The sequence below is a fragment of the Zingiber officinale genome, chromosome 1A (assembly GCF_018446385.1).
Source record: "Zingiber officinale cultivar Zhangliang chromosome 1A, Zo_v1.1, whole genome shotgun sequence".
NCBI classification, from domain to species: domain Eukaryota; kingdom Viridiplantae; phylum Streptophyta; class Magnoliopsida; order Zingiberales; family Zingiberaceae; genus Zingiber; species Zingiber officinale.
Window position 1 is genome coordinate 22,672,205 of NC_055987.1, and position 72,089 is coordinate 22,744,293.

Genomic DNA, 72,089 nt, shown 5'->3' on the forward strand with positions numbered 1-72,089 from the left:
CTAAATAATCGTAAAGATCCTTCGGGATGTTATCGAGGAGCGCCACTTGATCTGCGGCCGGGATGACGGCGGTCTCGAGAAGTTGCCCCTTGGACTTCAAATATGTCGTCGTGGCGGTCATAGCAAGGTCGAAGGCAGTATACATCCATTCGCAGACCTTCTCCAAAAATTGCGACGGATGTATTTCATTAGATGGCGCCAACCTTGGTTCGACCCCGATATTCTTTAAGGACCGCGGGAAGCATCGGCTGCCTTGTGTTCTTGTAAAGCCGCCTCGAGCTTTGCCACCTCGTCTGCCGTTCGCAACCTTCTCTTTGGCAGTTGATCCATCACTCCTTCACCTCGGCCCGGGCCTCGACATTCTTTTCTCTAGATCGGAGATGGCCGTGTTTTTTCCGAGTGGTGGCCAAGGTTATCTTTTGGTCGGCCTTGACTTCGCCGAGCTCACCCAGTAATGGCACCTGATCGGGCCGCTTCTTACCGATGAAGCTTGAGCCTTCTCATCACTCCTCGCACATCGGGGGGCCTTGAGAGCGGAAGGACCGCCACGTTGATTGTCTCAACTCCTCGTCCACCATCGCAGGCGGTTGGAGACAGCTATCTCCTCCACCCATCTCCGGAAAAGAAAAATAGAAGTTGTTAGTGGCCGATCGGAAGGAAGGCATACAAAACGTGGAAGAAAATGAACTTACCGTGGTCTTATATGGCATTAGCCAAATTGCGAGGGGATCATCGCGACGCGCCGAGCCGGCCCACATCTCGCTAGGGCCGCTTCGAATGATTGTGTGCTCGGGCGTGGTTGGTCGATCGCCTCGTAGCAATTCTTCCGGAAGGTGAAGTGTAACCGGACAAGGCCGGCTATGAGTCGGCGGCGAGGATGATGGAGAGGATCGGGCAAGCCGGGAAATAAAATGGTCGAACGTCGAACTTGAAGCGGGAAGACGGCTGACGGACGCCTCGAGAGGGTCGCGGCGTGTCCAATCGAGAAGGGTCGGGTCGGAGAAATAGCCTTGACTGAGCCTCTGCCGCGGTTGTAGTAACCGGATGGTTGGACCGACGCGGCCGCCGGAGTGGAGTCTCCACAGGCGCCTTTGGCAGTTGTTCTCTTCAGCGAACCTTCCTCTTGGACAGATTGGTCCTCGTGGCTCCGCTTGCCGAGAGGCTTGAGGCGGCCGACTCTTCATGAGTCCGCTCTCCTTCTCCCGTAGGCGGCCAGCCGGTGATGAGCATCTCCATTTCTTGGCTTCGCCTGTCGCGCTGCGCCGCCTTCCTCTTGAATACCGAGCAGAGCTCCATGACAATATCCGCCGCAAAGGAAAAAGAAGAAGCTAGCAATCAAGGCAAATGACTAAGTAAAATTCACAAATTGCCGCGAGGGGGCTCCGATCGACTTCGCGAATATGTACATGACCCATTCGAAGGAACTTGTTGATGTCGAACAGCGAGCGCCACAAGCATGTTGGCGGCGTGAAGATAATCCGCGGTCTTGAATTTTTGAGCTTGGAAAGAGGATTCCACTGCCATTGGGTTCTAAGGAGCCCGCTCGGGAAGGCGAATGTAAAAGTAAAAATCTTTCCAATGCTTATTGGAAGAAGGAAGTTTATTGAAGAAAACCAAGCCGGGCCGAGCCTGGAACATGTAAGTGCCCGGCTCTGACTGTTTAGGGTAATAGAAGTAATAGAAGACCTCCGGTCGGAGGGGAATGTTATGGATTTTAAAGAGGACGACTACACCGCATAAGAGGCGGAAAGTATTGGGGACTAGGCTTCCGAGCGGAATGCCAAAAAAGTTACAAACTTCTACAAAGAAGGGATGAATGGGGAGTCGCAGATCGGCCATGAACTGGTCACGGAAAACACAAAACGCTCCGCGCAGCGGTTTGTTTTGCCGAGCGGAATCTGTGGGTAAGATGATTTCAAGGTTGGAGGGGATCTCAAAAGTATTAATTAGAAGGTCGGTGTCACGCCGATCGAAGCGTGACTCCATGGTAGTGTACCATGGGCCGAGGGTTTGGTCTTCGGGTTGAGAAGATTGGGCCATTATCCAAGCGGACGAAACCAAAAAAGACGAAGGCAGAAGATAAAAGCAAGATGGCAACGGAACAGTATCTTGAAGATGGAAACTTGGGAAAGAAATGCAAAGAAAACACCGGAAACAAAGAGGGAAAGAAAGAGAACCTTGCAACGAAGAGGAGGATCGAAGAAAGAGCACCGAAGATCGCCGAAACCAGAGGAAGGAGATCGCCGGAAAGCTGGAACGCGAGAAGTTAGGAGGCACGCAAGAGCAAGAGTGCGGCGAAGGGAGAAAACGGAGCTTTTTATAGGGTGAAGCCCGAGCGACCTCCACCGTTGGATCCAGGTCGCGAGAATTGGAGCACTCATCGCGTCGTTCATTTCGAACCACCTCGATCCCAGAACACCTGGCGAGCCGGCAGCCGATGGCGTCACGTGTTGACCGAACACATTTAATGAGCGTGCTAGACCTTAATAATGGAGATTGGCGGAAAATTCAAGAGATCTTTGAGTAAGTGGCGTATGGTGGCGCTTTGGGCGCCTCGCCTCGGATGGTAGTGATGGGCTGATTGATGGTCGGTCGGACTAATCACCTCCTCGACTAGACTTGAAGGAGGCAAGTGATCCATAAGGAGACCGCCCCCTCAGGAAGTCAATGCCACGTGGAAGTCAAAGGGCCAAGCGGCAAGGAGAGAAGAGCCGGCCAAGGCGGGTCTCCATCAAGTCAAGGCACCCGAGGAGTCGAGTGGTGCTGAACAAGATTATGCGGTGAGCGGGTGGCTCACTCGTCGAAGGCATAAGATAGCAATGCCACGCGGTCTCCTGAGCACACCAAGAATATCCTAAGTGGACCAAAGGCCGGACCTTAATAGCGTAGGACTTGAAGTACGCACTACATGGAGTAAGAAGAGAACAGGACGAAACATCCTCGGCGGTGGATATGGCCCACCGAACCATACGTTGGATCTTATGACGTGGTTCCGCTATCCGTGGACTGCTCGGTCAGGGGTAAGGTCGTAAGCTCGACAAGCCCATATTGAGGTATGGGGAGGACACGTATTCACCTCGATATGTGTGCGTGAGCCTTTCGACTCTATATAAGAGGCCTCACACATCACGGAGTTAGCGTTCTTTGATATTCGAGCCACTTCTTTGTTGTCCACTTGCGACTTCGGTCGGAGGATCATGCGGAACCCTTCCCGGTCCGATTCTCTTTCGCCGGAGGTCCACGATCGGTCGGGGGATCTGGGATCACGCGAACGCGAGGCGCCACGTGCCCAGTCTCCGTTGATTCGTGATATCTGGGTGATCAATACCCATGATGTAGGGGCGAAGCTTGTGGATCGAGCTAGGTGGCCTGACCAATTCATGAGTGGTCGGCCCTAGCTTGAACCCAAGCTTAGGTAGCCGACCCCCATTAAATTAAAAAGAATTTTAATTTTAATTTTTTCTTATATGAAAGATATAATTTATTGGAGAGATTAAAAATTAAAATATTTCTTTTAAAAGGATCTACAAAAGATTAAAGAAAGAGATTAGATCTCTTTCCTTATTTGTAGATTGGAAAGATATTTTATTTTTCTTCTTTATAAATTATTCACATGTAGAAAAATTAAAATTATAGAAATTTTTTTTTATCAACCATGAAGGGATTGTAAAGAGAAATTTTATTTTTTTAAAATTTCCGAAGACAAATAAGGAATTTTTAATTGTTGATTGAAAATTGTCTTATTTGCTCTCTATGAGGTGGTCGGCCATGACATGATTATTTAGGAAATTTTGTTTTATTTTTCTTAATTAATTCATGTCAAGGAAAGTTAAGGAAATTTTATTGTAATTAAATTTCCTTATTTACCAAAGCTAAGGATTATAAAAGAGGGGTTTGGGGTGCCTTCATGATACATAACCTCTATTATTCTCTCCCTCTTTTTCCTTGGTGTTGTGGCCGGCCATCCTCTCTCCCTCTCTTCCTCTTTGTGGTGGCTGAAACTCTTCCTTGCTTGGAGCTTTTGTGGTGGCCGGATACTACTTGGAGAAGAAGAAGAAGGAGGAGAGAAAGCTTGCATCCCTTGGAGCTTAGTTGGTGGAAAAAGTTCTTCATCCTTGGATTTTGGTGTTTGGCCGAAACTTGAAGGAAGAAGAAGAAGGTGCTAGGTGGTCCTCATCTTGGAAGATCGTTGCCCACACAACGTCCGAGGTTAGAAGAGGAATACGGTAGAAGATCAAAAGGTCTTTCTAAAAGGTATAACTAGTATTATTTCTTTTCCGCATCATACTAGTTATTTTTGGAAATAATACCAAATACAAGAGGCATGCGATTCTAGTATTTCGAATTTGTTTTCAATGTTGTATTCTTTTGTTTTCTTTTCCTTGTGATTTGATTGTTCTTTTCGGTTGACCTAAAGTTATTTAAGGAAATTAAATATTAACTTTCCTTAAAAGGCATTGTCTAGGCGGTGGTGGTTGTTCCCATATCCAAGAAGGTCATGTGCCTCGCCATGCAGTCCTGGAAGCCAATTTTGGAAACTAATATTTAATGAAATTAATAACTTAGGTGATTTGGATCGAACGTGTTAAGTTTCACAAGAGATCCGAGTCTAAACCTAAAAGAATAAATAGATTAAACTTTGGATCAAACGTGTTAAGTTCCACAGGCGATCCAAGTTTAATTTAAAAGAACACATGGTAGTTAGGAAAAGGTTCAGACCTTTGTACAAAATTTTTGTACAGTGGAACCATTAGGTTTTCCGAGTAGCATCCAACAAGGGCCGCCCCTCCTGACCTTGCTAGGGCCACCCCTTCCTCACCTTGCAAGGGCCGCCCCCTCCTCTCCTTGCTTAGGGCTGGCGCCCCCCTTCCTCTCCTAGCTAGGGTCGGCGCCCCTTCCTAGCAATCCATTGGTGGCCGGTGGCTTGAAGAAGAGGAAGAAGAGGAAGAAGATTAGAAGGTGCCACATCCTAGAGCCTCCTTTTATAGTCGGCGGTTTGGAAACTGAGAAGAGAAGGAGGGTGGTGTTGTCTTGGTAGATCGTCGCCCACACGACGTCCAAGAAGAGGAGAGGAATACGATAGAAGATCAAGAGGTCTTTAGCTACAAAGGAAAGGTACAACTAGTTCTTTAATTCCGCTGCGTAATTAGTTAGTTTATCTTTGTATCATTTTCGGAATACCAACACAAGAGGCCAGCGATCTTGTACTTTGATCAAGGTGTGCATTGATCATTCAAGAACTTGTTTGATTGATCAAACACATGTTTGATCGAACATGCGGGCTGCTAGGAAAAGTTTTGTTCTTGTATAATTTTTTATACAGGGAAATTTAAACAGAACGGAATTCCAACGCCTTTAACTTCTATCTTAGTACCAACGGTATAAGATGAGATACCACAAGTAATTACAACACGTGTCACAAATGATACACAATTATAGGTAGTGCCTCGTCGTAGTGTGGGGGGGGGGGGGGTTGTTAGGCAACCTAAAAGATTCATGGTTTTGGGAGAGTCTTCGGACTTGATCCCTGGTGAACATGAAGCTGATCCCTGGACATATGATGAATCACTCCAAGATAAAGATGTAGCATATTGGCAAAGTGCGATGAACTCTGAAATAGAATCTATGCATTCTAATCAAGTATGGGATCTTGTAGAACCACCAAATGGTGTAAAAGCCATTGGATGTAAATGACTCTACAAAAGAAAAAGAGGAACAGATGGGAAGGTTAAAACCTTTAAAGTAAGACTTGTTGCAAAAGGGTATACTCAAAAAGAGAGAATCAATTATGAGGAAACGTTTTCACCGGTAGCCATGCTTAAGTCTATCTGGATTCTTTTATCTATTGCCACTCATATAGATTATGAGGTTTGACAAATGGATGTCAAGACAGCTTTCCTTAATAGAAGTCTTGAAGAAAATATCTATATGAAGCAACCAGAGGGATTCATTGCGAAGGGTAAAGAACATCTTGTATGTAAGCTCAATTGGTCTATTTATGGACTGAAGCAAGCTTTAAGATCTTGGAACATCCAGTTTGATGAAGTGATCAAGTCTTATGGATTCATTCAGTGTTCGGATGAGTCTTGTGTATACAAGAAAAGTGACGAAAACGTAGTGGTATTTCTTGTACTATATGTAGATGACATTTTGCTCATTGGCAACAATATCAAAGTGTTGTTAGACGTAAGGGTATGGTTGTCCAAGCAGTTTGATATGAAGGTCTTGGGAGAATGTGGACATATTCTTGGGATCAAAGTAATAAGTGATTGCATGAAAAGGATGTTGTGCTTATCCCAAGCTTCATACATCGATACTATCCTAGCTCGTTTTAGCATGCAAAACTCCAAGAAAGGTTTTCTATCTTTTCGGCATGCAATACCTTTATCTAAAGAGATGTGTCCTAAAACATCAAAGGAGATAGAGGAGATGAAGGCAGTTCCTTATGCTTCGGCTGTAGGAAGCCTAATGTATACAATGCTATGTACGAGAACGGATATCTGTTTTACCATGGGCATGATTTGCAGATATCAAAGTAACCCAGGACGGGGACATTGGACTACCGTAAAGCATATATTAAAGTACCTGAAAAGGAGTAGAGATTATATGTTGGTTTACCAGGTAGATGATTTACGCTCTGTGGGTTACACGGACTCGGGCTTCCAATCGGATAGGGACAACAGTAAATTAACCTCAGGGTATGTGTTTACTTTGGGAGGTGGAGTCATATCATGGAGGGGTATTAAGAAGAAATGCGTTTCAGACTCCACCATGGAAGCTAAGTATGTGGTAGCCTCTGAGGCAGCCAAAAAGTTGTATGACTCAGAAACTTCTTGATGGGCTTAGATGTAATTCCTGGTTTGCCCAAAGTTATCACAATTTATTGTGATAACAGTGGTGCAGTAGCAAACTCGAAGGAACGACAAGCCCATAAGGCAAGTAAACACATTGAGCGCAAGTACCACCTGATACGAGACATCGTAAAACGAGGAGAGGTTGTTGTCGCTAAGATTACATCAGCAGATAACCTGATAGATCCTTTCGCTAAGGCCCTTCCAGCGAGAGTTTTTGATAGGTATCTTGAGGGGATGAAAATCAGATGTATGGCAGCATAGTCTTTTAGTATAAGTGGGAGATTGTTGGGATGTATACTATAAGCCTAGCTTTCGTATGAACATCTGTTTTGAAATATTTTGAAATGAGAATCACCTTGGTCAAATGTTTACATTATATATATATATATATATATATATATATATCAATGCAGTTGTCCATTTAATTTATATTGTAGATAACATGGTGTGTGATGCCACACAAAAGATCATGTTATCAGTTTCTTATAAATTATAAATAGTAGCTCACAACCAAGATGGATTGGGACAAACCATTGATATGGTTGTAGTATAATTTGGTATTAGTCTTTCTTGACTATAAAATTATATTAGTACACTATGTGTGTATTGAACAGAACCATTTGAAGTTCTTCGATTTATACTGACTACATAAAAGAACAGAACCTTTGTTATTATGGATGTGTGTCCTCTTAATCCCTATATAATAACAAGCACATATACGTCGTATTTATTCATTAAATGGATGAGATTTATTCATTAAATCAATAGGCCCGATGAGTTGGGAAATAGTACTATTTATATGTTGTGTTGTTGATTATAGAAGGAATCTGTGTCCTAATTATTTAGGCTGATGATGCCCCCTTGAGGAGCTCATAAGGATTATCATGTAAACCCTGCAGGTGGACTTAATCCGGTATGATAATAAAGTTGAGTGGTACTACTCTTGGAATCGGATGTTATTTAATTGAGTTGCAGTAACTCATTTAATTAACAGACATTCGATATCTTAAACACATGGAGATTAACACACTCATGATAAGAAGGAGCTCATATTGTAATATGAGATTAGTGCGGTAGTTCAATAATAACCCTTTAGTGGTATGAGTTATTATTGATGGACTTGAGTTTAGTGTTCAGGCCGAACACAGAAAACCCAAGCCCATCAGAAGGCCTAAACCAATTCCTCCTCTAGGTCCCTGTTGTAGCCTCTATATAAAGCCTCGCATCCACCCATCCTTAACTTGGTTTGATTTAACTGGGTTTGGTTTAGTTTAACTTAACTTGATTTGGTTTAACTGGAAAAAGTGAATGCAGGTATTCTTCAAAACAGACTTTGAATTACTTTTAATAATGAAGTTTGGTTTTGTAGCACCCGAAGGTAAGGAACAATACCAGTGGACGAAAAAGGAGCAGGTCGACTACGTGGCAAATGGTAAAGCAGAGTTTCATCTGCTGAGTGCCCTTCTGCCACAAGAAGTCAACCGAATCGACACCTAAAATTCAGTAAGGTGCTTTGGGAGAAGTTCCTTAAGCTACACGAAGGGACGTCCGAAGCCAAGCTTGCGAGACGAGACTTACTTCGCAATGAGCTCACCAACCTGCGATTTGAAGAAGACGAAATGATTGCACATCTTCACTCGAGGATTAAGGAGCTCATCACCAGACTTTCGAATATCGGAGAAATGGTAAGCAACCAAGATTCGCTAAGGCACGCTCTTAATGCATTCCCTAGGAATATGAAATGGGCATCACTAGTAGATGCCTTCTATATCTCTAAGGACTTAGAATCTATTACCTTAGAAGAATTATTTTCGACATTTGAAGTGCATGAATCGAGATGTACAGGTACGAAGGAGCCAAAGCACAACATTGCCCTCAAGGTAACAAGAGACGAACATGAGTCAGAATCTTCTATCGACGACAAGGAAATGGTAATGATGGTAAGACGTTTTAAAAAGTTATGTAAATCAAGAAAAACTAACCATCCGTAGGGTAGAAAGAAAAGGACGATCAGATGCTACCACTGCAACGAAGAAGGGCACGTCAAAGACAAATATCCTAAGCTAAGGAACAAGGACAAGGACAAAGGAAAGAAGCTTGTCCAAACGAACAAATACAAGATACTAAAGGTGATGTGAGACGATACATCGTTTGAATTGGAAGTCGAGGCTTTCTCCTAACTTGCATTAATGGCAAGTCATCAAGAAGATGAACACGAAGCAAGCTCATCTGAAATGAGCATCGATGAAGGGGGAGCTACATCGGAAGAAAGCAGCAGTTCAGGGGGAGCTATGGATAACGAAGTCGACAAGGTAAGTCAAGTATGATCTCTCCCACCTGACAAGTTGTTTAAGTTTGTAAAATTATTAACCAAAGATTGTTGCAAACTTGAAAAAGAAATTAAAATTTTAAAATTAATTTTAGCAAAATCTTTCCCATTAGAAGAGTTTGACAAAATAAAATTAGAAAATGATATTTTGCAAAAAGGAATAAGTAACTTGAAAAATTATGCATGCTCATATAATACAAGTTTTAGAAAGTTCAATAACCTAAATTAGTATTTTAGATATCACAAAGGACAAATTTAAAACATTTCAAAGAAATATGTCTCTAAGAAAATACCTAATCAATCCAGTTGGCTGGAACCTATATCGGGTTCCCAAGTCTTGTCTAACTTAAACTTTATTTAGACTTACAGCTTTCAACGAGAAAATTAAATGTTTAATTTCCTTATACAGCTTTGTCTAGAAGTGGTTGATGATCCAATAACCAAGAAGGCCTAGTGTCTCGCCACAACCTGAAAGCCAAATATTGAAATAAAATATTTAATTGACTAACTGAGAAAACATTAAAATTGAAATTAGATAATGTTTTGAATAGTTATTCAATTCTTTTTAGAAAATTTTTCTATACAAATCTGTTTAACTTTAAAAAAAAACTTAGCAAATTTTTCTTTAGAATTTTTTTAAAGTTTTTTTAAATATCAAATTTACTTTACCAAAATTTCTACAAAAATTCCTACAATTTTGTTTAACTGAGAAATTTTTTCATTTTTTTTACTTAGAAAATGTTTCTAAAAATTGCATTTGCATTTTTAGAACTATCAAATTGAAATTTCTAAAATCAAAGTTTACTTAGAATTTTTTTTCTCTGCTTAAAATTTTCTTACTTAGAAACTTTTCTGCAACACTTAAAGCTTCTAAAAATACTGAGAAATTTTTTAAATTTTCAAAACTTGATACCATTTTTTTGAAAATCAGGATTACCCTTAGATTTTTTTTTGGTACCCCATTTTTTATGTGATCAAAGGGGGAGAAGAAAAAGATTAAGTCTAAGGAGAGGTAGCTAAATATTAAATTTTCTACTTTTTATTCTTTATTGTAAAATTTATTTTTTCTTTAACTTTATTTATTTACCTTACCTTAACTTGGGTTGCTCACATTAAAAAGGGGGAGATTGTTGGAACCCCAAGGTTGTTTTGATGTGATCAAACAAGTTAAGTTAGGTCCTGTTGGGTTTTGATACCTGTGTCTACATGTGCAGGGGCTTAGGAGCACAGGAGGTCGAGCGGAAGGCACAATAAGCGAGAAGGATGACACGAGAGAGAGTCGTCGGGCTCGGTGCTTCTGAGGGACGAGGTGTCGTGGAAGAGTACACCGGTGGAAGAGAAGAACGTGCGCGACATTTGAGGGACGAGAAGCCGGAGTGGAAATCTGCTCGAGGAGAAGGTCGAAATTGGGTTCGGGTGAACCTTATTTCGGTTAGCCGAAATCACCTAAGCAAGCGGAGTCCGAGCGGAAGACTCAAACTGAGGCGAGCAGGACCAGAGCAGAGAGCCCGAATCGAAAAAGTCAATCATGTTGACTTTAAAGGTCAGGGAGCCCGGAGCAATTCTGAGCGCCCGGATCAATTCTGGGCGGCCGGAATGTGATTCTATCCAGATTGTGTTTGATTATGATCCGTTGCGAAGGGGATAAAATTTTATCCCCCTTCAAGCGATTGGAACCCTTCCAGATGTCCCGATCAAGGCTATATATACAATCTTGGTCCAGAAGCTTTAGATCAACAAGCATCCTAGCAAACAACACTCACACACTTTAGTTTTTATTTAGTTTCTCATTTTCTGTGCTTCATTGCTGTAAAGAGGCTTCTCCGCCTAAAGGAGATTTTTTTGTATGCGCGTTAACTTCCTTGGATTAACAACCTTCTTGGTTGTAACCAAGTAAATCTGTGAGCCTCATCTTTTTGGTTTATTTCTAATTTTAATTTTTACAAGTGTTCTTTTCAGTCCGAGAAAGGTTCGATTTTATTTTAATTGTGCAGGGATATTCACCCCCCCCCCCTCCCCCTTCTAGACGACCAACAATCTTAACAAGTGGTATCAGAGCCAAAATACTTCAGGAGGACTAACTGCCGATCGAAGCAAAGATGATGGCCGGACCAAACATCTACCCACCAAAATTTGAGGGGGAGTTCGCTAGCTGGAAAAAGTGAATGCAGGTATTCTTCAAAACTGACTTTGAATTACTTTTAATAATGAAGTTCGGTTTTATAGCACCCGAAGGTAAGAAAGAATACCAGTGGATGAAAAAGGAGCAGACCGACTACGTGGCAAACGACAAAGTAGAGTTTCATCTGCTGAGCGTCCTTCTGCCACAAGAAGTCAACCAGATCGACAGCGCTCGAAGCCAAGCTTGCGAGACGAGACTTACTTCACAACCAGCTCACCAACCTGTGATTTGAAGAAGACGAAATGATTGCACACCTTTACTCGAGGATTAAGGAGCTCATCACCAGACTTTCAAATATCGGAGAAACGGTAAGCAACTGAGATTCGCTAAGGTACGCTCTTAATGCATTCCCTAGGAATATGAAATGGGCATCACTAGTAGATGCCTTCTATATCTCTAAGGACTTAGAATCTATTACCTTAGAAGAATTATTTTTGACGTTTGAAGTGCATGAATCGAGATGTGCAGGTACGAAGGAGCCAAAGCACAACATTGCCCTCAAGGTAACAAGAGACGAACATGAGTCAGAATCTTCTATCGACGACGAGGAAATGGTAGTAAGATGTTTTAAAAAGTTATGTAAATTAAGAAAAATTAACCATCCGCAGGGTAGAAAGAAAAAGACGATCAGATGCTACCACTGCAATGAAGAAGGGCATGTCAAAGACAACTACCTCAAGCTAAGGAACAAGGAGAAGGACAAAGGAAAGAAGCCTGTCCAAACGAACAAGTACAAGATATTAAAGGCGACGTGGGATGATACGTCGTCTGAATTGGAAGTCGAGGCTTTATCTGAACTTGTATTAATGGCAAGTCATCAAGAATATGAACATGAAGCAAGCTCGTCCGAAATGAGCATCGATGAAGGGGGAGCTACATCGGAAGAAAGCAGCAGTTCAGGGGGAGCTACGGATAACGAAGTCGACAAGGTAAGTCAGGTACGATCTCTCCCACCTGACAAGTTGTTTAAGTTTGTAAAATTATTAACCAAAGATTGTTGCAAACTTGAAAAAGAAATTAAAATTTTAAAATTAATTTTAACAAAATCTTGCCCATTAGAAGAGTTTGACAAAATAAAATTAGAAAATGATATTTTGTAAAAAGAAATAAGTAACTTGAAAAATCATGCATGCTCATATAATACAAGTTTTAGAAAGTTCAATAACCTAAATTTATATTTTAGATATCACAAAGGACAAATTAAAAATATTTCAAAGGATTATGTCCCTAAGAAATATCTAATCAATCCAATTGGCTGGAACCTATATCGAGTTCCCAAGTCTTGTCTAACTTGAACTTTATTTAGACTTAGAGCTTTCAGTGAGAAAATTAAACGTTTAATTTCTTTATACGACTTTGTTTAGAAGTGGTTGATGATCCAATAACCAAAAAGGCCTAGTGCCTCGCCATAGCCTGGAAGCCAAATATTGAAATAAAATGTTTAATTGACTAACTGATAAAGCATTAAAATTGAAATTAGATAATGCTTTGAATAGTTATTCAATTCTTTTTGGAAAATTCTTCTATACAAATCTGTTTAACTTAAAAAAAAACTTAGTAAATTTTTCTTTATAAATATTTATAGTTTTTTTAAATATCAGATTTACTTTACCAAAATTTCTACAAAAATTCCTGAAAATTTGTTTAACTTCTAATTTTTTTTTCATTTTTTTTACTTAGAAAATGTTTTTAAAAATTACATTTGCATTTTTAGAACTATCAAATTGAAATTTCCAAAATCAAAGTTTACTTAGATTTTTTTTTGAAAATATTTTCACTTAGAATTATTTTTTCTCTGTTTAAAATTTTCTTACTTAGAAACTTTTCTGCAATACTTAAAGCTTCTAAAACTACTGAGAAATTTTTAAAATTTTCAAAACTTGATACCAGTTTTTTTAAAAATCAGGATTCCCCTTAGATTTTTTTGGTACCTCATTTTTTATGTGAGCAAAGGAGGAGAAGAACAAGATTAAGTCTAGGGAGAGGTAGCTAAATATTAAATTCTCTACTTTTTGTGATTTATTGCAAAATTTATTTTTTCTTTAACTTTATTTATTTACCTTAGCTTAACTTGGATTGCTCACATAAAAAAGGGGGGGATTGTTAGAACTTCAAAGTTATTTTGATGTGATCAAACAAGTTAAGTTAGATCCTGTTGGTTTTTGATTCCCGTGTCTAAATGTGCAGGAGCTTAGGAGCACAGGAAGTCAAGCGGAAGACGCGGCTAGCGAGAAGGACGACACGAGAGAGAGCCGACGGGCTCAGTGCGTCTGAGGGACGAGGTGCCGCGGAAAAGTTAGATCCTGTTGGTTTTTGATCCCCGTGTCTAAATGTGCAGGAGCTTAGGAGCACAAGAAGTCGAGCGAAAGACGCGTCTGAGGGACGAGGTGCCACGGAAAAGTACATCGGTGGATGAGAAGAACATGCACGATGTTTGAGGGATAAGAAGCCGGAGTAGAAGTCTGCTAGAGGAGAAGGCCGAAATTGGGTTCGGGTGAGCCCTATTTCGATTAGCCGAAATCACCCAAGCAAGCGGAGTCGGAGCAGAAAACTCAGACCGAGGTGAGCAGGACTGGAGCAGAGAGCCCAGATCGAAAAAGTCAACCGTATTGACTTTAAGGGTCCGAGCGCCCGGAGTGATTTCGGGCGCCCGGAGTGATTTCGGGCGTCCGAAATGTGATTCTATCCAGATCGCGTTTGACCATGATTCGTTGCGAAGAAGATAAATTTTAACCCCCTCTAGGCACCTGGAACCCTTCCAGGCTCTCCGACCAAGGCTATATGTACAACCTTGGTCCAGAAGCTTCGAATTAACAAACATCGTTGCAAACAACACTTGTACATACTTTAGTTTTCATTTAGTTTCTCATTTTCTGTGCTTCATTGCTGTAAAGAGGCTTCTCTGCTTGAAGGAGATTTTTTGTGTGCGTGCTAACTTCCTTGGATTAACAACCTCCCTGTTGTAACCAAGTAAATCTGTGAGTCTCATCTTTTTGGTTTATTTCTAATTTTAATTTTTACAAGTGTTCTTTTAAGTCCGAGAAAGGTTCGGTTTCGTTTTAATTGTGCAGGGCTATTCAACTCCCCTTTTAGCTGGCCAACGATCCCAACACCAACCTCCATAAGAGGCGCCTCTAGCCAAGGTTCTATCCCTATTTCCACGGTACTGATAAGCTCCACTGGCTGCGCTGCTTATCCACCCAAAGGCGCCTCCAAGCTCCATGGAGGGCCCCTCGGGAACTATTCATCTGAGGCTTTTAAGTCATTTTCTCTCCCTGCAAGATGCGTTAGTCCAAAATACAAAACATATTCTACAAAATAGAGTTAGCACAATAAAATAATAACTTATTTTGATAGTCTCCGGACTGTCCGGGTTTGACTTCGGATTTCACCTTCGGAAACCCTTGTTCGAACCGACGCTTACTGTTTTCTCACCGGGGAACGCGTCCTCACATACTCCTCTCAGGAGAGTTTACCTGTTGCCAGACTTGTCCTCCAGACCTACTGGACTTTTGCTCAGCACCCGAGGCTTCCGGTCTTTATGCTGAATGCCCGCTCCATGACCCGTTCAGACTTCCACTTGGTTCGCAACCACCAAAATTTTAAACTAGAGTCCCTGACTCTAGGATTTTGCTGGAAGCGCTCGACCTGCCAAGACTTTCTTCTTAGGGTTACCACCCCCTAGGGTTTTCCACCTGCCTAACCACAGTTAGAACTTTTCATCATCTAGGGTTACCACCCCCTAGGGTTTTCCATCTGCCTAAAATCCACTAGGACTTTTGCCTAAGAACACTTAGGACTTTTCTTGCAAGCTCAATCAAGCTTGTTAAATGATTACAAGACAATTTAACTTTGAACCCTTTAACATAATTAAAACACAGGTTCGATTGTTTGGTGCTTCTCGCACCAACACAAACGACCTTGGATTGATATGAAACTAGTTTCTATGTATTCGTTTACCTCTCTTGATTCTATCCATGCATTCAAATATCAATTCAACTTAATATATCGAGAGCAATAATTTTTTGAACATGGATATATTTGAAAAAGTTAAATCGTGTTTAAAAAAATCATTGCTCTTAATATATTGAGTTTAATTGATGTTTGAAGGTATAGATAAAATCAGGAGAACTATATGAACATATAGGATCTAGTTTCATATCAATCAGAGACTGTTTGATCCATCAACCGAATTATTTGAATACGAATTGAATTTTTCAAATATTTTCATGTTCAAACAATCGTTGCTCTCAATATATTAAGTCAAATTGACGTTTGAGGGCATATATATACTCAAGAGAGGTACACAAACACATAATAACTAGTTTCATATCAATTCGGGGTTATTTGGTCCATTAGCCTATTTTGCCTGACACATAGGAAAAATTTAATTTGTATTAAAAATTTATTATTTTCAATATATTAGATCAAATTGATGTTTGAGGGCTTGTATATAATCAAAAGAACTAGATCAATACATAGAATATAGTTTTATTTCAATCTGAGGCCATTTGATTTATCAATCAAATTTTTTTAACATGAATTGCATTTTTTTAAATATATTCGTGTTTAAAAAATTATTGCTCTGAATATATTGGTTCAAATTGATTTTTGAGGGTATATATATATAATCAGGATAACTAACTAAATACATAAGATATAATTTCATGTCAATCCGAGATGGTTTAGTCTATCAGTAAATTTTTTGTTAACACGAATTGAATTTTTTAAATATATTTGTGTTTAAAAAATCATTGTTCTCTCAATATATTGAGTTAAAGTAATATTTGAGTGCATGAATATAATCAAGAGAGATAGAACACATATGAATTAGTTTTATGTCAATTCAATGTCATTTGGTCAATTAGGTGATTTTGGATAAAAGCGATTAATGTATCAAACATCAAATCATGGATATAATAAGGAGAGATAATCGAATACATAAAAATTAATTTCATATTAATCTGAAGTTGTTTAATTTATCAATCAATTTTATCTTAAATTAACTTTGAAAAAAAAAAAAAGGAAATGAGTCGATTGATTTTTAATCAGTCTGATTTGTTCAATTTTTTTTTCTCAAAATTTTGATGATTCATACTGATTAAAATAATCAATAACTGATAAGATGTAAAATAGAAAATAGGTATATGATTTAATAATTTTAAAATTACCTTATATAATTTAGTAATTTCAGAAATTTACGTTTCAGTTAAAAAAATAAACCGAAAAAACAAATTTGCTTAGGTTGTGCAATCTTGCTACAAGGGGGAACTGGAAGAGGCCCATCCCTGCCAGCCTGCAAACGCCCTCCTCTCTTCTCTCCCCACTTCGTCGCCGCCCTCTCACCTCCTGTCCAGACCAATAACTCCGCGATCGCAGCAATGCGTGCTTTCCTCCCCCGGTGTCGCTTCCTCCTTGGCACCTCTTCCGTCTCTCGTTCCTCAATCGCTTGCTCAAACTCCGAATCGGCAGGACACCATAATCTCCGGCGCCTTTTAACCATCCAATCTCCCATTTCTCGCCGTTGCACAACAGTCACCTCCAGCGCAACGGAGGATTTCGTCAAGGGAAGCGTCTTCCCCAATGGGGTCGGCGTGATCACCCTAGATCGGCCCAAAGCCCTCAACGCCATGAACCTCGGTAGTTGTTTCCCCTCCCTACTATTTCATGACCGAGTATTTCTTTCAGTTCTCTTTTGTTACATCTGCGGAACTTTTCCGATAACATCTGCATCTTGCTCATAAGCTGCTATGCACTGAAAAGTCATCGCGCTGTAGGCCCCTCAACGAAATATGCTCTCGCTTTACAAATAATGAATTTCGTGATTCTATATCTTGACGTTGTTGTTTTATCGAAGCTCTAATGATGAAGTTTGCAACACAATATTTTTGGGAATGCAGAGATGGACTTAAAGTACACTAATTTCCTCGACGAGTGGGGAACTGATCCCAGGATCAAATGTGTTCTTGTGGAGAGCAGCTCGCCTCGAGCCTTTTCTTCAGGTCAATCCCTCCTGTTAGTTCTGTTGCCGACATAGCTAAACTTCTTTTTCTTCTCAAGTACTTGCTGAGGTCCAAAGTTTATTATATGACGTGGAATTTGTTGGAGCTTGCCTGCTCTTTTTTTTCAGAATATTGTTGCCATGCATCATGTCCAGAGGTAGGGGTGGCAATTAGGGTAGTGTTCATGGAAAGCTATGATAGCCCATCCTAATTCTCTCTGAAGATGTTCATATTCAATCATCCAATGTATGAACTGCATCAGAACTAACTTGGTCTTTGTTAGATGATTAATGGTACACACATTGATTTTGAGTAAATTTTTTGAAGAAAGACGAGGATTCTCATTTGTTTCTTATTCCAGTCATGCTTGAAAAAAATGGTGAACACTGAACAATACGTAGAATAACAAAGTTACTTTTAGTGATTGTGTATCTTCCATTACCTGTTGGGATGTGAGTCCTCTTTGTAGCTATAGTCATTAGCAAAATTGAATGTTACCTATCTTTGGGTTATTTGTTGCTTTCCCAAGTTCTATAAATTTGGATAGCTCATGCTGGTTATGATCTAGTCGTGTGTTGCTTAATGGAGATGGGTGGGAGAATCACTTGCATGAATGGTGAGAAGGATCTGAATATTTGAGTGGGTGGACTTGGGATTGTGTTAAGCAACCATTATGGGACATGGTCCTTGATCGAGGTGGATACTAGGTAGGCGTTGAGCTGTTCCTGAGGAACCTGCTGATGATTGTGTCCTTTTGAATCAAACACAGGCCTTTCAGAGGAGTTTGACCATGTAGGAGGCAGCTGGAGGTGAGTACATTTTGGGGAATAGCTTTTAAGCTTCTGTATAAATCATTCCTCTCTCCATTCTGTTGATTTTGTGTTTCTTTTTGTGCACCCCAAAGCATTGGTGTGAGTTGTAAATAGTTCATGGACAAGGATAGGATGAAAGTTGCTTTGATGGAAATGTCAAGACTGAAGCGTTGTTGTTTCTACTTCAGATGCATATTGCTTTACTTCTAGATATGGTTAACTCTGAGTAACATATTGTGTTTTTGGCAATTTATGGAGTAATAACTGAGGTAACCTAAATGCAGGTGGTGATGTGAAGCAGGTTGCTACCAAATACAATTTGTCAGAAAGAACTAAGGTCCACTCATTTACGTGATTCTATACAGAATAGTTGCTATCCTTAGTTTTTATTCAATTGACAATACTAAAAATGTAGACTGTTCTGATTAAACCTGCTTGTTTTTTTCCCTTGTCTCTCTATCTGGATGTATATTTGTTTATGTTATTGATATGTCTTCAGTTATGTCCAACTGTCTTCAGGATTATTATTATCTTACAATTTCATTTATGTCTTATGCACCTGCTTCTCGTATCTTTACTGGTTTACCTTAAATAGAAACACTTTAGAAGTGGCCTCATTAAGAGGTCAGCAGCTTATATATTTCTGTTTGTTCCATGTGCCACCGGATAGCATTCTTGATTATTGTAAGTAGGACAGCAGTTTTATTTGCTCATAATATATTATCTAACAGTCTATCTGGTTAGTATGCATTATTCAGTTGAATATCTTCTCCTAAACTTAATGAATGGGGTCCTTGGCTTCTCCTGAGTGTTTTGAGTTTGTTGACTTTCTCTTCAATGCTTTACAAAGATGAAAGACAATGCCCATCATAAAATTTATACACAATAAAGAAATTACAGCAATATTTAGAATGTGTTGAAACCACAGGAAAGTGCTAGATGAGTTACAATCTGGTGTCTTATGATTTATGAATCTAATTTGCAAGATTAGCTCTATGATTGTCAATGTTCTCTATCGTCGAAACTTCTATTACACTGATGTGCATTCTTGCGCTAAAAGTTTATTATTTTCAGGTATTTGCTACAGAATATTCACTGATATGTAAAATTTCTAACTATAGAAAGCCTTATATATGCTTCATGGACGGTGTGACCATGGGGTTTGGGATTGGTTTGTCGGGCCATGGTCGGTTTCGTGTTATAACAGAGGTATATTTAGTTTAGATACATCGAAGTTGCCAATACACAATTTTTATTTGCACCATGTCTGAGTCCTATTTTATTTGATCATGACATTGATATTTATGCATCACAGAGAACTATTCTTGCTATGCCGGAAAATGGAATTGGCTTGTTTCCAGATGTTGGCTTTGCTTATATATCAGCACGTGGTCCAGGAAGAGGGGCAGTAGGTAAGTTTCGGAAAACTTGTGAATGCATGCTGTTGATATTCAACTTCTCCTGCATGCTGTAGTTCAATTCCTTGTGTAACTCACATCAATTAATGAAATGAGATCCATATAATTCTGTTGAATTGATGCTCATCAAAATCTGCATATCCCACGTCAGATAACCCTTCGGTGTATCATACCCTAAAGTATCAAACCTGGAAAATAAAAAGTTTCATTTTGATTGTGAAAAATATAATCCAGAAATCTGTTACCTTATCTTTTAAAACAGTGATTCAGAGATCGCTCATGCGAATTTTGAAGTATGATTGAGGCTTTAATTGTATATATCATCTTATTTCCATTTTTCGGTGTTCACTCATAATTTTGCATGTCAAAGTAGCAAATGGTAAGTGCCTTGTGATTTATAAGTTCCAAGCAATGCCATCTGTTCAATCCACACAATACCCTTGCCTTTGCCAAATGAATACTTGTGATCTACCGTTGTTATTGAATATAAGTTAAAAGTTATGTAGTGATAAATTGTCTGAGTTCTGGAAAGTATAACCACGCATGCTGCGTTACAGACAATAGAAATGACTAAACTTTTGTTTAGTTTCCATGCCATTTAATCTCCATTTTTAATATTTACCATGTTGGGAATTGTCTCTGCCTGTCATCTTGATAGGTCAATTAAGATTAGTCTGTATTTATCAAACTTTTATAGTATTTAAGTTTTATAAATTTGGTCAAATTACTCACATGAATGACCAAGGAGACCTGGCTAATTTACCTTTATGAGTAATCTACTCTTTTCATAATGTTATATTCAGGTGCTTATCTTGGAATGACTGGGAAGAAAATTTCAACCCCTGCTGATGCTTTGTATATGGGTCTTGGAACACATTATGTGCCATCTGGAACCATGCCCATGCTAAAGGAAGCCCTCTTATGCATTAATTTGTATGTAATTAATGAGGATTTATTTTTTTAAAAAGGCGAGGGAAAAAAATATTTTAGTTATTCAAGAACTATGATTTTCCACCAGAAAGTCGGGCTTAGTATTGAGATTCTTCGGAGCAATTTCACCTTTCGGATGTCTATTTTTTTGTACCATTCAGATTGTGTAAAACTCAGCCAGTGTAGTGAGTTTTTGCAGTTAACTATAAAACTAAAAAAAACACTATTTGTTTGTCATAAAGCATTGAATTTTAAAAATGGCCATGTTTTCTTCAAATTGCAAATATACACACAAGAGCGATTTTGTTTTATCTTATTCTGTTTCTCAATATGAGAGTGAGAGAGCAATTTTAACTGCTACTGCAGCTATTTTATTTAGTATTTATTTTTTTATGATATGGAACCATTTCTTGTTTGAATAATACCCCAAGAGTGAAATTTCCATCTATACTCGTGCCTTGTTACTGTTATTTGCTGTTTTTCAGAGAAGCTATTGAAAATCTAATGTATATTTCTGCTTCCAGCTCTAATGACCCTGACAAAGATGTCCTGGACCTTTTGGATTATTACAGAAGAGAGCCTGAATCAGATTCCCTACTGAAAATGCTTTTGCCTCAGATTGTTTCTTGTTTTACAAATAAATCTGTCCATGAAACGATAAAAGAGTTGAAAGGGCACCAACAAAGTTCTGATTCTCCGGGTATGCACTAAAGTGAATCACTACGTGTTAAATGTTAACTTGAAGTGTTCATCAACTACATGTTAAATGCACTAACTGAAGTGTTGATTATATCTCTTTTTCTTTCTGTTCTGGAAACCTTGGTGCTAACTGATCATTAGACTGAATCTTCAGTTAGGATACCAACTTTGTTTAGTTGATTGATCTTATGCTCCTACCTAAGAAAATAATCTTTTCCATGTTTACTATTTCTTATAAATGATATTTGTATTTCTCCTTTTTGATTATTTTGATTGGCACATTAAGAGAGGATGGCTTATTTATTTCGTGGTTTATCTACTATAGTTTCCCATTTTCCTCTTAGTATTTGGAGGATGCATTAGAGGATATCAAGGTACAACATATTTTCAGTCATTTTATCTGGTTTGCCTTTTTGAAGTAGCTCCATTGTCTTCTTACTTGAAAGAGGAGAGATTCAATATTTAGTTTCATGTGCATATAACTTAGTTAATGCATAAGAATTATAAATGCTCATGATAGAAAAACTACTCTTTTACTTAGGCTGTATTTACTTGGATGGAAATTCAGGAGGGCAGAGAAAAAGATTCACAAAATTAGAGATGGAGTTCTATCATTATGTATATGTTTTGTAGACTTTCCCTCCTCCCTCTGATACCTCTCATCCAAGTAAATGCAGCCTTAGGGATTAAAATTTTCATGTATCACAAGAAACATGAAAGGAACTTTATGAAAATGAAAGCATAACTTGCATTCAATTGCAAAAACAATGCTGCTGAGATTTTTATAAACAAATTTGGTGAAAATTTTAACTCATTTAGGTAGATTAAGGAAACTGAAATGCAGAGCCATCATAAATTGGAGGGAATGAAAAAACAAGGAAGAAAATTAAGGAGAAAAATAGTAGAAGAATATTGTTAATTCATAGGAAAACTTTTCCCTTGCATTAATCACTTATCTAAGTGTGATTGATTTACACATGTTATCAGTCAGATGATGTATCTAGATTATATAAAACATGACCCTTTGCACTTTTAAGGACACTTACTGATCCTAGCTATAACATAATGCAGCTAGAATAAGGTCAATTCAAGTACTAAGCTCGAAGGAGAAAAAAGTGAAGAGGGGTGCCTTAGTTCTTCACCAACTACAAAAAATTATGTCAATTATGTTGTGAATATTGATCTTCATTGTTTCTGTTTATTATCAAAATATGTCTATGTACATGCACTGGAGGAAATTACAGCAAACAAGTCTTTTTAATGCTAACTATTTTAGGTCAACTCGTGAATCGTATCCATCCATTGAACTTTGTACAAGCTATTACTAGATGCTCGAATTCCTTAAATCATTTTTTATTTATTTAAGTAGAGTTTTCACTCAAATTGTCAAATGATAACATCCATTGATCATTTTAAAGTAGTTCCATACCGTTTAAATTTATTTATTTTCTCAAATTTTCATCTACTAGTGCTATGCGTGTATACCAAAGTGTTTCATAATAGTAGTATTTCTTGATCTTGTCTTTTATGTATTCTCATACATACATCTTACTATCTTAGATTCTTCTTTTTTTTTCTACACTTATGGACCAACACTTTAGTAAAATTCCTAACAGAGGGAAAAAAACTCCAAAGTCAGTTTTGTACTGATATGCAAGCACCATTGCGGACTTGTTGCGGACTTGTTCAGATGCTTGCTCCTTCAGTTTTGAAATTGAGTTCTGCCATGTGTACCATTTATCTTTTCTTTACAAAGACATCACCTTTGCACTTCATAGTGTGAAAAATGTTTTTCTTTTCTTTTTTTTTAATATTTCAGTTCTCAAATTCACTTACTCTGTTGATATTTTTGGTCACAGTGGCAGACTGGGCCAATGATGCTCTTGTGGGACTTGGTAAAGGTGCTCCCTTTTCTCTTTGCATAACTCAGAGGCATTTTTCTAAAGTTGCAGAAGCATTTGAAAACAAGGACAGTTATTTATCAAAAGTAAGTCCTTGGTGAAAATTTGCATTCAAATGGGTAATTATATATTGGCCAAATATTTGCATCTCAGTTAAAACTGATATTTTAAATCCAGTTAAAGGGTGTAATGAGGAATGAATTTCGAATTGCTACAAGAACCTCAATTCGGCGTGATTTTGCTGAAGGTGTTCGAGCAGTCTTGGTAGACAAGGACCAGGTAGCTAACGATATATGAATGAAATTTGTTCCTTATAAAATATTCAGAATATGATTTTAATACTGTATTGCTTGTATTCTCGTTCTAATTTGTTCTCATTAGGGGATTGCAGAACTCACATGAATTAGTGAAGAATTTTCTGTTTTATTCTTTGGCTAATTGCTAAAAAAGTTGTATTCATCACTCCTTGGAATGTTCTGAGGAATTGCATATATCAGTGTTTCTTTTGTTACATGTTAGTGTCTTTCACGATGGCAACACCTCATGCGCTAGCCATTAGACTGTCCCGAGGGGGCTTATGTTAGTGTCTTTCACAATTTTTCCTTAGGGAGCTCAGGTTTTTCTGAATGGTAAGAGCAATTCATAATAGGTTCAGGGCAATGATTATGTAGGCATTCTTAATTCATTAGCAACTACCAATTAAAGTTAGGAAATCATGGCTAATATTCATACAGTAGGTACGTGCTGCTGTAATCCAATAGCCACTATGGCTGCCGCATTGAAATTGTTCTAAAGAAAACAATGGCGACCTTGCTAAAAATTTGTGAGTTCCTTTGCATTTCTTAAAATTTGAGTTTGTTGGCTTTTGCTTGTTGTAAGAGCGTAACTTTTGCCTTGTCTACTTGATATTTGATCAAACAATTATAATACTTATCGAGAGTGTAGGAGTCTACACTTTATTCCAACCCCATAGAGAGCAGGGATTGTATTGCTCTTAGTTTTCTACAGTTAGATGCAGTGGTCTTGGATACCAAGGATCTTCACCTGGTGCAACATCAATCATCAGAGTTCATGGTGTGCGATGCAGTGAGTGGCATTAGGGATAGGCGGTATGGCTTACCACTAATTTTACTGTAACGTAACCATCAGGTCACTGCCAATACATACGAAGGTCAAGGTAACAGATGGGTTATAGGCAATGATTCAGGTCTTGTATTCATTGTTATCTTTTCTTTGCAGCCAACATGAGTTTTCACCTTTATGCAAAGATTAAATTTATTTTACAATTTGTTGCTGAATGATGGATTCATCCAGATGTTTCTAATGTTCGAATTGGTTATTTGTAGTTAGTTAGAATAGTCCTTATATTACCAATGTAATTGCCGATATGATATTTGCAGAATCCAAAGTGGTGCCCCTCGAGTTTGGAGAATGTTGACATGACTGAAGTGGAATCAATATTTGAGCCTCTACCTCCCGAAAATGAACTAAATGTATACTAAGTTGCAAATTATAAAGACAAGGCTAACCGGAGATGAGCATGATATACTCCTCCATTCTCTTATACCAGATGGGATTATGAAGTGTCTGGCAATTCCCTGTCGAACTCCGTCCATCTTTTGTTCGATTATGTCTGAAGTCAGTCGATCAGTCTGCAGAGCAAAGTGACTGGCATATACATAAATATGATGGGGTTTTCTTTTTAGTAATTGATAGCTAATTGTTATGCTGTACTCCAGGATGCCTTTGTTCTGTAATAATAATAATAATAATAAAAGGTAGCCGTAGAGTTCCAATTGTTGAGGATAATTACAGACTTTTAGCAAAATTATTGTTTTTATTGCCTGGCAGTTAAAAAGTTTTTTTTAAAAAAAAAACTAAGAAGAAAAACAAATTGGTATATAAGAATGTTCTCCTTGGACAATAGAAGAGAAATTTTGTTACAGAGAGTTACCATTCTCCTCCCTTTCTTCTGGTTTATAGACATCTTGATCTTGTAGATATTGAAAATTCTTCAGAGATGAAGCAAACAAGAAAACCCACCTAATGCCTAGTTCTAATAATCTTGGCTTTGCATAATCAAACGAATCTAGAAGCAGCATAAATATAATCCTTATCCTCAATTGTTGTATTTCTACGAAATGACATTATATTAGAAGGCTCCAGGGGCTCCTGTTAATGGAAGGCTAATTGCACTGCCAAAACCATGAGAGAAACTTTATAGAGTATGCAATGGCCATTTGGAATTGATGTTAAGAGGGGCATTGGCGTTAAATACAGTTCACAAATTGAGAACTTAAATTTGGCCTGGAAATTTCAACCTTTCCAAACGGCCAAACATTTGGAATAGATCGCGCTGGTGAAATTGCCCGCCACCGAGTAAGGAACCTTATTGCTACCGATTCTTCTTCCCATTTACGCACAATATTTATCCTTATTTTCTTATTAATTATATTCCTTAATTTAATATAAAATTCCATGTTACCGTAAATGTTATTTATTTATTTATTATTATTGTTATTTTCTTCTTTCTATCACATTTTATAATTATGCAGTAACCCATTTAATTATGTCTTATAAAACCTAATCAACTCTTTACTTTTTTAATATCTCTTAAAAATCCTATCCTAACTGTCATTAGTCTCATAACTTTTTCCTCTTGTTCCACGCCAATTTCCATCTTCACATGTGATTCCTCTTTGAGGAGGACGTATTCTCCTTCCTGCCCAGTAACTCAAAATAGAATGCTAAAAAAGTCAGAAAATTAAATTTTAAATTCAATTTTAAGAAATATTAAATAATTTAATAATTTTATCAACTGGGAAAAAAATATTATCAAAATTTAAATATAAAAATTTAATTAATAATTTTACATCTTTTACAATCAGGAAATTAAATTTTATATAAAAATTTATTTTTTAAAATTAATATTTATTTTTAAAAAAAAATAAATTTAAAAAGATGAGGAATTAAAAAAAAAAAATATTAAAAAGACTATTTTTTTTTGGCTATTACCAATTATTAATAATCGTCGAAGTTTTCATCATCACAACAATTGATTGAGAAAAGCAAAACACAGGAGGAGACAACAGAGCACAGAAGAAGGCGGCGAATCTAAATACGAAAGGTGCACGCAGCTTGAACATGGCCGGAGAACTCACGCGGTAACTCCAACCTCCGCCATTTGCCCATTTTTTTGCCTGCCTTGAGGTCCAGCACATAGATGAACTGGCTCCTGGACTTGTTCCCGGAGCCCAACACAACGAGCCCTCTTTCCCACGCCACCATCTGCAGCGCCACCACGTCGTCGGGCAGCTCCGCCACCGTCTGCCACCCTTCCCCCTCTTTCAGCGCCGCCACCCCCCTCGACTTCAGGCACATGTACAGCCTGCCGTCCCCGCCTACCACGCAAGTGCGCGGGCATACCGCTTCCTCCAGCTTCTCCTCCTCCACCGGACCCCACCGCCAAGCATTCACATCGAACGACTCAACGCTCCGCATGAACTGCGCCGGCGCCTCCGTCGGGTACCCGTCCAACACCTGGAAGGCGTCCCGGACGAGCACGCCGCAGCACTCGTCTCGCGCCTGCGCCATGTCGGGCAGCCGCACCCACGCGTCGGCGGCCACGTCGTAGGCTAGCGCAGACCTCAGCGCGTTCTTTCTCTCGTCGTGGCCGCCGGCCACGAACACCATTCGGCGCTCCGTGGACCCCGCGCACGCGAAGAAGGAGCGCCCCGTGCCGGGCATGGGGGCCCCGGCGCGCCACGCTTTGCTCGCCAAGTCGAAGATGTGGACCTCGTCGGACGCGGCCCAGGTGAGGGAGTTCCATCCGCCGACGACCACCAGCTCGCACCCGACGGATACGATCTGGCAGAATCGCGGCAAGGAGCGGTGGCCGCCAGGGACGGGAGGCGCGCAGCTCCAGGCCCCGGTGGCGGGGTCGAAGAAGGACAGGCGGTAGACGGACGGGGAAGGATGCACGGTCTCATTCTCCGGTACCTGTGCCTGGGAAACGGCGACGACAGAGTCGGCGAGGCCGGTGGACTTGCGGAGGTCCTGGAAAGGGGCCGACTCGATGCTGCTTTTCCAAAGCTTCGAGACGGCGCGGGCGGCACCTAAATTGACGATGGGGACGCGGGCGAGGCATTCCATGGCCATCACCTCCGGCAATCCAGGGATCAATTCGGCTTCCATCCCCACCAAATCGACAGAGAATAATCGCTCGCAGTGAGGAGTTACGGTGTGGGTTGAGTTTATAGCGGGCCGATTTGAGGCGTGTAAATGCCTTATTAAAAAATTCTTTTCTAAATATTAACTGATACACCCTATTTTTAAAATTAACAACTCATCTACCATACTTTTAAAATTAATAAATATCAGTCTGACGCTGACGCTATATTCGTAGAACTAATATTAAAAAGACAATTAACGTAATATATATATATATATATATATATATATATATATATATATATATATATAAATTAATAGCTTAAAAATATTTCCAAAATATCATTTCCATATCCACCACTGCTGCCTTCTGGCTGCCAGGCAGCTGAGTCAGATAATAAATTGCGATCGGACTGAGTCTGTGGTCATTTGGCTGTAATTTTGGCTAGCTTGATCATAAAATTATCATTGAGCTGATTGTAAAATGTCATAAAATTGTTTTGTAGTTTTATTTTGATATATTAAGGCCGAGTCGATTCGGTCGGACAAAGGAAGGAGGAACTCAAACGACAAATGAAAAAAAAAAACAGGGGGCAGTTTAATAAAAGTGTGCGTGAAATTGGACCTTTTAAAATTTAGTTTGATTTTCACTAAATTAAGGAACTATTAACGTGAAAATTGACCGTCGCGCAAGAAACACGTAATTCTCCTAAAACATACTAAAATAAGCAACTAATAAATAGTGTTTCTTTAAACAATTTTGTTTTTTTAAAGAAAATAGTGACAACAATATCATAAAATCTTGTTCGTGATAATTATTGGAAAAATACGAATGGAATAAAATGATTGATGGAAATAAATTTCTATATAAATGAGATATTAATTTTACATTTGAAGTTGAGTGACATTATGATGAAACATAGTTGTTGGTGTACAAATTAAGAGTCCGAATTATACAAACTTATGTGTAAATGCTACTAAACTCATAGGACCGAGTGGATCCATTAATATTTGCCACACATCTCTTTGTGGCTAGATCAAGTCCTTGATAAAAAATTGTTGCTCAACTTGTTGTCAAGTCTTGATTTCTTGGTTGCTTTGTTTACTAAGTCTTAATTAGTTGCATTGTTTACTCGAGTCTTCGATAAGTCTTGTTGCTCAAGAAATCGCGAAGACTTATCGCTCAAGAAACCGAGAAGACTTGTTGCTCAAGAAGATTTATTTCTTGTTGCTCTAGCCACATGCGTTTCTTATTGTTAAAGAAAGTTTGTCTGTTACTCAAGAAAAAGCTTTCCATCTAAAAAGGTTGAGCTTGAGCAAAAGACAATTCATTCTCAAGCAAGTGGTTGAGGAAGAGAGTATTCTTGAGAGAAAGATTTCAAGAGTTGTTCTTGTCCAAGGAGATATTTTAAAGAGAAGGAATACTTCTACTATGATTCTCTTGTTTTGTCTTCTTTCTCTTTTATCATGTAATTTTTTCCCTCGGCAGACATTTGTGATAGGGTGTCTCACTAGGGAAGTCCACTTGGAACCTAGACATACAATTTTAGATTATCCGTTCAAAGTCTAAATTATGTAGATTATAATTTAAATTCCCACTATATTTTCTATATCTTCAGCAAATTAATTATGTAATAAACTTCTAATGCGGTGCCTAAAACAAATATACATATTATCCACTTTAAATTTAAGTCTTCATGACTTTACTCTTAGGTTCTACTTAAAAGAGTTCATGCCAATGAAGATATCTTACATCTTTTTAAACCTATAATTTTTTTCTATATTCATCTAATGTGGGACTTTGATTGTATTCCTAACCATCCTCCCCTCAAATGAAGGGTCATCATTATTCTCATGATTTGAGTCTCTCCGCATTCGGTCACTCTCGACCTACTTCGGATCTCCCTGTAAGCATCCGGTCAACCTTACCTGTTCTAGGCCTTCCCCGCAAGCATTCGGTCACCTTGACCTGCTCTAAGCCTCCCATAAGCATCTGATCATCCTGACTTGCTCCGGAGTTCCCCGTAAACATTTGATCATCCTGACTACCTCCAGACTTCTCATGAGCACCTGTAATACCCAAAATTAATACATGTTAATACCATGCATAACTAGAGTAGATCGAAATGCTTAATTAAAATAATGTTGATTATTAGCCCAGATTTAGAAATTTATATGTATTAAAATTTACAGATTTAAATTTCAGTACACATAATAATTTATATGCATCACATTTTATAATTTATAGGATTTAGTGAGTATAAAAATTTATATGATTTATGGACATAAACTTTTATAAAATTTATTTATATACATATAAAAGATAAATAGATAAATCCTAATTTAATAAATAAAAATTTATTCATGGGTTAGTATGTGTAAAATTTAGGTGGTATATATATGTAAAAGATAAATAGATAAATCCTAATTTAATAAATAAAAATTTATTTATGGCTTAGCATGTGTAAAATTTAGGTGGTATATATATATATATATATATATATATATATATATATATATATATATATATAGTAAATTTATTTAAGGTATAAATTTAAAAACATTTATTTGTGATTTGGTAAGATTTTTATAGAGAAATCCTAATACTTGATCATCTTTTACTAAATAATTATGGAAAGAATGATTTACGTAAATATAAAATTTTAAATGGAACATTTCAAAATTTTCTTTGGGATAGACTTGACACCACCAATATATATATGCACCCTTAGAAAAGCCTTACTCCTATTCTCTTTGTATTTTCGTCGGCCCTAGCCTTCACCATCGTCGGACCAAGCTATAAGGATAAGGAGAAGAAGAAGAAGAGACTTAGTAGCAAGAAGGAATTGAAGATATGTTCTTCTCATATTATGTTTTTTTTAGTTCCTTAAATTCATGCATATTTAGTTTCCTTGTAGTTCGATTTTGATGATTTTAGGAGGCCATGAAATCCTCATATTTTGAGAACCATGTGAGTTTGTTAGTTTCAGTTTTATTAGTTTTCCATGCCATGAAACTCTCCTCATTGTTGCTACCTTTGGAGGTTAAGTTAGGTTAGGTTCCTAGAAATTTTGATAACATAAAATTGATCTCAAGTTTATGATTATTTTGTATCATATGTAGGTTTGGATCTTAGGGTTTATGTTGTCATGAAACTAATCCTGTTGTGCTTAAGATATATGTAAATTTTTGTATTTAGTATAATTGTGTTTAAGTTTTTTTTTTTTTTATATTTATGATCACCTTAAACATCACCTGTTAATTTTCAGATTAGGTGTAGTTCGCTTATGTGTCTCCTTTTATTATATCATGATAACTTTACATTCTATAGATTAATTTCAGATTTTTATAAGGGTTGTTTTGCTATCGTTTTTGGAGGTTATGTATGATGATGTGCGCTATCATTTGGTAGAATTTTTCTATTAGCTTCCTTAGAAGTTAGGGATCCTTGTATGCTCATACTAGGATGTAACAATTGTATATTTTTGATTTTTTTACAAGGGTTGTTTTTGCTACTTGTTTTAGAGGTTATGTGTTATGATGTTGCACTATCATTCTATAGAATCTTTCCATTAATTTTCCTTAGAAATTAGGGATCTTTGTAGGCTCATATTAGGACGTAGCAATTGTATGTTTTGGATTTTTATAAGGGACAGTTTAAATTACTAGTTTTGAAGGTTATTTATCATGAAGTTGTACTATCATTTTGATAGATGATTTCTATTAGTGATTCTTAAAAGTTAGGAAATTTGCATGCTCAAATTAGAATATAACAAATTGTAAAATTTTGGATTAAGTGGAAGTTAGTTTCCCTCACTGATTTTAGGGGTTAATAACATGTTTATGTTTAAGCACGTGCTTATGTAATGATCGTAGTTGAGTTTACATACATGTTTATGTTATGTTCATGTTTATGCCATAGGCCAAGTGATGAACCAGGCAAGCCCGGGGAACTTATCAAGTTATGATTCGAGCAAGCCCAAGGAGCTTACTCTATGGGTAGGATATGTTCCGGGGACCCATGCTCGGGAAACTTACCATTATAATTAGTTATATATATATGGGTAAGATATGTCTCGGCAAGCCGGGAAACTTACCATAGAATTAGTTATGTATGTATAGGGAGGATATATCTCGGCAAGTCGAGAAGCTTCCCAAGTGTTGATCCGGGGGATTCCTACATCTCAGGGAGCTTACCAAGCCATGATCCAGGTACCGTGTATCACTTCTGTTTCAAGGTTCGGATGGTGGTACCTTTTGCCCGGGGAGCTTCGAGTGTTGATCTAGGGATCCCCTCTCGAGTGGCTCACTCTATGGGTAAGATATGTCTCAGGCAAGCCCGGGAAGCTTATACTATACAATCAGATAAAGTATATATGGGTAGGGGTGTCTGTTCCAAGGCTCGGATCCCTACTGATTATGGTAGAAGCAAGGGGACGGGTAAGATATGTCCCAGGCAAGCCCAGGAGGTTACTTAAGAGATCAATTAACTTTATATATGAGACGGTTGTATGATCCGGGGACTCACGCCCGAGGAGCGTACCAAACCATGAAGGCTTATGTTTATGTTTATGTTATGTATGTTCATGCTCATGCCTATGCTCTTATGCTCATGTTCACGTTTATGTTTATATATATTTATGTTTATGTTATGTATGATCATGATCATGCCGATGCTCTTATGCTCATGTTCATGTTTATGTTCATATATGTTTATGTTCATGTTATGTATAATCATGCTTATGTCGATGTTCTTATGCTCATGTTCACGTTTATGTTCATATATGTTTATGTTTATGTTATGTATGATTATTCTCATACTGATACTCTTATGCTCATATTCACGTTTATATTCATATATGTTTATGTTTATGACTAAATATGTTCAAGCTCATGTCATGCTTTTATGCTCATGTTCAGATATATGGCCTTGTACCTAGTATGTTTACATTCATACTTTAGTATGCATATGCAAGGAAAATACTTTAATATGAGTAAAGGTTTAGTTAGGTATATTTCCGTTAGGACACATAGATATAGGAACTAATTAATGTAAAGTATGATTTGAATGTGCTGAGTCTCTTGACTCATAGATTTTAACCATTTTAGGTAATGAGACGAATGAAGCAGGAGACATTGACAGTGAGCAAGATCCGGACAATGAAAGTACAACCTGAAGACCTTCCAGTTTAATTTCTGCATTAGTCGAATACTTCCTTTGAAGAATAAATTCTAAAACTATATGACCAGTACCTAATGTTGCTAGTAGTTAATGGTTTTAAGAACTATTTATTGGTGCATTTAGCACCAATGATCAAACTTGAATTTTGATAAATGACAAATGGATTAAAATTAGATGTGTTGTTGATGTAACCTTGTTATCAAGTGTGCAGGGTTGACTAACTTGATGGGTCAAGAGGACCTGACACCAAGAAGGAAGTTCAGATGTGAGATTCTAACAGGAGGTCAGGATGTTCAATTTTTGACGGGAGGAAGTCCGGATGTACGATTCCGACAGGAGATTAGGATGTTCGATTCTTAGTTAGTGAAGTCCGAATGTGCGATTCTGGTAGGAAGACCTGGTGGCTTAGATTGGACGTCGAGTAAGTAACTCAACACTTGATAAGTGAAGGTAAGTTACCGGAGGAGAGTAACTAAGTGAGGACACGCCCCGGTTGAGGGGACAGTAGGCGTCAGTCTAATTTAGGTCTATTTTGAAAACTTAAATTAAGACTCTGACAAGATCCTGATATGAAGGGCAGGGTCTAAGTCATAAATTAATCATAATTTTTATTGTGCTAACCTTATTTTGCAGGTTAAATATCTTTACATTGGACTAACACTTGTTGCAGGGCAAAGGGAGCACGAAAGCCTCGGGTGAACAGTACCGATGCGCCTTCCAAGCAACGGAAGGCACCTTCAGTACCATTCATGGAAGGTGCCTTCGAGAGCTTAAAAGGTGCCTTCAAATGGATACAATCAGACATCATCGACAATAAGGAGTAGGACTTTTTGGGATAGATTTTTACCTATGGATGGTGCCTTCAAGGATATGGAAGGCACCTTCCATATTCTATAAAGGTGCCGCTCGACCAAGCCTTCTTCACCAACTCTTCTATGAGCTTCTACGCGTCCGTTTGAAGTTTCAACTGCTTCGACTTCTTGTTGTTACTCTGCTATGACATTGCTGCGCCTGACTATTGCTGAGGAGTCGTCTGACACCAAGCCTAAGCCGATCATCTTCGAAAGTGTTGGGTAACGAAATTCAGTTCTATATTTAATTATAGAAAAAGGAAAAGTGTAGCATGTTACACTTGTTCTTATTCTTTTTGTATTTGATCCACTGTTTCGATGGTTCTGGATGAATTACCTATCGATAGGTCCGCGGGACCTGAGTCTTGAAGTAGGAGTCACTGAAGGCTCTGAACCAAGTAAAACTGCTTGCGTTCTTGTACTTCTCTATTTCTGTTTTTATTTCTGCTGCACTCACTTACTTACTTTGATTTAAAAAGAAACGAAAAGTTTTTTTTTTAATCACGTGATTCACCCCTCCCTCATGCTGGTCTTGATCCAACAAGTAGTATCAGAGCCTTGTTAGCTCTGAATTGGTGCAACCACCAATCAAGTCGGGGAATTATTTTTTCTTGGATTTTAGTTTTAATAATTTATTTAAATTGGTAACATTTACCTTTTCAATTAAATCTTTCTTGTTCATTTTTAACTCAAAGTTGCTGTAACACCATTCGAGTTCTCAATTTTTATTTTCACCTCAAACTCTGCTAATCTAAGACCTAGTCTTAGGATATATATTTTTTTAATTTTTTTGTAAGATATTTTCAAATAACCCAACTTAAGGGATACAACATCACTCGTCCTCCTCTCTTCAATGGAAATGATTTTCCATACTAGAAGAAAAGAATGGAGGTCTATTTGAAGACAGATATCGAGCAGTAGTGTTGGTGCAGCGGGGCCGGTAAGAGGGGGGTGAATTGCCTGCAAAACAAGGTATACCCTCCTCAAGACTTTCAACTCAAAAAGATAGCAACAATAATAAAAGAAATAACAAGAAATAAAAGGGAGACTAGAAATTAACTTGGTTACAACCCAGGGGGTTGTTAATCTAAGGTGGTGGGAAAGCGCACTAGAAAAGTCTCCTTCTCTGAAGGCGGAGAAGCCTTTTACACAATAAGAGAGCACAGAAGTTGCTAGGAAGTTGTTACAGAGTTGATTTATTAATTTCCTAGTTCCAGGGGCCTTTATATAGCTCCTGAAAATCTTATCCTGAGTGTTGAAGGCGCCTCCAAGAGGGTTGAGGGCGCCTCCAAGGAGTTTGACCCGATAAAGCTTTATCCGATTGCAAACGTTCATGTTTACTGGGTCTGAGGCGCCTCCATTACCCTTGAGGGCGCCTCGGACTGGTCTGAGGCTCCTTCAAGGTGATGGAGGTGCCTCTAAGCCTACAGGCAGCGCAGGCACCTTCAACACTTAGTTGAAGGTGCCTCCAGCTAGCTTCTTTAGCTCCTTTTGACTCCTTTTCATCTTCCGAAGCTCCAATAGCTTGGGTGATTGTGGTCAACCGGAATAGGACTCACCCGAACCTAATTCCCAACCTTTTCCTCGAGCAGTCTTCCGTCCCGGCTTTACGTCGCTCGAACGTCGCGCACGTTCTTCTCGCCCACCGGTGTACTCTTCCGCAGCTCTCTCGTCCTTCGAGCGCACCGAACCCGTCGGCTCCCTTCCCGTGTCGTCCTTCTCGCTAGCTGTGTCTTTCGCTCGACTTCCTGCGCTCCTAAGTTCCTGCACACTTAGACATAGGGATCAAATAACAAAGCATGACCTAACTAACTTGGTTGATCACATTAAAATACCCACGGGGTCCAACAATCCCCCCTTTTTGATGTGCATCAACCCAAGTTCAAGTTAGGGTTAAACAGACAAGTAGTAATTTTAAACCCAAGTTCAACTAACTTTTTCAAGCATAAAATAAATTGTAACATAAGATTTAGTTCAGATCTAATACCAATTTTTAAACAGAATATCATTTTACAAAAATTCAAAGTAGAATTTTAAAATATTTCTAACTCCCTCTTAACTTGTGTCTATCTCTCTCCCTTTGATCACGGTAAAAATGGGGTATAAAACATATTCAAACTAAATTCTAAGTCTTTTAAAACAAATTTCTGAGACTTTTGAAAGAATTTCTAAGTTAAAAACAATTTAAGAATTTTCTAAGTTAAAACTTAGGTAAGAGAGAAAAAAATTTCTAATTTAGTTCTAATTTCAGAAGAAATTTTAACTTAGGCAAAAAATATTATTTGAGAATTTTCCTAAGTAAAAATTTTATGCAAGAAATATTTTCTAAGTTTAAAAATATTTTTGTTGAATTAAAAAAAATGTTATAGAAAAACTTTCTAAAGCATTATTTAATTCTAATTTTAATGCTTTTCCAGAAAGTTAATTAAACATTTTATTTCAATATTTTGGCCTCCAGGTTGTGGCGAGGCACTAAGCCTTCTTGGTTATTAGAGCAACAACCACTTTCTTAGACAAAGCCTCATAAAGAAACTCATTGTTTAATTTTCTCGCTGTAAGCTCTAACTTAAAAAAATATTTAGTCTAGAAATGATTTTGGAACCTAATAAAGGTTCCTTCCTACTGGATTAATTAAGAACTTAGGGGGTACATAGTTTCTAGGAACTTTTCTAAGTTGTCCCTGATGCTTTTTAATATATCAATTTAATTTTCCATAGACTCTAAGTTTTGATTTTGGAAATTTAATTAAGCATGCTTGATTATTTTTTAATTTTTCAATTTTAATTTTCATTTTCTTATTTTCTAATTTTAAAATATCATACATTTCTAGTGGACATGCTTTTGCTAATCTTAATTTCAATTCAACATTTTCTTTTTCTAATTTCGCTAGATCTTTTGTAAGTACTTTGATAAATCCAAAAGACTGAGTAGGGGTGAGATCACATACCTTACTTACCTCACTTGGTGATTCTCCCCCTTCATCGTAGCTTTCTTCTTCTTCTGATGATCCTCCCCCTTCATCTATGCTCATCTCCGAGCTGGTTTCTTCGAAAAGATGGTTGGCCATCAGTGCTAATCCTGAGAAGGTTTCGACTTCGGATTTCGAGGATGATGATTCATCCCATGTAACCTTCAGATTCTTACGTTTCGAGGGCGTCGATCTTCGAGACTTTTCTTTGTCCTTTTTCTTTAATTCGGGGCAGTCATCCTTGATGTGCCCTTCTTCATTGTAGTTGTAACACTGAGCCGTCCTTCTATTGCGCTGATGCTTTCTCAGCTGCGATCGAAATTTATTAGTTTTAAGAAATTTATTGAAACATCTTACCAGTAGTGCCGCTTTGGTTTCGTTGATCGATGCTTCAGAGTCGGGATTGTCCTTTTCGACTTGTAGGGCAATGTTGAGGTTTGACTTCTCTACTTTTTTAGACTCTGCAAGTTGAGACTCGTGAAGTTCGAAGGTAGAAAATAAACTTTCTAAACTACTTACCTCAAAATCCTTAGAGATATAGTAAGCATCTACTAAGGATGCTCATTCAGGAGTTCTGGGGAAGGAGTTGAGCGCATATCAAATCGAGTCTCGGTTCGTTACCGATTCTTCGAGGTTGCTGAGTTGAGTTATTAGCTCCTTGATCCTCGCTTGAAGTTGCGCTACCTTCTCACCATTATTCATTCGGAGGTTTGTTAGCTGAGTCCGGAGGATGTCCCGCCTTGCCAATTTGCCTTCTGAGGTACCTTCGTGAAGCTCCATGAATTTTTCATAGAGGTCTTTGGCGGAGTCATAGTTTCCGATCTGACTTACCTCCTGGGGCGGCAGAACGCTGAGCAGGTGGAATTCCGCCTATCCGTTGGCCACAAAATCTGCTTGCTCCTTCTTCGTCTAGTTGTATTCTTCCTTGTCTTTAGGTGCTGCAAAACCATATTTCATAATAAGAAGAATATCAAACTCTGCCTTGAAAAATACCTCCATTTTGCGTTTCCACGTAGCGAAGTCTCCGTTGAATTTCGGGGGATGAATGTTCGCTCCGACCATTGTCTTGATCTTTGTGCTTCTGTTGACGGTTAGTCCTTTTGAGGCTGTCGGACTCTGATACCACTTGTTGGTGCAGCGGGGCCCGCAAGATGGGGTGAATTACCTACAAAACAAGGTATACCCTCCTCAAGACTTTCAACTCAAAAAGATAGCAACAATAATAAAAGAAATAACAAGAAATAAAAGGGAGACTAGAAATAAACTTGGTTACAACTCAGGGGGTTGTTAATCCAAGGTGGTGGGAAAGCGCACTAGAAAAGTCTCCTTCTCTGATGTCGGAGAAGCCTTTTACAAAATAAGAGAGCACAGAAGTTGCTAGGAAGTTGTTACAGAGTTGATTTATTAATTTCCTAGCTCTAGGGGACTTTATATAGCTCCTGGAAATCTTATCCCGAGTGTTGAAGGCGCCTCCAAGAGGGTTGAGGGCGCCTCTAAGGTGTTTGACTAGATAAAACTTTATCCAATAGCAAACGTTCATTTTTACTGGGTTTGAGGCACCTCCATTACCCTTAAGGGCGCCTTGGACTGGTTTGAGGCGCCTTCAAGGTGATGGAGGTGCCTCCAAGCCTGCAGGCAGCGTAGGCACCTTCAACACTTAGTTGAAGGCACCTCCAGCTAGCTTCTTTAGCTCCTTTTAGCTCCTTTTCATCTTCCGAAGCTCCAATAGCTTGGGTGTGTTTGTTACTACTGGGAATATCGTACCGGTTCCCTTGTATAAAAATTTTGTACAAGTCCTGAACCATTCCTAACAACTTATTGTGTTCTTTAGAAATTAAATTAAGAATCACAAACAGAACTTAACATTATTGATTCCAAATTTAACTTATCTGTTCTTAGAGCTTTAGAATTGGATCGCAAATGATACTTAACATTATTGATCCAATTCCATCCATGTTACAAATTCAATTAAATATTAATTTCAAAGTTTGGCTTCCAGGTTAAACATGACGAGGCATTAGACCTTCTTGGGTATGGGAGCATCCACCACTTCCTAGACAAAGCCTTTCAACGAAATTTAATATTTAATTTCCTTATAGTAACCCTAGGTTTAACCAAAAGGAACAATCGAATCACAAGATCAAAAAAAATAAAAGAACACAAACTTCCCTCTTTCTGAGTATACCCCTTCGCAACAAGCCTTGCTTTGAAGGTTTCCACCTTCCCATCTATCCCTCTTTTCCTTTTGTAGATCCACTTACATCCAACGACTTTTACATCAATAGGTGGTTCTACAAGCTCCCATACCTTATTAGAATACATAGATTATATTTCAGAGTTCATCGCTCTTTGACAAGATACTCATCTTTATCTTGGAGTGCTTCGTTATATGTCCAGGGATCAGGTTCATGTTCACCAGGGATCAAGTCCGAAGACTCTCCCAAAAACATGAATCTTTCAGATTGTCTTACAACCCTCCCACTACGATGAGACACTGTCTATAGTCGAGTATCATTTGTGATACGTGTTACAGTTTCTTGTGATATTTCATCTTGTACTATTGGTACTAAGTTAGGCATGTCCTCTCTTATTTCTTTTAGAACAATTTTACTCATGGGCTTGTGGTTCATTATATAATCTTCCTCTAAAAATCAAGCATTGGTGCTAACAATGATCTTCTGATTTTTAGGATTATAAAATAAACCACCTTTTGTTCCTTTAGGATATCCTACAAACAGACAAACTTCTGTTCGTGATTCCAACTTGACAGTGTCTCCCTTCAGCACATGTGCTGGACTTCCCCAAATCTGAATGTATCTTAAACTAAGCTTACGTCCATTCCACAATTCCATGGGAGTAGAGGGTACTGATTTAGAAGGTACCATATTCAGAATTACACTGTTGTTTCCAGAGCATATCCCCAAAATAAATTTGGTAATTCGGAATAACTCATTGGTGTTGGCCATTTGGATGTCACGTGGTACATCAAATTAATAAAAATCAGGAACTTAAATAAACTAAATGAAACACGTGTAGTAAGGAGTCCCAAGTCGTATTTTTCCAAGGTTAACTAGTAAGTGTGTGAGTACTCTAAAATTGCTTCAACTCAAATTATTACATTAACAAGGTTAACTAAATACTTTCATTTAGCTCACAATTCAAATTGAGTTCTTCTAATAAGATCAAGAACAGATTCAAGTAAGGTTGATCTCTTCTATACATTATTACTTCAATTTCATCAAATTAACATCAATTAAATTTAGATTCTAATGCACCATTGAATCAAACAATTCAATTTGATATTTCCTATTCTTAATCACAGTAACAAGTAAACTCAAAAGCACATTCTCATTTACAATGAGTAGAGGTAACCAATCAAAACATCAAATTAAGCATCCAACACTTAGACAAGTTCATAGTCACAAAGATTGAATTGCTAATTAAATCACAAAAACCTACAAACTGTTAGTATCAATATTGCAAAACTTAACATAAAATAGATCTAAAGTCTGGGTTTGTAAATAAGAAATTGAAATCGGAAATACAAAATCTCAAACAGAAATTGAAATTGCAAGAGAAAGGAAATCAGATCAATAGATCTGAGCCAAGTGATGAACAATCAAAGACAAGAACATAGAATTCTAAACCCTAACATTCCACAAACCAAACTGAAACTAAACCTCTTCTTCCCTGCCATGAACAGAAATGCTATCGGAAACCTCCCCTCAAGCATTCAACAACTCATCTCTAGCCTCCAACTATCACCAGAGGAAGCTCACAACCCTTGGAAACCTCCCCTCAAGCTCACAACTATCTGGTAATCCCAACAATCGAAGAACAGAGCTCAAGTTCTGGAAATCGCAAACTAGATCGAACGGCCAAATTGACCCAAGTTAGCTGCGGAATGGAGATCGGAAATGGATTAGAAACTCTCAGAAACCTCCCCTCAAGCTCTGGTGGATGTGAATTCACTGATCGGAAACCTCCCCTCACAGGAATGTGGCGATGGAAAAGAATTGAAATCGCGACTGAGAAACCTCCCTCTGCTGCTCTCTGATCACCGGAAGATGGACGCCGGAAGCTGGAGATTGCCGTTGGAGAACAAGTTTGCCCTCAGATCTGGAAATTGGAATGGAAGCTTCGGCGACGAAGAAGATGAACAGTGAGGAAATCGTGAAGCCGAGCTCACTGGAAAACACTGTAGTTTCTGCGTTTTAAATCATCTTCAATCTGATCGGACGGCTGAGACTAATTTGGGCTTGATCAATGGCTGGATCAACTCAGATCTGGATCAAAACCCTTGGATCTTCATCTATGGCTGTGATGTGCTTTCTCGTAGCTCGGATGGACCAGATTCTTGATGGATGGCTCAGATCTCTCTGATCTTCAATGGACGGTCCAAAACACTCCAAGGCTTGATCAACTTGATTAGCCCTTGATTTGAGCCCAAATGTGATCTGATTTGATCGGGTCCATGACCCTTTTGATACCTACAAAATAATAATCAAATATTAGCATCAAATACCATGAAAATAGGCTAATTTGCAATTAAGTCCAAGATCACATGCAATTATGAAATATGGTGTAAATGTGAAATTAAACTATGAATAGACCATCAAAAGCATGCATTATGAATCAAGATAATATAGCCAAAATCATGATTATCAAATCCCCCACACTTAATTTTGGACGTCCCGTTCAAGTCAAGAAAAAACTAAAAATCATCTCCATAGTAATTCCCTAGCAATATCTAGAAAATGGTAAAAAGAATTTAATTAAGGTCATCTTAAAGATCACAAACAATCATGAATACAATTCAAATAATAATCAGTAGGTATGGTGATTTCAATCCAATTGAAAAATTAAGTAAGTTGCAATCTCACAAGGTATTAACCTATTCTAGCCCTCACACTCAAAAATGCATATAAGTGGAGCTCACTCAATGTCACTCACAACATTTCACTACCATAAGCTTGCTTATTTTCTAATTCTCCACCACTATAAACATAGCATACATGAATCAAAACGATTAATCATCACGAATTGAAATGGAGTAAAAAAGAACAATGAAAGTGAATGAAATAGGCAAAAGAAAAGAATTCAATGAAAAATTGAAAAGATAAGAGTATTGGAAGAATATACTTGATGAGTTGACCATTTTGATGTGAAAAGAGATGAATACCATATGTCATTACCACTTCAAAATATCAAGCTAATCTCCCCTTCAATTTGATGGCAAACATAGAATCTTGATACTCTATCTCCAAATTTAATACTCTTTTGATGTGTCATATCTCAAATTTTTTTTCACTGTTTTTGCACACTTTGAAACTAACACAATTCAAATCAACTTATGGCGAAGAGCTCCCTCCCCCACATTTAAAGTATTGGCCGTCTCGGACAATGAAATACCATCTAATCCAAGATGATACACCTCTAGCCACTATTTCTGATTTCATTCTGCAGATTTTTCTTTCTATTTCTCTATTTCTGTCTTTGGCAGAATCAAACATCAAACTTTTGTTTTAATTCTTCTATACACAGTATCTTCATCCAATGTCAATCAAGATGCAATTCCGATTCAAAACACTTCAAGTAGTCAAAATCATTAGAGGTGATGCATCACACAATTCCACAAAATAATTCAAACATCAGTTCATATATGAAGTCCCAGAATCTTCTAGACATATTAAATTCCAAAAACTTAGAGCCAAAAGTCTTCTCAGCAGTTAAGAATTCTCCACAGCAGCAACAAAGCAATTCAGATATTACACTTACAGGAATCAGTGCTCTTCACTCATTAACAATCTTCAGAAATTAGCAAATTTCACTCCAACAGCTTGATTCAATTACACTTCCAAATTTCAGGATCCTCTAGGGATTCAATTTCCATTTCAAAACGTCTTCAACAACAACAAACTTCCTACAACTCAGAATGTTGCTGAACTGCATTCAGCTTTGATCCCAAAGTTTAAAATTTCAATATAAATTCTGCACTTCAATTACAGAATTGATAGCTCAAGGACTTCTCATTTAAGAACTTCAGAATTGATATCAAAGTACTCTATAGATGAAACTCATTTCTATACTAATGCCCACAACAGAATTCTGCATTTAAACAAATTAGAAATCAAGTCAATGAAATATCAATAAATTTCAGCTCAAACAGTGGTCACAAATAGCATTAGAGGGATTGGAACTTCAATTAATTTATGGTACTTATAGTCAAGAATTGAAGGATATAAAATAGGAGAGAATATCGCTTAGCAATGCAACAATTTTGAAGATCAGCAGAAACCAGAATCAGAGTACTGTTTGTAGAACACAGCTTCAAGTACCAGGAAATTCATCTTAAAAGCAAATTCTCAAGTTCAGCAGATCATTATTTCAGAGTTCATTGCCAATGTACTAATCCTACAACTATAGTTATCAATTCAGAAATTGACAGGAAAATAATTTCATGTTGTCGTTAGTCAAAATCAGGATTGCCACAATGCAGGCTGCTTTGCAGGTTCAGTATCAAGACTTTGATTACTTGCAACCTCCAAATTATGAATACAAGAGACTTGCTCCTGATTAGCAACTAAATTGAAAAGTTTGTACCATAAAAAGAGCACATATATTTGGCACAAAATCTTAAATGAAAAACCAAATTCAAGGAACAAATCTAAGCTTGACACAACACTAATATATTTCTGCATTGCCAAGTTCAATCTTCAATTTTCAGAACTCATCCCATTCAAGATTTCCAATTCATGGTAAATGGTAGATAATTTACACTGAGAACACAACAACTCTATTGGATCAAGAAGCGCTAGAGGGGGGGGGGGGTGAATAGCGCTCGTGGTTTATTCGTTCAATTCATAAAACACTAATCGAGTAAAGCAGCGGAAATATAAAAGAACACATCGCAAACACAAGGTATTTACTTGGTTCGGAGCCTGTGACGACTCCTACTCCAAGGCCCACGCTCGTTGAGCGTTTACGTTGGGCAACAACTATAATTTCGAAAAGGATTATAGATTTCAAGTACAATTCACAATAAATAAATATACCAACGACAATAGAAATGGCCGTTTCTGAGCTCCGGGTCATCGGCGTCAAGTTGTAGCTTCGTCGGATCTTCTTGTTAGCAGCTGGTTGCGTAAGGATTGCTTGGAAGGTGTTGATTTTAGCTGTTGCTCGAAGACCCCTTTTATACAGTGCTAGAGGCACCTCTAAGCCTGTCCGAGGCGCCTCCAGGCCACTGAGTCGCACGCGTGGATCAGCTCTGATCTAGTTGCGCCTTATCCCATTGAAGGCGCCTCCAAACTGGTCCAAGGCGCCTCCAACGCCTAGTCCAAGGCGCCTTCAACTTCCTCCGAGGCGCCTCCAGCTCCTCTGGACAGCTGGCTTCGGCTAGCACCTGAGGCGCCTCCAATCCCCATGGAGGCGCATCAGACACTGTTCATCCGAGGTCAAAATGTGCTTCTTTGTTCCTGCAAAATGTGTTAGTCCCAAACACAAAACCCTGCAAAGCAAAGTTAGTACAGACATATTATAAGTGATATAATTGACAACCATCGGACTGTCTGGGTCTGACTTCGGATTTCCAACCGGAAACCCTAGGTCGACCCGACGCCTACTGTTCTCTCTACGGAGAACACGTCCTCACCTACTCCACTCAGGAGATTTACCTGTTGCCAGTGCGATCCTCCAGATCGACTGGACTTTTGACTTCCGCTTCCCGGCCCGTCCAGTCTTTCACTTGGTTCGCGACACTAGGACTTTCCACCTAGGGTTACCCCCGCCTAGGACTTTTGCCTGAAGCTCTCGACCCGCCAAGACTTTCCACATAGGGTTACCACCCCCTATGACCTAGGGTTACCACCCCCTAGGGTTTTCCACCTGCCTAACCGCAGTTAGGACTTTTGCCTAAGTACACTTAGGACTTTTTTGTAAGCTCATTCAAAACGTTAGATAACAATTAAACTTAACTTTGAATCCCTTTGCCATTATCAAAACTTGAGTTCGATCATCGGATGCTTCCCACACCAACAAACTCTACTTGAATTTCTTACTAATTTAAGAATCACATGGAAAAATTAGCACACCATTTCCACATTGATTCCAATTCAATTTCTGGTTTCAGTAAAAGAATTTCAATTCCAGATTCTGCAATTCCAGAATTCTGTTTCCTGTTTTTGCTCCAGTTTTGCACTGCAATTTTCAAATGTAGTTTTACACAAATCCCGGCCACCAAAAATTCCAACATCATATTCATTTACATCAAAATGTTTCTGTTCTGTTGCTTCTGCTCAGAATTATAGTAGCATATTTGATAACTCTGTCATGCATTTAGTAGAAGACATAAAAAAAAATAGAACACCATTTGTTATTGAAAGTACAAGAGCTCCACTTGAGTTTTTCAATGACTTAGTGCTGCTCCATAATTTTTGGTACTCATTTGATACACAAATTGTTCCAGCTTCCCAGTAGTGATCAGATGAATAAACCACCTCTAAATTGTTGGTGCAACCTTAGGTCAAGGTTGACCTGGTTGACCCGACTCGAGGTGACTTGACTCGAGTTGTATTTTGATGTTTGACTTGGGAAGATTGTCGGTGCAACCTTAGGTCAAGGTTGACCTAGTTGAGTTGCATGTCGATGTTTGACGAGAAGAGAGTTGTATTCTTGATGTTTGACAAGAATAGGTGTTTGGGAGATTGTAGGTGCAACCTTAGGTCAAGGTTGACCTGGTTGACCTGATTCGCGAAAAGTCCAAGTATGGAGACTTGGCACTGGAAAAGTCCAAGTACGGAGACTTGGCACGGGGAAAAGTCCAAGCAGGTAGTGTTGTGAAAGTCCAAGTATGGAGACTTGGCACGGGAAAGTCCTAACTGGATGTTAGGCAGGTGGAAAGTCGTGAGTGAAGTGGGAAAGTCCTAACTGATGTTAGTTGGAAAGTCCTAACTGGATGTTAGGCAAGGTGAAAGTCCGGTGAGTGAAGCAAGGGGAAAGTCCTAACGGGATGTTAGGCTTGGAAAGTCCCGTGAGTGAAGCCAGAGAGAAAGTCCTAACTGGATGTTAGGTGAAAACCCTAGTGAGTGAAGCTAGGTGAAAGTCCTGGTGAGTGAAGCTGGGCAAGGGAAAATCCAGATGGATCAAGGATGATCGGACATCTGGTGTTGAGAAGGTTAAGTAGGTCAAGGGAGTGACCGGATACTTGACACGAAGAGAAAAGTTCAAGTGGGTCAAAGGGATTGACCGACACTTGGTGAGGAGTCTTAGCAGGTCAAGGGAGTGACCGATGCTAGCATGATGTACCAACAGTCAAGGTTGACCGGATGTTGGTTTGGGAGACTGGGACTTGGTTTGGGCAAAACCAAGCTCGATCGGTCCGCAGACCGATCCAGCGATACGTAGTGTATCCGATCGGTCTGTGACCAATCAGGAGATTCCCGGACCGATCAAGATGGGGATCGGTCCCCGGACCGATCGGAGGTGGATCGGTCCGGGACCGATCAGATTCTCCACGCAGAGTTCAGCATAGAGCCCGATCGGTCCCCACGACCGATCGGTCCCCACGACCGATCGGCCTATCGCCCTAGCCGCTGCGTAGCAACAACTAGTTTCTTCGCCTTCTTCGCAGTATAAAGGGGTCGAGGTCCGCACCGAATTTCTTCTTTCTTCTAGAACTTCGTTTTTCGCCATCAAGCTTCGCTCAACCGAGCTTTGATTGAGCAAGCTTCACGTGAGCTTCCAATCGCCGAGCCGCTTTGGGTTGTGAAGTTGCTGCTTCACCTCCAGTCGACAAGAAAGCAAGCAATTGGTAGAGTGCTATTGTATTCATATTGTATTGCTTTTCTTACTGTTCTTGTACTCTTTGTTTGCTGTTGCAAACGTTTGTGGCGAGGTTTCTCCACCCACAAGGAGTATATTGTATTAGCCGGTTCTCCGGGGGCTCATCCACCGACGGATTGACTGGACTCGTCCACCTTACGGACACGCCGAGGAGTAGGAGCCCTAATCTCCGAACCTCGTTACATCCTTGTGTTAAGGTTTGGTTTTCTTCTCTTTCGTTTCTTTGTATTTTCCGCTGCGCTAACACGTTTTGTAGAAAGAAACGACGATTTGGGGTCGGCTATTCACACCCCCCTCTCTAGCCTCCGTACGAAGGATCCTAACAAGTGGTATCAGAGCGAGGCTTCGACGGATTCACACCCGTGGGAGCACAAGCTAGAGATGGATCAATTCGGAGAAGACATCACCATTCCACCCTTCTACAACGACAACTTCGCATATTGGAAGGTAAGGATGATGTATTTTCTTAGGACTAATATGTGGAACTGGTTTTGTGTACAAGAAGGGTTTACTCCTCCAATGGATAAAGAAGGAGAGCCTCTAGAGAAGAACAAGTGGACGAAGGAACAAGTCCACCAATCCACGATCAACAATGAGGTAACTAAAACAATTGAATTTTCATTACCTACTAATGTTTTGTGTAAGATAGGTAAATACAACAATGCCAAGGAGTTGTGGGATAACTTGGCCAAGTACCATGAGGAGAGCTCCACTTCAAGCCATGAAGAGGAGCCTAGTGAGCCAAGTAGCTCACATCATGGAGGGAGCGAATTGGGAGTTGAGGGCTACTCAACATCCAAGGAAGAAGAGGAGGAGAGTTCCTCTTGTTCAAGTTCGGAGCAAGAAGAAGAAGTTTCCACCTCCGGAAGGGTTGAAGAAGAAAGCTCATCTCCATCCACAACCCTAGGTAACTCAAACACTGTGATTTCAAGCAAATTACACATAATGTGTTTTGAGTGTAGGAAACATGGACATTACAAGAGCAAATGTCCAAAGAAGGTTAGGAAGACTCCACCGGCACCAAAGGTCAAGGAAGCCGGAGTCCCAACACGCAAAGGCAAGAAGCACGTGGTGTGCTTTCAATGCAAGCAACGGGGACACTATAGGAGCCAATGTCCGAAGGGGAGGAAACCTCACAAGGACAAGGGATGCACATCGATAGGGGGAGCTAAGGCAAACCCTAAGGTATCTTTTAAGGCTCATTCGTGCAATTCTAGTAGGATACATGCTAGTAATTTTATTGCATTAGTCAATAATGATAAGCATGTTAACACTAGAAATCAATACATGTGCTTAGGTGCTAAACATGTCAACCTAGATAGGGATACTACTAGGAATGCTAACCCTAGGATTAACACTTCTAAGGTTAAGGAAAACCTAGGTAGAAACCCCAAATCAACTAGACACATGCCTAGGAATGCCTCAAAGAACAATGACAAATTAAAACTTGAGGTATTAGAGAAGGAGAATCAAGTCTTGAGGTCAAGACTTGATACTTTGGAAAAGGCTCTTAAGAACTTGGAGAAGTCATCTCTAGGGTTTAAGGGTCAAAAACCAATGTCCAAGGACAAGAAAGGTTTGGGTCACAAACCTAAGTCCCAAGTGGTCAAGCCCACTTATCATAATGTTCCATTCGATTATGGAACAAAATCTAGGGCTAGGAAGACCATCACCAAGGTCACAAGGGGAGTCACCCCTAGAGTTGATCTTGATGAGTCCCAAATGACCAAGGCTTTAAAGCCTAAGAGGGTCATTAGGAGGGTTGCTAGGGAAGTTATCCCTAGTGAATATTTAGTGAACCCAATGAGCTCTAATAGGTATTGGGTTCCTAGGAGCATCTTCTCTACCCCATAGATGGGTTAGAGAGTGTCAACTCCGATTAGAAGGGTAGTTAACCCAACTTTGAGGAAATTGACACTCAAGGAGCATTTTCAAGGTTTTGAGAACTTTTGAAAATGAAATGGAATTATCATTTACTCCTTTGAAGAGTTAAATGTGCCTAAAGATTGGAAATTTCATTTTTAATCTCAATTGGCACAATTTGGGAAAATCTAGAGAACTCTCGAAAAAAAAAAAATCAAACATGCCAAGTTTTGAGGATAAATTTGATCTTTAAGTGGCATGAATTAATCTAGAGTTCAAGAAGTGTCAAAATTAGGATTTTGACATTTTGGGGCAATCTAGGATTAAATTTGAAGTTAGCCAAGTGGTTAAGGATACTTAGATAGGTAATCTAGGTATATTTATTTATGCTAAATCTTGCCATGATTGTTTGCTCCCACATGTCATGACATCATGTTTAGTTTCATTATCATTTGAAATGACATGATAATGCTTAGGCTAGTTTTTATGTCATGTTTATTTAAGTTTCAAACTTTATGCCATGACATCATGACATTGGCACATGTTTTCATTTATAATACCATTTTATGTCATGTCATCATCTCTTGCATTAATAATCAATTGAATTGATTTAAGGATGAAAAACACATTTTGATATTGAGATCAAATTTGTGTTTAGAAAATGCATGAGACCTTAGTCTAAGATACCTAAATCCATATCTCACATTAAAATTGCCATGGATGTGTTTGATACACTTTAGATGTGTGTGAGATATTAGGATTATGAATTAGGATCAAGGTGCATAGTTTTTGTACCTAGATGAGCCTAATTCAAGAAATGGAGGATCATAGGGAAAGCTTGTGTACAAGTCATGTACATTTAGCCCTAAGATTATGGTCCTAAATTAAAAGGTTTAAAATCATTTTGAAATTGATTTGGAAAACCTTGATGAAGACATCTTAGTGATTGCATTCATCATTGAATATTGTGATACAAAGTTGAGTTAAACTTGAACTATTTCAAAGTTTTTGAACTTTGTATCAAGATTTGAAAATGGAAGTTATTTTCATCGAAAATTATTTTTCCATGATAGTGTATGTTATGAGGAATGTATCCTTAAAATTTTATAATTTTTGAAATTTTCTGTGATTTTCTAGAGGTTTCTGAATTTCGGGAGAAGAAATCAGAAATCTGATATCAGACTTGTGGACCGATCAGGAGGTTGCCTGATCGGTCCAGGGGATGTTGGATCGGTCACTGTGACCGATCCAGGGAATCCCTGATCGGTCTGGTGACCGATCAGGGCGTGCCAAATGCTGATTTTTCGACTGTTTTGTCTGAAATTTCAGCTGGGAGTTGGTGTTTTGGATTTCTAAAGGTTTGAAACTCTTCAAGACATTGTTGGTGCAATGGTCAAGGGGGAGTTGACCTTTAGGGGGAGTTTTTACCTAATTGTCAAGGGGAGTTGACTCTTAGGGGGAGTTTTTACTCCTTAAGACTTTTGAGGATTAGTGATATGGGATTATCACTAAGTTGATTGTTGAGTTTAGTATCAAGGGGGAAATTAAGAGTTTCAATGAAAGGTATGAGACTTTCATTAGGAAGAAAACTCTTGACCTTGATACTCTCCTTTTTCTTTTTGATATGTGTCAAAAAGGGGAGAGTGTTCATTGGAGAATTATTGGAGAACCCAAGTTAGGTTATCGGGTTAACCTAAGCTAGGGGAAGAATGTCAAGGAATGTTCGAGGAAGAACATTGGAATTCTTTTTGATGTGTGTCAAAAAGGGGGAGAATTATTGGAGAACCCAAGTTAGGTTATCGGGTTAACCTAAGGGGAGAATGTCCAGAGAATGTTCAAGGAAAGAACATTGGACATTGGAAGATGGTTGGAAAACCTAAGTTAGGTTATCGGGTTAACCTAACTTGATTATGGGTTTTGTCAAACATCAAAAAGGGGGAGATTGTTGGTGCAACCTTAGGTCAAGGTTGACCTGGTTGACCCGACTCGAGGTGACTTGACTCGAGTTATATTTTGATGTTTGACTTGGGAAGATTGTCGGTGCAACCTTAGGTCAAGGTTGACCTAGTTGAGTTGCATGTCGATGTTTGACGAGAAGAGAGTTGTATTCTTGATGTTTGACAAGAATAGGTGTTTGGGAGATTGTAGGTGCAACCTTAGGTCAAGGTTGACCTGGTTGACCTGATTCATGAAAAGTCCAAGTATGGAGACTTGGATCGGAAAAGTCAAGTACGGAGACTTGGCACGGGAAAAGTCCAAGGAGTGGCACGCGGAAAGTCCAAGTATGGAGACTGGCACGGGAAAGTCCTAACTGGATGTTAGGCGTTGGAAAGTCCCGTGAGTGAAGCCAAGCAGAATGATGTTAGGCAGTTGGAAAGTCCCGGTGAGTGAATAGAGAAAGTCCTAACTGGATGTTAGGCAGTGGAAAGTCCCTGAGCCAGGCAGTGGGAAAGTCCTAACTGGGATGTTAGGCAGTTGGAAAGTCCTGGTGAGTGAAGCCAGGCAGTGTGAAAACCCTAGTGAGTGAAGCTAGGTGAAAGTCCTGGTGAGTGAAGCCGGGCAAGGGAAAATCCAGATGGATCAAGGATGATCGGACATCTGGTGTTGAGAAGGTCAAGTAGGTCAAGGGAGTGACCGGATACTTGACACGAAGAGAAAAGTCCAAGTGGGTCAAAGGGATTGACCAGACACTTGGTGAGGAGTCTTAGCAGGTCAAGGGAGTGACCGGATGCTAAGCATGATGTACCAATAGGTCAAGGTTGACCGGATGTTGGTTTGGGAGACTTGGGACTTGGTTTGGGCAAAAACCAAGCTCTGGATCGGTCTGCAGACCGATCCAGCGATACGTTTGTGTATCTGATCGGTCCGGTGACCAAACAAGGTCAGGGCACTGATCGGTCCGGGGACCGATCAAGGAGTCTGATCGGTCCCGGACCGATCAGAGTGGGATCGGTCCGGGACCGATCAGATTCCACTCAGTACCGATCAGGAAGTTTCCGATCGGTTCGGGGACCGATCAGAAGAGCCCGATCGGTCCCCACGACCGATCGTGCAAGGTTTGCATCGATCAGCTTCACCGATCGGTCGACGCCCCAGCCGCGAGTAGCAACGCCAGTTTCTTCCTTCTTCGCGGTATAAAGGGGTCGAGGGCTCTGCTTGACCGAATTTCTTCTTTCTTCTAGAACTGCTCTTCCGTCAAGCTTCGCTCAACCGAGCTTTGATTGAGCTCGCCTCGAAGCTTCGCGTGAGCTTCCATTCGTCGACAGTTGGGTTGTGAAGTTGCTTCACCTCCAATCGATAAGAAAGCAAGCAATTGGTAGAGTGCTATTGTATTCATATTGTATTGCTTTTCTTACTGTACTTGTACTGTTGCAAACGTTTGTGGCGAGGTTTCTCCACCCACAAGGAGTATATTGTATTAGCCGGTTCTCCGGGGGCTCATCCACCGACGGATTGACTGGACTCGTCCACCTTACGGACACGCCGAGGAGTAGGAGCCCTAATCTCCGAACCTCGTTACATCCTTGTGTTAAGGTTTGGTTTTATTCTCTTTCGTTTCTTTGTATTTTCCGCTGCGCTAACACGTTTTGTAGAAAGAAACGACGATTTGTGGTCGGCTATTCACACCCCCCTCTCTAGCCTCCGTACGAAGGATCCTAACATAAATCACTGCATTTCAGTTTCAGAAATCTGCCATTGTACAGATATTGCATGATCTCCATAAATCGCAAACCATAGCAACAATTTTGGAACTTGAAAATTTCCAATTTTGTATTTCCAAGTCCTGCTCTTGTTAACAACTTGGTTAATAGAAAGTTAGACTTAAGAGGAATGAAATAACTTTAGCTTCCTTCAGACTTTCAGTACAGAAGTATTCAGAATTGAATCTGAAAGCTCAGTTCTAGTTTTCAGACTCCACATTTGCATTTCTGTTTAAAAACTCATCTCCTCAAACCAACTTGCATTCTGTTTAGTGCATATATCAGTTTCATTACTGCTTCCAGTTTCGAATGGTTGTAATTTCCTTCAAATTTTCAGAATTTATGTTACATTCTGAAGTACTTCATGAGTTGAATAATACTCACCAATTGAATTTCGAATTCTGGCCTCAATGATCAAATTCCAGAATCTATCAAAGCTCATTTCTTGCAATATCAGAATTGAGTTGCAATACAGTTCCAAAAACCTACTTTGTGTTCGTCCAGAAATTCATTCCTGAACATCTTAATACTTCACAGGTCAATCAAAGTGTCATTAAACTTGTTTCCACCAGCACACTGTCTTCAACTACTTCCTCAACGAATTAAAATGTAAGCAATACTAAGTTGATACATAAATGTAAACTTCTGCTATTGCCCACAACAGTGTGCAGGTTTGCCTTTCCTTTTATTCCTCATTTCAACTCCACCGGGTAGCTCTTAACTCTTGCAATTCTGTACAATTCCTGTCTCTAAAATTCCCATCATGAAACAAAATTAACTTTCTAGCTCAGAACCATGTACAACTTCCCACAACTATTTCTTATTTAGTTCTAAATATTGGCACACCATTGATGTTTCATCTTCCTCTTGCTACTGCTTCTAAGTTTTTCACACTTTACTGCTTTTTCACTAGCTGAATATGTTTCTCTTCCTCAATTTAAGTTCTTGAATCAGCCAAGCAATTTCAGAACCCCATAACAGTATCAACTTCTGTCAATTTCAGTTTCTTTCTCATCTCTGCAGAATTAAGCACATCAACATATTCTTCCATTATGTGCCTCCTAGAGTTTTGAATGTATCAATATAGTATCAACTCTCTCTAAATCTAAAACAACTATAGCTTGCTCTTGACATGATAAGACTTAAGAAATGGACACATTTAGCATAGAACATTAGAGCCATTCTTTCACAAGCGAATTTTCAGCATTTTGCACCATAAACACCTCCTAAAATCAGCCCTTGCTCAAACATTTTCCAAATCTTGATCCATTTCTACCATTTCAAATTCAGTGATGTTCCTTCCCCCACACTTAAAATCTTGGACATCCTTACTCATCAAGAAATTCATCCAAACTCTCAATGAAATAAAAGAAATATGACAAGCAAAGAGAATTAAGATTTAGAATGCTAGATGAGAATGTTTCAAGAAAATTTTGAGGAAAGGAATTAGAAAGTATGGGGAACAAAATTGACAAAATCCTCAATTTCCATGCACACTTATGATATTGTGACTTTGAAAAGAAACTAAGCAAGTTCTAGAGTTTCAATTGTTATGAGTACATGCCACACAAAAATATAATAGTGTTTAAGCTTAAAGTGGTCCTCTCTAGGTATTTTTTATGCAATCAAGCTCAATTGATCAAATTGGAATCCACCACCAAATTAACCAATATCATGTGAGAAAAATATCCAATCATGTTACATGACCTAAACTTGATGATCAAATTTAAGAAGCTTTTATCATTTTAAAAGTATTATTAGAAAATTCCCATGGAGACTTTATTAAAAATGACATGCTATGTATACCAACTAAATGCAAAGTATGGAAGAAAATGTCAAAAACAAAATGCAAAGTGCAAAGTATGTAACTAAAGAAATGCATAAAAAGATATATTAACAAAGTGTGAATTAAAATGCAAGATAAAACGAAATTAGAACCAACTCCCCTTTAATTCCGGCGGTCGAAGAAGATTAAGCAAAAGAATCCACGTCGGAAATGGAGTACTTTTGATTCCACTCAATTTCTTTTTATTGATCATTTTTCCATTGCAAATTCTTTCTGGAGGTCTTAGGCAGTTCAGTTCAAGCATCCATTCCAGAAGCTTGTACTCTCCTACAACATCAATAAAGGAAAACAACTCCCACACGCATGTGGGGTAAAAAGAAAATAGGAGAATATTAGTGTGGGTAGAAAATTTAGCAAGGAATGAATCACAACTAATAAAATCAATGAATGATACCTCTATTAAATTTTCTGATGAATCACAAATAATACTCACCTTTTCATCTTGAAAGGTACCTGGAGTGGTGATTGTTACCTCCTTTTCATCATGATATGGCTCAAACTATGGTTCTGGTGAATGTTCATCCTCATGTAGTGATTCTTGGGTGCTTGGCTCCATAGCACAAGTCCTTACACTTACATCTTCAGTTCTTGGTGATTCTTGAGGTAATGCTTCCAGTAAGCAATCCCCTACACTTAAATCATCTCCAAAATCAATTCCTGTATCATTTCCAATATCTAGAGCAACATCATTAGTAGAATCAAAAGTGTGATCAACTACATCATCACAACAATAAAAAGTACTTAAGGAATCTAAAGAAGAAGTAGATGCAGTGTCAGGCCTGACAAGATCTCCACAACCCATCTCTTCATTGACGCTCTGTGTTTGTAACTAATGAATGGATGATGCAATCTGATCTAACTGATTCTGTATATTCTGTATCCTTGAGAATTACTGCTCTTGATGCTCATTCATTTGTTGCATAATCTCCCTAAGTTTCCATGTTGACTCATCCATCTGAGGGTCATTTTGTTGAAAAGAATGTGGCATAAAAGACGTTGAAACTTCTTGAAACCCATATGAACTTTGGTAGGTTGGATATGACTCAATAAATGGTCCTTATGCACTTTCATACCTGAAACATGAATTATCCACCCAATTAGCATTAAAACCATTATGAAACGATTCATACCTGTTTTGTTGATCCATGTTTGGGTAAAATTAACAATCAGGCTGAAAGTACTAATAACTCTCCATTCCACCTCCAAAATTCTAAAAATATGGATCCATGCTAAAGAAATCTCCTATTCTTCACTACAACACTAAAACTCAAGATTAGAAGACTCAAGAGCATAAAGTTTCATACACATGAAAACATGAACAGTAAAAGCACTTACAATTTCAAGAACAAGCCCACATGAAAAAAAAAAAAAGAAAAGAAAAAGCAATCAAATCAATTAACATGCTAACAAAATAAACCAATCAATGCATCAATCCAAAATAAACACACACTACTAGTTATTTCCCCGGCAACGGCGCCAAAATTTGGTGTTGGCCATTTGCATGTCACGTGGCACATCAAATTAATAAAAATCAGGAACTCAAATAAACTAAATGAAACACGTGTAGTAAGGAGTCCCAAGTCGTATTTTTCCAAGGTTAACTAGTAAGTGTGTGAGTACTCTAAAATTGCTTCAACTCAAATTATTACATTAACAAGGTTAACTAAATACTTCCATTTAGCTCACAATTCAAATTGAGTTCTTCTAATAAGATCAAGAACAGATTCAAGTAAGGTTGATCTCTTCTATACATTATTACCTCCATTTCATCAAATTAGCATCAATTAAATTTAGATTCTAATGCACCATTGAATCAAACAATTCAATTTGATATTTCCTATTCTTAATCACAGTAACAAGTAAACTCAAAAGCACATTCTCATTTACAATGACTAGAGGTAACCAATCAAAACATCAAATTAAGCGTCCAACACTTAGACAAGTTCATAGTCACAAAGATTGAATTGCTAACTAAATCACAAAAACCTACAAACTGTTAGGATCAGTATTGCAAAACTTAACATAAAATAGATCTAAAGTCTGGGTTTGTAAACAAGAAATTGAAATCGGAAATATAAAATTCAAACAGAAATTGAAATTGCAAGAGAAAGGAAATCAGATCAATAGATCTGAGCCAAGTGATGAACAATCAAAGACAAGAACAAAGAATTCTAAACCCTAACATTCCACAAACCAAACTGAAACTAAACCTCTTCTTCCCTGCCATGAACAGAAATGCTATCGGAAACCTCCCCTCAAGCATTCAACAACTCATCTCTAGTCTCCAACTATCACCAGAGGATGCTCACAGCCCTTGGAAACCTCCCCTCAAGCTCGCAACCATCTGGTAATCCCAACAGCCGAAGAATAGAGCTCAAGTTCTGGAAATCGCAAACCAGATCGAACGACCAAATCGACCCAAGTTAGCTGCGGAATGGAGATCGGAAATGGATTAGAAACTCTCGGAAACCTCCCCTCAAGCTCTGGTGGATGCAAATTCGCTGATCGGAAACCTCCCCTCACAGGAATGTGGTGATGGAACAGAATTTAAATCGCGGCTGAGAAACCTCCCTCGGCTGCTCTCTGATCACCGGAAGATGGACGCCGGAAGCTGGAGATTGTCGTTGGAGAACAAGCTTGCCCTCAGATCTGAAAATTGGAATGGAAGCTTCGGCGATGAAGAAGATGAACAGTGTGGAAATCATGAAACCGAGCTCACTGGAAAACACTGTAGCTTCTGCGTTTTAAATCATCTTCAATCTGATCGGACGACTGAGACTAATTTGGGCTTGATCAATGGCTAGATCAACTCAGATCTGGATCAAAACTCTTGGATCTTCATCTATGGCTGTGATGTGCTTCCTCGTAGCTCGGATGGACCAGATTCTTGACGGATGTCTCAGATCTCTCTGATCTTCAATGGACGGTCCAAAACACTCCAAGGCTTGATCGACTTGATTAGCCCTTGATTTGAGCCCAAATGTGATCTGATTTGATTGGGTCCATGACCCTTTTGATGCCTACAAAATAAGAATAAAATATTAGCATTAAATACCATGAAAATAGGCTAATTTGCAATTAAGTCCAAGATCACATGCAATTATGAAATATGGTGTAAATGTGAAATTAAACTATGAATAGACCATCAAAAGCATGCATTATGAATCAAGATAATATAGCCAAAATCATAGTTATCACTCATCATCGATCTAACCATTTCCATAAGAGTCCTATTCCTTCGTTCTGCCACACCATTCTGTTGGGGTGTATCAGGTGCAGATAATTGGGATTGAATCCCAGCCTTTGATAAGTAATTTCTAAACTCTCCAAAGAGGTATTTGCCACCAATATCAGACTATAGTGTCTTGATACTTTTACCATGACGTTTCTCCACATCAGCCATGTACTATTTGAACTTATCAAAGCACTCAGACTTGCAGTGCATCAAGTAAATGTATCCGTATCTCGAATAATCATCTATAAAAGAGACAAAATGTTCGTAACCACCTCTTGCTTGGATAGACATAGGACCACACAAATCAGAATGAACCAGTTCTAATACATCTTTGGCTCTATTCCCCTTGGCCTTAAAAGGTCTCTTGGTCATTTTACCTTCCAAGCAAGATTCGCAAGTTGGAAAGTTTTCCAACACTAATGAACCCAAGAGTCCATCGGCTATTAGCCTTTGAATCCTACTTAAGTTAATATAACCAAGCCTTAGATGCCAAAGATATGTTTGGTTCATTTCTGAAGGTTCCTTTCTCTTATTAGAATTAGAAGATGTGTTATTAATTTCCATTTGTTGCTTTGTGGGAGAAATTGGATTTAGAGTATACAACTTGCCTACTAATGTACCAGAACAGATAATAACCCTATTCTTCTTGATAACTACTTTGTCATAAAAAAAAACAGAATATCCATCCACAAACAATTTAGAAACTGAAATTAAATTCTTTCTAAAAGTTGGTATATAAAGACAATTTCTCAAAATCAAACTTCTATTTCTATCAAATGATAAGTAGACGTCTCCCACTGCAACAGCCGCCACTTTCGTAGCATTACCCATGTAGACGATTATCTCTCCCTCATATAGTCGTCAGGTTTCCTGGAACCCCTACAATGTATTGCAGACATGATTAGTGGCTCCTGTATCTACACACCAGGTGCTGGTAGATAACACCGCTAAACATGTTTCAACTACTAGAGAATAAGATATACCTTTATTGTTCTCTCTCCTACGAGGACATCCCACCTTCCAATGTCCAGTTTGCTTACAGATGAAGCACTTGCCCTTTGGCTTTTTCACTCCAGCTTTAGCTCCAGTACCTAGAGATCTTTTCACCTTCTTTGCTGAGCCAGCCTGTTTCTTCTTCTTCTTGCCTTTCGACTTAGAAGTAGAAACATTTTCAGCAAAGTGAATTTGAGAATTATGACGAAATAACCCTTCTGCTGCCTGAAGTTCTGTCAGTAGTTCTGCCAATGAATACATATTCTTATTCATATTATAGTTCGGGAGGAACTGCTCAAAACTTCTGGGTAGCATTTAGAGAATAATATCGACCTGGGTTTCCCCATCGATTTCAGCTCCAAGAATTTGTATCTCGTTCAAGTAAGCCATCATCTTTAGGATATGATCCCTTACGGGTGTCCCTTCTGACATGGTGGTTGTCATTAATTTTCTCATTGCCTCTTACCTAGCAGCCCGATCCTGGTGTCCGAAGAGATCCTTGAGATTGTTCATTATATCATAAGCAGTTGGTAAATCCTGATGCTGATGTTGCAGCACATTTGACATTGAAGCCAAAATGTAACACTGCTCCATCTCATCTGCCTTTACCCATTTCTTATGATACTCAATCTCTTCTTCACTAGAATCACTATTATGCACATTATGGTAAACCTCTGACAGTACAAACTTATATCCTTCAGTAGTTAGGACAATGTCCAGGTTTCTTTTCCAATCTATATAGTTGAGACCAGTAAGTTTGTTCTCTTTCAATATAATGGCCAGTGGGTTGAAAGTCATCCTAAGAATCACAAAATAAACTTTTGGTCAAGACTCTAAATTTAGAATAATATTGATTCCTCAAACAATACTATTTAAATTTACCAACACCTCAAACACTGTGAATTTTGTATGCCACGATAGTATGAACGTATACAAAATCAAACATTTGTAAGAGGAGGTTTTACCCATTAATTTTATTCTTGTCAACCTAACTTTATGACAAATAAAATTAATAGTTGATTTTTTCCTTCGGTCGCACAAATAATAGCAGTGACTCCGATGGGGAGGATACTATTAAATGTGTCTAAGTGTATACCATTACTTGATACTTAGTCCATTAAATAGGATTGTGCCCCTTCAGATGGAGAAGATCACACACTCCTAAATAAATTTCTATAACCATCCATAAAGGAAGTTTGATCTAGTGATCTGCAAACAAACTCATCCGATGGGGAGGGAGGCACTCAGAGCCAACACGCAAGTTTGTCACATCACTTACAAATCAGTAATGGAGACCGTGGAATTTATCTACTAATCCCTCTCCCACTTAGTTATTTAAGGTGAGAAATTTTAACTATGCAAGCACACATCACAGCATCACAGCAAATAAAGCAACAAATATGGAAAAATAATTTTCCAACTATTATGGCCTTTTCCATCACTGTCCTCTGTGTGCTGCCAACCCTAGTTGCTGTCATTTTTAGCCACTGCAATCAGGTCTTGTTGCCGCATCTATCTTGCTTCCTTTTCCGTTGCGCCTCTGGTCCACAAATAGTACCATGCCTCGCAAGGATACGATCCGCGACAAAAATAGAATTTTACATATATCGATCCTATATTCCACAAAGAAATGTACATGTAATCTAGATCGAAACAAAAATGTAAAATCCTAAAACTAATACAACTCCTGCTGTATTTAATAAATACAATCATTCACACACATAAAAATGCCCTTGACATGTCCAATGGTCCAATCACACACAATCACATTAAGCCATAATAGTTGGAGCCTGCAACCACAGAGTTAGCATATCTTACTATTATCCTGCCTAAAATATGTATAACATGTGCATAATTAAACTGAAAACTAAACATACAGAGGTAAATCCTAGCTCTGATACCAATTGTTGGTTGCTACTGGGAATATCGTACCGGTTCCCCTGTATAAAAATTTTGTACAAGTCCTGAACCATTCCTAACAACCTATTGTGTTCTTTAGAAATTAAATTAGGAATCACAAACAGAACTTAACATTATTGATTCCAAATTTAACTTATCTGTTCTTAGAGGTTTAGACTTGGATCGCAAATGATACTTAACATTATTGATCCAAATCCACCTATGTTACAAATTCAATTAAATATTAATTTCAGAGATTGACTTCCAGGTTAAACATGGCGATGCACTAGGCCTTCTTGGGTATGAGAGCATCCACCACTTCCTAAACAAAGCCTTTCAACGAAATTTAATATTTTATTTCCTTATAGTAACCCTAGGTTTAACCAAAAGGAACAATCGAATCACAAGATCAAAAAAAACAAAAGAACACATACTCGAATCACAAATTCGAAACCTAGAATCATATGCCTCTTGTGTTTGGTATTTCAAAATCTATACAAAGAAAACTAGTATGATGCGGAATAAAATTACTAGTTATACCTTTCTTTGTTAGCAATAACCTCTTGATCTTCTATCGCATTCCTCTTCTTATCTCGGACATTGTGTGGGCAACGATCTACCGAGATGAGAACCACCACCACCTTCCTCCTTGCAAGTTACGGCCACCAACCTTTAAGCTCCAAGGGATGCTAGAACAAAGCCTCCTTTCTCTCCTTCTTCTCCAAGAAAAATCCGGCCACCACAAGAGCTCCAAGAGAGGGTGCCACCAGCCACTAAAGAAGAAGAGAAAAGGAAGACTAGGGGTCGGCCACACCAAGGAAGAGAAGAGAGGGAATAATAGATGTTAGGTTATGAGGTGAGGCACCTCTACCCTCTCTTTTATATTCCTTGGTCTTGGCATATAAGGAAAGTTTTAATAAAAACTTCCTTATTCTCCTTGCCAACAAAAGGAAAATTTAAACAACAATTTCCTTTTAAACTTCAATGGTCGGCCACCACCTTGAGCTCCAAACAAGGAAAGTTTTAAACACAAAATTAAAATTTCCTAATTTGTTTCCGAAAATTTTTAAAATAAAATTTCTCTTTAAAAATTCTCTTCATGGTTGGTTATAAAAAGAAAGTTTTATAAATTAAAATATCTCTATTAAAATATGTGGATGATTTCAAAAAAGGAAAGTTTTCTACAAAATTAAAATCTTTCTTTCAATCTACAAATAAGGAAAGATATCAAATCTTTTCTCTTAATCTTTTGTAGAAACTATAAAAGGAAATATTTATAATTTTAAAACTCTCTTTTAAAATCATGAGGATGGTTACAAAAAAGGAAAGTTTTGTCAAAAATTAAAACCTTGCTTTTAACTACAAATAAGGAAAGATATCAAACCTTTCTCTTAATCTTTTGTACAAAGTTATAAAAAGAAAGATATCAAACCTTTCTCTTAATCTTTTGTAGAAAGCTATAAAAGGAAAGATTTAAATTTTACACTCTCTTTTAAAACCATAGCATCCACATAAGAAAGATTTTAAAAATAAAATCTTTTTAATTTTATAGTGGCCGACCACATCAAGCTTGGGCTCCAAGCTATGGTCGGCCACCCAACTTGGCTCAAGCCTTTGTCTTGGCCGACCCAAGCTTGGGCTCCAAGTTTGCTTGGCTGACCCCTAAGGGTGGGTAGGAAGTGGATATTTGGTGGATATAATTCTCTATAAATAAGAGGCTCCGATAGGAACCGAGAGGAGGAATTGGTTTTGGTCTCCCGATGAAATTAAGCTTCCCGTGTTCGCCCCGAACACTCAACTTAATTTCATCAATAATAATTCATACCACTAAAGAATTATTATTGAACTACCGCACCAATCTCAAATTACATTTTGGGCTCCTTCTTATCATGAGTGTGTTAATCTCCCTGTGTTTAAGATGTCGAATGCCCACTAATTAAATGAATTACTGACAACTCACTTTAATTAATATCTTAGTCCAAGAGTAGTACCACTCAACCTTATTGTCATGTCGGACTAAGTGCACCTACAGGGTTTAACATGACAATCCTTATGAGCTCCTCTTGGGGACATTGTCAACCTAGATTACTAGGACACAGTTTCATTCTATAATCAACAACACATCATATAAATAATACCATTTCCCAACTTATCAGGCTTATTGATTTATCGAACTAAATCGCACCCTTTGATAAATCAAAGAAATGAATATTAAGTATATGTGCTTGTTATTATATCATGATTAAGAGCACACACTTCCATAATAACAAAGGTTTTGTTCTTTTATTTAGTCAGTATAAAAAGAACTTGCCTTAAATGGTCCAACTCAATACACTCTAAGTGTACTAGTGTAATTTTATAGTCAAGAAAAATTAATACCAAATTACACTACGACTATTCCAATGGTTTATTCCTATCTATCTTAGTTGTGAGAAACTGTTTATAATTTATATAGAACTGATAACATTTTCTTCTGTGTGTGACACCACACACCATGTTATCTACAATATAAATTAATTGAACAACTACACTTAGCACAAATGTAGACATTTGACCAATATAATTCTTATTTCTAAGTAAATGTTTATACAAAAAACTAGGCTTTTAGTATACATTCCAACACAGTGATTGCGGCCAACCGGAATAGGGCTCACCCGAACCCAATTCCCGACCTTTTCCTCGAGCAGTCTTCCGTCCCGGCTTTACGTCCCTCGAACGTCGCGCATGTTCTTCTCGCCCACCGGTGTACTCCTCCGCAACTCTCTCGTCCTTCAGACGCACCGAGCCCGTCAACTCCCTTCTCGTGTCGTCCTTCTCGCTAGCTGCGTCTTTCGTTCGACTTCCTACGCTCCTAAGTTCCTGCACACTTAGACACAGGGATCAAATAACAAAGCAGGACCTAACTAACTTGGTTGATCACATCAAAATACCCACGGGATCCAATAAGTAGTTCACCATCCGATGAGGGTACAATGTGCCTATAGACGAAGCAACTAAAGTACCCCTCGATCCAGAAAGATGGAGTCCAGAAGATAAGAAGAAAGCCCAAATTGATTCAAAAGTGTTGAACATGACCTACTTCTGAATTCCTCATGTAACATTAAACTGCACGACGAAAAAACTACAAGCCAGTTACACGCGAGGATCAAGGATATGCTCAATGGCCTGCACATGATTAGACATCAACTCAAGAACGACAACGTTATCAAGTACGCTCTGAACTCATTCCCTTGAACCTCACTATGGGCATCGATTGTAGATGCCTATAAGGTTACGAGGAACATTTAAAAATTAAAATTAGATGAATTGTTTTGTGAATTAGAGCTATACGAACAAACTAACATTGCAAAGGTTGAGAAAAATAATTACATTTCTTGTAGGTACTTCGAAGGGAGCTAAACCCGAGGCAAAAATTGAGTTCTACTCAGAATCAAATGAAGAAGAGTGTAACGACCCACCTTTCTACACTACTACTATTCTCTAAAGGTGGACACTACTTGACTACTAACTCTACTTAACCGGTATGATAAAAATCTTTAGGAAAACCCTACCGAAAAATTTCGGCAGAGTCTCCCCTGTACCGGTGACCATATCCGTATATACATACAGAGCTGGAACAGATATTTTCATAACCACGCAGTATAATAGCACAATAAAAATATGAAACTACTCTAGCAATGGCAAACAACCATATCACTCCAACAATAGGAGGTATCAAACTACAAATGCGGAAATAAACTCAATTACAATCTCAACTTCATCATAGCATTAAGGAGAAAAGAAAATGAAACATAACAAATCTTAAACTAAGTGAGTTCTTTAGCTAAGTCTCAAGGATCTCCATAGTCCACACATCACACACCGTCACAGCATCTCCTTGTCGCCTTCTTCCTTATATTTTAGCTTTATCTGCAGTAGGAGGAAATGCAGTCTATAAGCATAAAGCTTAGTGAGCGCTATCTACTCACAAAACTCGATATGCATGTATATAAATAAAAACATGCTAAAACTGAATACTAACATGTAAAGCTACTCATGCTCATAAATAGCAAAGAAAACAACTAACTGAAAAGCTAACATGTAAAGCTAATCATGCTCATAAATAGCAAAGAAATCTAACTAACTGAAATACTAAACATGTATAGCTAATCATGCTCATAAATAGCAAAGAAATCATGCTAACTGAAATACTAAACATGTATAGCTAATCATGGAACTATCATGTGTATCAACAGGAAACTGAACTAATACATAAGCTGAACTAATTAATGCTAAACTGAGTCTAACTTGTATTCACATAACTAATTTGTGAAGTTTTGAAAACTATTTACATAATAGATTAAAATAATAATCATGCTGCTGATGGGCCCGGCAACTGTACTTGCTGTGCGCGCATCCCTAACTAAACCCGGGATTGCAAGTTCTGAGTCTAGTAGGGTTTACTAGGTTATCTAAACCTAGGGACGACTGTGGGAGCCCAACCCAATGGATATCTAATCCAGTACAGTGCCATTGCTGAAAATAAAATACTGATTTCATAGCTAATTTTCTTACCTTGCTTTAACTAGGTTATCTGAACCTAGAACTAGATTATCTGAACCTAGAGGCGACTGTGGGAGCCCACCCATTGGACCGTAGTCCCATATAAGCTGAAGCAAGACTAAATAAGTGATTTTAAATGCTTCTACTGCATTAACTAAGCTATTAAAATGCCTACTGTAGCATTATATTGAGCTAAGCATTTTATCAAGCACTTGGTGTGCACTAGAACACAACTTCCGTACTGGAACTTCTGTATACAAGCTTAAACTAAATGTAAAACTGTAAATAACTAAAGGCTGAAAACTAAATCTGCATGCTTAAAATAGAACTGCTCATGTTATTCCAATAGCAATTAGGAAACTAGAACAACTTAAGCATGCTGTGAAAGTAAAACAAATTCAACTACTAGGCATGCAATAGAATCTAGAAAATAAAGGAATCGTTGCTGCATGGAATTAACAGAATATCATGCTTCATCAGGAAATACTAAACAGCAATGAAAGGAACTCAAACTAAGTTCTGCATTTACTAATAAAAGCATGCTTATTCATATCCAGCAAATAGCACAAAACAAAACTAATACATGCTGGAATTAAAACCTTTATAATGCTTGTTTCAATGATATAAATGAAATATTAATCTGCACATGTACAAGACTAAATTCAGGACATGCATGCTATAACAGAACACAAGCATCAAGCAAATGAATACCTTTAAGCATGCTATAACAGAACATAAGCATCAAGCAAATAGGTCCCTAGCTACCCTATTCTGTAAAGCATGATCTGGAAGCCATAGGAAAAATCCGAATACAAAGGAAGGAATTAAAACTCAACCTTAAGCTTAAAACTGTTCATGCTCGAAACATTAGTTAGGGCATCCAAAAACTAAACTTAATCATGCATATTCTTCCTTTAAGATTCACGGCAGAAACTAAAGGAACCAACAGATTAAACTAACTCATAATACTCAATGTGCATATATATGTATATACATCAAAACTGAAGCTAAAATGCTTAATAAACACATGCTGGTCCAGTGAGCTATAAAGGAAATCAAATTGGCATGTCTAATTAAGCTACAAAAGAATAGGTCTACTAAGGAACATAAACAAATAAAACAATTTGTTCCAAAATCTGAAAGCATCACTAAGGAACATAAACAACCTTAAAGCTACCGGAAATCACAATACTAGGCTTACAGGAGCTAACTACAGATTTAACAAGAGCTAACTACAGAATTAACACAACCTTAAAGCTAAATTATGGATCCTACTGCTAAATCCTACTGAGGAATCCAATTTCTGCATCAGAAACCAAACCAGCTACTACCTAATACCCTCAAAACCGAATCCGAACTACAATGGAAGCAAAGAAAGCAAATCGAAGCTCGAAACTACTCCTACTGCAGGTGAGAAGCAACTCACCGCGTGTTCTTGGATTCAAACCGAGGAAAAGGGGTTCTAGGGTTCGGAGACGGTGAAGATCTCGGCGGCTTCTTGGTGTTTCCGAGCTCCCCTCATCGAGGTGGTCATGCACGGGTGGAGACCGGCCGGAAAAACCCTTCGCCGGCACCGGAGATCGAGCCCTACCGCCTGTTTCTTCGTTTCCGCCGCGAGAGAAAAACGCCGTCGCGAGAGGAGGAGAGGAGAAGATTTTCTCACGGGGAAAACCTAAGTTCTCTTCTTATAACTTTAATATTCTGTTAACTAACTATTACTTAAATACAACTTGATTCGGGTTTTATTAACAAACCCGCGGCTGGTCTGTTGGTGGGCTGCGTTCTGCTTAAAGCCCAACACGAGGGTTCGAATCCCAGCTGCAACCATTTTATTTCCTATTATTTTACTGTTCCTAACTATTACTTAAATATATATCGCTCCATATATAATTAACAAAATGAGCGTAGCTCAGCTGGTTGGGCCGGTTTTGCTTGGGTCAGTCCGACCCGAGGTCGTGGGTTCGAATCTCACCTTCAACGTTTTTTTTTAAAACTTCTTTCTTTTTGTAACCCTACTAAACGACCTCCAAAAAATTACGTAAAAATACTCTAAAAATTCCTAAAAATCTCTAGAATATTTTAAAAGTATTTCCAAATATTTTTATGAACATTTGGAACTTGAAATAAGGAAAATTGGTCCTCGAACTTAGAATAATTCTGGACATTTCTGTCTCATGCTGTCTCCACGCTCCCGAGTAACTTCCCCGTGCTTCTGGTTCTAAATGACTTTCACTAATGACACTTCTCTGTTTCCTAGTATCTTGTCTGCTCTGTCCACTATCTGTGTCTGCTCTCATAGCTAAGATCCTCTTGGATCTACACTGTCTGAGGCTGAATCACTTGGCTAAGGTCGTGAATACACTTCTTTAGCATGGAGACATGAAATACATTGTGTATTGCTGACATATCTTGAGGTAAGTCTAGCTTGTAAGCTACCTTCCCAATTCTCTCTATGATCAGGGTAGAGTCCTACGTATCGAGGACTTAACTTGCCCTTTTCCTCTTGGGTTCTTCGATGTACTCGAACTGTCTGTTTACGGCACTCTATGGAGGCACCGTATCCGATCGGAAGTTCATTCCAAATATGACATCGTATCATGTCTAGCACTATCGGATCACAAAAGAGTTCTCATCGCTATCACGATCGCACTGCGAAAACGCGTGGATGTCATAACTTCGAAGGTAATGTTGTCGAAACTCACGAGTACCTCCGGGATATTGCTAACTTTTTGAATGCCGGAGATATATGAATGGGTTGCCCCAAGATCAAATAGAGCACTATATCAGTAAAATACTAATCGACTGTGATAACCGCCGAGGCATTTGCTACGCCCTCTCGGTGAGTGAGTAGATCCTCGCGTTCGCCGTGGCGGCTTCTAATCTGCCCTGGCCGATAGATGGACCTTCTAGAGCGGCCTGCAGCATACTGAATCTGCTGTGGCCGAGGAAGACCGGTCTTGTTCGAGCCACGTGCCCTTCTTGTCCACATTCAAGCATCCTCGTATGCCCTTGCGACAAACGGTGGAATTTCCCCCAAGTAGCACACTTTGGATAACTGGCTGCGCTAGATGGTCCTCCTTCCGGGTCACTCCCGATTTGCTTTGGAGTTCCCTTTCACCAGAAATGGCCTCTTTGCTTTAGTGTGAGAGTTTCCTTGGCCTTTGGACTCTGAGGAGACTTGCTTATGCTGCTTGGTAGTGCTCGGTGATCGAGCACTACTCACTAGTTCTTCTGTAGTTTGTGGCCTATGGATGCCACCGCCACATTCATCGCTATTTCCGGCCCAACATTTTGAGCATCACGAACTCGCTCCTTTCACTAATTCGGGACATGTAGGCTAGTCTTGAATTTCTTCATGGCTTCCTCAACCGATAGGTTGCCCTGACGAAACTCTGAACTCGTCGTAGTGGCGGTTTGTGACCCGCGTGAAAGAACTCCTCAAGAATTCTTTCTCAAGTCGCCCCATGTCATCTCGGTTCACCGGGCGCCGCTCGACTCTCTCCCACCACATACGTGCGTCTCCTGTCAAGGAGGCACACTTCACCTTCTCTGCTCGCCACCCGGCTCCATCGCATTTCCAAGAGCCAACTGTGCTTGAGCATCCCATGGTTCATGGTGTAAGTTCTCGCTTGATTGCCATCGATCGTAAGCCTCCTCTTTGCCCATTGGAGCTACTAGTGGTCGGTGGAACCTCTATGAATGGGGTCGCTAGGTTAGGTTGGGGTGTGGGAGTATTCTCACGATTAGCCTTTAAGGTGGCTATCTCTCGCTGATGTTCAGGCTGCTTGCTGTAACAAGCCACTAATGAGAGGTCAGGGAGGCACCGAACCGCCGCTGGGGCTCGAATGGTGCAGCAAGGGCGTCCTCGTGCCATTTCTAAAGACATAGAGGATGTACATAACTAATCTAATCACGTTTAACTAGCTACTATAACCATGTTAGCGGCTATCACACATAAGCATGCTATAATTATTCCTACACATGAAAGCAAGAAACATAACTCGAGTAAGGGTATTCTCACTTGGAAGACGGCAAGGCTGAACATGAAGAATGAGAACTTAAACTAACCATATGGAACGACCCACCTTTCTACACTACTACTATTCTCTAAAGGTGGACACTACTTGACTACTAACTCTACTTAACCGGTATGATAAAATCTTTAGGAAAACCCTACCGAAAAATTTCAGCAGAGTCTCCCCTTATACTCAGCCACAGGCGGCTGGAACATATATTTTCATAACCACGCAGTATAATAGCACAATAAAAATATGAAACTACTCTAGCAATGGCAAACAACCATATCACTCCAACAATAGGAGGTATCAAACTACAAATGCGGAAATAAACTCAATTACAATCTCAACTTCATCATAGCATTAAGGAGAAAAGAAAATGAAACATAACAAATCTTAAACTAAGTGAGTTCTTTAGCTAAGTCTCAAGGATCTCCATAGTCCACACATCACACACCGTCACAGCATCTCCTTGTCGCCTTCTTCCTTATATAGGAGGAAATGCAGTCTATAAGCATAAAGCTTAGTGAGCGCTATCTACTCACAAAACTCGATATGCATGTATATAAATAAAAACATGCTAAAACTGAATACTAACATGTAAAGCTACTCATGCTCATAAATAGCAAAGAAAACAACTAACTGAAAAGCTAACATGTAAAGCTAATCATGCTCATAAATAGCAAAGAAATCTAACTAACTGAAATACTAAACATGTATAGCTAATCATGCTCATAAATAGCAAAGAAATCATGCTAATTGAAATACTAAACATGTATAGCTAATCATGGAACTATCATGTGTATCAACAGGAAACTGAACTAATACATAAGCTGAACTAATTAATGCTAAACTGAGTCTAACTTGTATTCACATAACTAATTTGTGAAGTTTTGAAAACTATTTACATAATAGATTAAAATAATAATCATGCTGCTGATGGGCCCGGCAACTGTACTTGCTGTGCGCGCATCCCTAACTAAACCCGGGATTGCAAGTTCCGAGTCTAGTAGGGTTTACTAGGTTATCTAAACCTAGGGACGACTGTGGGAGCCCAACCCAATGGATATCTAATCCAGTACAGTGCCATTGCTTATTTTCTTACCTTGCTTTAACTAGGTTATCTGAACCTAGAACTAGATTATCTGAACCTAGAGGCGACTGTGGGAGCCCACCCATTGGACCGTAGTCCCATATAAGCTGAAGCAAGACTAAATAAGTGATTTTAAATGCTTCTACTGCATTAACTAAGCTATTAAAATGCCTACTGTAGCATTATATTGAGCTAAGCATTTTATCAAGCACTTGGTGTGCACTAGAACACACCCTACGTACTGGAAATTCTGTATACAAGCTTAAACTAAATGTAAAACTGTAAATAACTAAAGGCTGAAAACTAAATCTGCATGCTTAAAATAGAACTGCTCATGTTATTCCAATAGCAATTAGGAAACTAGAACAACTTAAGCATGCTGTGAAAGTAAAACAAATTCAACTACTAGGCATGCAATAGAATCTAGAAAATAAAGGAATCGTTGCTGCATGGAATTAACAGAATATCATGCTTCATCAGGAAATACTAAACAGCAATGAAAGGAACTCAAACTAAGTTCTGCATTTACTAATAAAAGCATGCTTATTCATATCCAGCAAATAGCACAAAACAAAACTAATACATGCTGGAATTAAAACCTTTATAATGCTTGTTTCAATGATATAAATGAAATATTAATCTGCACATGTACAAGACTAAATTCAGGACATGCATGCTATAACAGAACACAAGCATCAAGCAAATGAATACCTTTAAGCATGCTATAACAGAACATAAGCATCAAGCAAATAGGTCCCTAGCTACCCTATTCTGTAAAGCATGATCTGGAAGCCATAGGAAAAATCCGAATACAAAGGAAGGAATTAAAACTCAACCTTAAGCTTAAAACTGTTCATGCTCGAAACATTAGTTAGGGCATCCAAAAACTAAACTTAATCATGCATATTCTTCCTTTAAGATTCACGGCAGAAACTAAAGGAACCAACAGATTAAACTAACTCATAATACTCAATGTGCATATATATGTATATACATCAAAACTGAAGCTAAAATGCTTAATAAACACATGCTGGTCCAGTGAGCTATAAAGGAAATCAAATTGGCATGTCTAATTAAGCTACAAAAGAATAGGTCTACTAAGGAACATAAACAAATAAAACAATTTGTTCCAAAATCTGAAAGCATCACTAAGGAACATAAACAACCTTAAAGCTACCGGAAATCACAATACTAGGCTTACAGGAGCTAACTACAGATTTAACAAGAGCTAACTACAGAATTAACACAACCTTAAAGCTAAATTATGGATCCTACTGCTAAATCCTACTGAGGAATCCAATTTCTGCATCAGAAACCAAACCAGCTACTACCTAATACCCTCAAAACCGAATCCGAACTACAATGGAAGCAAAGAAAGCAAATCGAAGCTCGAAACTACTCCTACTGCAGGTGAGAAGCAACTCACCGCGTGTTCTTGGATTCAAACCGAGGAAAAGGGGTTCTAGGGTTCGGAGACGGTGAAGATCTCGGCGGCTTCTTGGTGTTTCCGAGCTCCCCTCGTCGAGGTGGTCATGCACGGGTGGAGACCGGCCGGAAAAACCCTTCGCCGGCACCGGAGATCGAGCCCTACCGCCTGTTTCTTCGTTTCCGCCGCGAGAGAAAAACGCCGTCGCGAGAGGAGGAGAGGAGAAGATTTTCTCACGGGGAAAACCTAAGTTCTCTTCTTATAACTTTAATATTCTGTTAACTAACTATTACTTAAATACAACTTGATTCGGGTTTTATTAACAAACCCGCGGCTGGTCTGTTGGTGGGCTGCGTTCTGCTTAAAGCCCAACACGAGGGTTCGAATCCCAGCTGCAACCATTTTATTTCCTATTATTTTACTGTTCCTAACTATTACTTAAATATATATCGCTCCATATATAATTAACAAAATGAGCGTAGCTCAGCTGGTTGGGCCGGTTTTGCTTGGGTCAGTCCGACCCGAGGTCGTGGGTTCGAATCTCACCTTCAACGTTTTTTATCAAAACTTCTTTCTTTTTGTAACCCTATTAAACGACCTCCAAAAATTACATAAAAATACTCTAAAAATTCCTAAAAATCTCTAGAATATTTTAAAAGTATTTCCAAATATTTTTATGAACATTTGGAACTTGAAATAAGGAAAATTGGGTCGTTTCAAAGAGTAACTAGTGAACATGGTAAGGAAAATGTTCACTAGACGCAAAAAAAACTTCACCAAACGCAACATGAAAAAGATGTCCAAGTTTGCATCCAACAACTCAAAGGCAAACATCACGTGTTACGGCTACAACAAGAAGGGGCACTTCAAACACAAATGTCCAAATGAAGACAAGATCAAGAAGATAAAGCAAAGGAAAGCACTAAAGATGACTTGGGATGAGTCTTCCTCAGATGGATTGAAATCTGACGAATCAAAGCAAACTAGCTATCTCACGCTGATGGCAACCGGAGGTGAAATGGATCAAGAAGAAGAATCCGAATATGAGTCAAGCAACGGATCCGCATTTGGTTTAAATGAACCAACTGGGGTAAATTTACTTATACCGTAAAATATTTTAAAATTATTTCCTCCTTAAACAAGAAATTAACAAAAACTAAGGAACACACTCTTTAAAGAATAACTAAGCTTGACCTCCTTAACTGATCAAGTTAAAAACAAAAATTCAACTCAAGTTACAAATCTTGAGGAAAAAAATCTATCTTGAAAAGTTAAGTTAAAGAGTTAAAAGAATAGTGGAAAAATTTTAACTCAGGATCTAAGTATCTAAACAT

The 72,089-nt window shown here is 38.7% G+C and overlaps 2 protein-coding genes across 2 annotated transcripts; one reads left to right on the forward strand and one right to left on the reverse strand.

Moving 5' to 3' along the window:
* The first annotated feature begins 16,613 nt into the window (after positions 1-16,613).
* LOC122020745 (3-hydroxyisobutyryl-CoA hydrolase-like protein 4, mitochondrial) lies at positions 16,614-24,939 on the forward strand. Its single transcript, XM_042578769.1, has 10 exons — positions 16,614-17,005; positions 17,266-17,367; positions 18,464-18,516; positions 19,254-19,388; positions 19,495-19,591; positions 20,401-20,530; positions 21,052-21,227; positions 23,086-23,213; positions 23,305-23,406; positions 24,528-24,939. The coding sequence occupies exons 1-10, from the start codon at positions 16,747-16,749 to the stop codon at positions 24,627-24,629; spliced, it is 1,284 nt and encodes a 427-aa protein (XP_042434703.1). The 5' UTR covers positions 16,614-16,746; the 3' UTR covers positions 24,630-24,939.
* A 1,198-nt stretch (positions 24,940-26,137) lies between these two features.
* On the reverse strand, positions 26,138-27,352 carry LOC122001082 (F-box/kelch-repeat protein At1g15670-like). Its single transcript, XM_042555662.1, has one exon. It carries the CDS (start codon positions 27,319-27,321, stop codon positions 26,242-26,244), a length of 1,080 nt encoding a protein of 359 aa, XP_042411596.1. The 5' UTR covers positions 27,322-27,352; the 3' UTR covers positions 26,138-26,241.
* Positions 27,353-72,089: the final 44,737 nt, after the last annotated feature.

What these genes read in the sequence shown, in the direction of transcription:
- LOC122001082 (XM_042555662.1), bottom strand. Translation starts at nt 27,321, where the DNA reads ATGGAAGCCGAATTGATCCCTGGATTGCCGGAGGTGATGGCCATGGAA.
- LOC122020745 (XM_042578769.1), top strand. Translation starts at nt 16,747, where the DNA reads ATGCGTGCTTTCCTCCCCCGGTGTCGCTTCCTCCTTGGCACCTCTTCC. An exon ending in GCCTCGAGCCTTTTCTTCAG is followed by an intron (nt 17,368 to 18,463) that starts GTCAATCCCTCC and finishes ACCTAAATGCAG; the next exon opens with GTGGTGATGTGAAGCAGGTT. An exon ending in AGGACAGTTATTTATCAAAA is followed by an intron (nt 23,214 to 23,304) that starts GTAAGTCCTTGG and finishes TTTTAAATCCAG; the next exon opens with TTAAAGGGTGTAATGAGGAA.